The sequence below is a fragment of the Lathyrus oleraceus genome, chromosome 2, assembly GCF_024323335.1.
Source record: "Lathyrus oleraceus cultivar Zhongwan6 chromosome 2, CAAS_Psat_ZW6_1.0, whole genome shotgun sequence".
Classification (NCBI taxonomy): Eukaryota; Viridiplantae; Streptophyta; class Magnoliopsida; order Fabales; family Fabaceae; genus Lathyrus; species Lathyrus oleraceus.
In genome coordinates this window covers 108,810,905-108,882,993 of record NC_066580.1, presented here as the reverse complement: position 1 = coordinate 108,882,993, position 72,089 = coordinate 108,810,905, and the positions used below count along the sequence as shown (strand labels likewise).

General features: G+C 38.0%; 4 protein-coding genes and 1 pseudogene across 4 annotated transcripts; 4 read left to right on the top strand and 1 right to left on the bottom strand.

Moving 5' to 3' along the window:
* The first annotated feature begins 18,107 nt into the window (after nt 1-18,107).
* LOC127121190 (uncharacterized) lies at nt 18,108-19,680 on the top strand. The gene is made up of 2 exons (XM_051051767.1): nt 18,108-18,597; nt 18,724-19,680. The coding sequence occupies exons 1-2, from the start codon at nt 18,122-18,124 to the stop codon at nt 19,505-19,507; spliced, it is 1,260 nt and encodes a 419-aa protein (XP_050907724.1). The 5' UTR covers nt 18,108-18,121; the 3' UTR covers nt 19,508-19,680.
* Nucleotides 19,681-19,686: 6 nt separating this feature from the next.
* Nucleotides 19,687-20,218, top strand: LOC127122120 (uncharacterized). Its single transcript, XM_051052513.1, has 2 exons — nt 19,687-19,887; nt 19,977-20,218. Exons 1-2 carry the CDS (start codon nt 19,687-19,689, stop codon nt 20,115-20,117), a joined length of 342 nt encoding a protein of 113 aa, XP_050908470.1. The 3' UTR covers nt 20,118-20,218.
* A 221-nt stretch (nt 20,219-20,439) lies between these two features.
* Nucleotides 20,440-21,802, bottom strand: LOC127122119 (protein MAIN-LIKE 1-like). The gene is made up of 3 exons (XM_051052512.1): nt 21,721-21,802; nt 21,213-21,635; nt 20,440-20,499 (listed from the first exon to the last, which is right to left on the bottom strand). Exons 2-3 carry the CDS (start codon nt 21,549-21,551, stop codon nt 20,440-20,442), a joined length of 399 nt encoding a protein of 132 aa, XP_050908469.1. The 5' UTR covers nt 21,552-21,635; nt 21,721-21,802.
* Nucleotides 21,803-31,993: 10,191 nt separating this feature from the next.
* On the top strand, nt 31,994-35,688 carry LOC127118322 (helicase SEN1). Its single transcript, XM_051048494.1, has 7 exons — nt 31,994-32,180; nt 32,311-32,853; nt 32,942-34,171; nt 34,267-34,591; nt 34,682-34,940; nt 35,012-35,248; nt 35,422-35,688. The coding sequence occupies exons 1-7, from the start codon at nt 32,055-32,057 to the stop codon at nt 35,510-35,512; spliced, it is 2,811 nt and encodes a 936-aa protein (XP_050904451.1). The 5' UTR covers nt 31,994-32,054; the 3' UTR covers nt 35,513-35,688.
* A 528-nt stretch (nt 35,689-36,216) lies between these two features.
* Nucleotides 36,217-41,077, top strand: LOC127122117 (uncharacterized; annotated as a pseudogene).
* Nucleotides 41,078-72,089: the final 31,012 nt, after the last annotated feature.

The following is a 72,089-nucleotide window of genomic DNA, read 5'->3' as shown; positions in this document are numbered from 1 at the left end:
GACAATTTGTGTCACACCATGCTTGGTGAATTTCATGATTTTATTTGATCTGCTTAGGGACATTGGATTGAGTTGAATTTTTTCATGATTGAACATATGGATGTTGAGCACACATGTGAATTTTTATGGATTTATTGATGGCATTTCCTATTTGATTAGAATTTTCTCCCCTGTTTGGTCATTTGTTGATTTTTTGTGACACATGTTTGTATTTGCTTTGTGAAATTCTGGTAATTAATTGGATGGATGTGAAATTTGGTATGAGGATTCTAGACACATTATAGGTCATTTTGGCTTTGATCCCATTCATTTATCATGTTTTGTCACTGTTTTATGATTGATGGAAGTTGATGCTTGTTTTGATGCCTTGTGTTGGCTTGCTTGAACTTGTCTGGACTTTCTGATTTTCATTGACCTACTTCCTCTTGTCCAAATGGCATGAAATTTGATATGATGCTCATTGAATGTGTTTTGTTTAGGCCTGAATTTTTGTGAAATTTATTGAAATGTTTTGATGTTGATTTAATTGAGATCATTCTGTTTGGTCCTTTGAGGTTGCAAATTGCATATTTTGTGCCTTTTCTTTTATGAAATGATGATAATGAATGATATGAGCATGGGACCAATTGGATTTGTTTCTAAATTGTTTGATTGTGGTTTTGGATAATTTTCACTTGCTTTTTTGGATTTTTCATCTCCTTTTGACCCTAGGCTTGTCCTAGTGGTCTTGTTTCTCATATTTGAGTTTGGCTTTTCAGGTTGAGATGCAAATGCCTTAAGGAGATTGCTTCAAGTTAATTGAGTTTGATTTGGTTAATTGTTGTGAACTAACTTGTTTTATTTTGTAGGATGCTTGGCTCACTTGAGTTGATTGTGCATTGCACATTGCATTGTTTGATTGAACATTGACTGTTGGCTTTTATACTGTCTGTTTTGCTTTTGTGATTGGTATACTGATTGTATTTGATTGATTTCAGGTACATTAGTTGCTAATAGTTCCTTGAGAACTTGCTTGCTGTTGCTTGGTTGTTTAACCAATAGAGGTAGAACACTCTAACTTCATGTAGTCTGGAAGACCTGGCCTGTTACTTGGCCAGGCACCTGTCTGAAGTCCTTCTTAAGAGGCGATGATTGTGATTGTTTATTTTTGTCCCCAAGCAGGTAAAGACCTTGATTAAGGCAATTGGCGGATAAAAGAGATACGCAATCTATCTCCCGCTATTCTGTTGAGTCGTCCCTCTGCTCACACCACTGTGTTGATGCATTGGGACATTAACCCAAGATCCATGTACAGTTGTACAGTCAAGTCAGAGTCATGAGTGTAGAAGGGTTCCCATTTTCTGAACCCACGCTCCTTTGTCTGAAGCTCTCTCTGGCCAGGGATAAGAGCTGTGAAGTCTCATCTTCACTCACCTTTCATCTGCTTCACCCTGACTCTCAATGTCAGGGTTAAGAGAGAACACTACCCTGTACAGCTGGCTTGCTCTTGCAGCCTCACCCTTGTTTGAGCCGCACTTGACTGGATATAGTGTGTGCTACTTGTGAATGTTTGCTTTATTTTAATTGAGCATGTGTGTTTTGCTTTTCCTGGTTAGGATTAGCTTGATGTTGTGCAGGTAGATAGAAACCATAACATAGGGCAATGATGCATGATAACATCTAGGCTCGAGTCCAGCTCCCTAGTAGTGTGTCTCCCTTTGTATCTGGTTAGAATTTCTTTCCCGTTCAGGGGAACTACGTCGCCCTGATCCTCATACCAGATGAGGTACGTAGGCAGGAGACCGTGCGAGGTCTCTCCGGGCACCCTTTTTCCTTTTTGTGTGTGTTTGGCTTGACAGTTGCTAGGCTCGAGTTCCCGACTCCTTAGTAGCTTGTTGTTTGTTTCTTCTTGTGTGTGTAGGAGACGGATGTAAGCCCAGCCATTGGCATTCCGTATCCTCTTGTTGTGTGCTTGGAGTCCGGTATAAGTCCATCAAGTGGCATCTGGTTTCCAGTGTGGGTTTGTTTGGTTCGGAAGCTGATGTAAGTCCAGTGGTTGGCGTTCGGGTTCCATGTTTGCCTTTTTGTGCGTGTGTTTTGTTTGGCGTGCGTGAGCCGAACTACGGCAGCTCTGATTCTCGTTCCAGACGAGATACGTAGGCATAGGATGCGATATCCTAGCGAGCCTGCTCCCCTCTTCCTCCACCTGTGTTGTCTTCAGTGTGTGTGTGTGATGTTTGTTTTAGCAACCTTAACCTATCTTTTGAGCGTGGATCCCGTCGAGTACGACGGATGCGTAGGGGTGCTAATACCTTCCCTTCGCATAACCGACTCCCGATCCCATCCTCTTTGGTCGCGAGACCATGCTTTTTCCAGGTTTACTTCGAGCGTTTCCTTTCCCTTTTTTGGGATAAATAACGCACGGTGGCGGCTCTGTGTTGTTTTGTTTTAGCCCGCCGGTTGTTTTTCAGGGATGCGACAGATGGCAGACGCTCTTGCTACGCTTGATTCAATGATTGTGGTCAAGTATTGGAATGAAGTTCCCAATATCACCGTGATGCGCTTGGATAGACCAGCTCACGTGTTTGCAATTGAAGAAGTGAAAGATGATAAGCCATGGTATTACGACATCAAATGTTTCCTCCAGAACCAGGTCTACCCGCCTGGGGCATCTGTGAAAGACAGGAAAACTTTGAGAAGATTGGCAGGTAATTTCTACCTCAATGGCGAAGTACTTTACAAGAGAAATTTCGACATGGTTCTGCTCAGATGCGTGGATAGACACGAAGCAGACTTGTTGATGACTGAGGTCCATGAGGGATCATTTGGTACTCATTCCAATGGACATGCCATGGCTAGAAAGATGTTGAGAGCAGACTACTATTGGCTGACAATGGAGTCTGACTGCTGCAAATATGTGAAGAAATGCCATAAGTGTCAGATTTATGCGGATAAGATTCATATTCCTCCGACACTTCTGAATGTGACTTCATCACCATGGCCTTTCTCTATGTGGAGAATTGACATGATTGACATGATTGAGCCGAAAGCGTCCAACGGACACATGTTTATTCTCGTAGCAATTGATTACTTCACCAAATGGGTTGAAGCAGCATCGTATGCGAATGTGACCAGGAAGGTGGTCGTGAAGTTTATCAAAAATCAGCTTACATGCCGTTATGGTGTGCCTGATAAGATCATTACTGATAATGGATCTAACTTGAACAACAAGATGATGGAAGAGCTGTGTAGTGAGTTCAAGATTGCACACCATAATTCTTCTCCTTACAGACCCAAGATGAATGGGGCCGTTGAAGCTGCTAACAAGAATATCAATAAGATTATCCAGAAGATGGTTGTCACGTACAAAGATTGGCACGAGATGTTGCCATTTGCTTTGCATGGATATCGTACATCTGTCCGCACTTCAACAGGGGCAACCCCTTTCTCTCTTGTTTACGGCATGGAGGCTGTACTCCCAGTAGAGGTGGAGATCCCATCAATGAGAGTCTTGATGGAGGCCAAGTTGACTGATGCTGAATGGGTTCAGAGTCGTTATGACCAACTGAATTTGATCGAAGAGAAGAGATTGACTGCCATGTGCCATGGTCAGTTATATCAGCAGAGAATGAAGAAAGCATTCGATAAGAAGGTCAAGCCTCGTGTGTTCCGAGAAGGTGACCTTGTGCTCAAGAAAGTCTTGTCTTTCGTGCCCGATTCTAGGGGCAAGTGGACTCCAAACTACGAGGGTCCATATGTTGTCAAGCGAGCCTTTTCAAGCGGTGCTTTGATGCTTACAACTATGGATGGGGAGGATTTCACTCGTCCTGTGAATTCAGATGCAGTCAAGAAATACTTCGCCTTAAGAAGAAAAACAGAATAGCTCGCTAAGTTGATACCCGAAAGGGCAGCTTAGGCAAAAATGAGCGTCTCGGTGGATTGAAAACCCGAAAGGGCGATCCAGGCAAAAGTTAGAGACATGAAAAAAAACGAATATTTGCATCCCGCTAGATTGAGTACTTCATCCTGGGGCAATCTAGGAAAAAATTAGGGACTTGGCAAGTAACTGCATCTTGACAAGACTGTGTTCTACATCTGTCATCCGTCAAAGATTCTGTTCATTCGTCGTCAACTGAAGCTTCGAATACATTGAATCCGGAATTGGTGGAGAAACGGTCATTATGTTCAATGTAGCCCTCTTCCAATATATATCACCAATTTCAAACTTGTAAAAATCTATGGAGTCTTGCCATTTGCAGGCTACCATTCCATCAAATAAATTTGAGCCTTTATCCAATTATTTGCGCTCTTATTTGTTTCTATTCAACAAATGTTTTGCATGTTTTAATTGATAAAATGTCATTGTTTTAAAATAATGAACTTTTCACAAATTGTTTTTAAACAAAGTGAACATTCACAATGACAAAAAGATACTTAGGAGATTCTCAGTGCTCTCCCAAGGGTGGTAAGATTCCCAATAGGGTAAGACATTTGTTCGTATCCCTGGCATTTGATTGTATTCTTTTGCTCTAGAACCTTCTGTGGTTTTTCTCTCGAGCAAGGTGCCTTTCTTGGCTTCTTCCCCTACCAAGTGTTGGGAGGATTCATCCCTTTTCACTTCAGCAGAGCAGTAATTTTTTCTCTCCTCGGATGTGTTATCCCTGGAAGATTTGTTCTGGTGGTGGTCCCCAGAATCCCTTTATCCATCAGATAGGCTCCCCAGTAGAGCTGCTCATATGGTAGAAATGGTCTCACATTAGCTCCTATCCCCGGTTGGAATGTTCATTGATTCCTCCCCTAGCAGAAGAGCAGTGGTACTTCCCTCTTCAGCAGATGTGTTCTCGTTGGAAGGTTCAGTATTTGGTGGTTGCTCCCCAGTGTTCCTTCATTTCCTCAGATAGATCCCCAATGGAGTTGTTGATATGATGGATCTTATCTTTGATGATGTTATCCCCTTCAGAGATATTGTTGTTTCTCTGATCCACAACAGAGTTTTGGTGGAGGATTTTATCTGTGATAATTCATCCCCAAGCAGAGTTGTTGGTATGGTGGATCTTACCTGTGTTGACAGTTTCCCCAACCAGAGTTGCTTTTGTGGCAGATTCTACTTGCACAATTAAGCACCTCTCCCCAGCTGAGAATGATGATTCATCCTTGCGATGATTTTGTGATTTCACGGTGCCCCGATCTTTTCTCCTCAACTGAGTGTGATCTCTCAGTGAAATTCCCCAGTGGAATTGCTGATTGATTCCCCAGTGGAGTTGCTGATTGTTTCTCCAGTATAATTGCTTGTGTGGCAAATTCTACTTGTGCGTTCTGTTTTCCTCAGCAGTGTCTGCCTGTGCACTGACTCTTTTCCCTAACCGGATTGATTGATGATCCATCACTCAGAGATTTCTGTGATATCTTTGATGCTCCTGCAGAGTCTTTGCTTCCTAGCATCTCGAATCTCCAGCAGATTGGATACTCTCCATCGGAGTTTCTGGCTTTCTCTCTTGAGATGTAGTACCGCACGTTTGATTCCTGGACCTGTTTGTGTTAGATATGTCTGTTTGTCAGCATTCATCATACATAAACCATGCATATACATGCATAATCATTAACATTCAGATATTCATGTTGCATTTTTTGCCATATATCTATTGTTTGTTGTCTCCTGCTAGTTGGTGATACATCTCCACAAGCAGATGGGTGTGTCTGATCTTTCAATATAGAGTCAGCCCCTTAAGCAGAAAGTGTTTATCTTTCATGTCATTTCCCCATTGAGTTCTATCCTCGTGGATGACGGTTGTTTCCGTTTCCTCCCAACACACATATTGGGATGGATTCCCCTATTGAGTTATATCCTCAGTAGGATGAGTCTTGATTCAGTTTGCCTTTTTGGTTTGATCCTAAATTGGCTCTTTGAGACTGTTTTTGGTGTTCCTCAGTACGGTCGCCAATGATTATTCACCTTATCCTCAGTGGATTTTTATGGTATTCTACCCAACATCCGGTAGTTGTAAATCCTACTTTCATCCCCTAGCAGAGGTAACATTTGTGGTTCATTCTGGTTGATGGCGGATTTTGTGGTCTTCTACCCAGTAGTCGGTAGTCGTAAATCCTATTTGCTCCCTCCCCATCGGAGTCTGTGCTTCCCCGTGGTATAAATGAATATTTGCTCACTAACCGGCAATCATTCATTTTGTCCCCAGTGGAGTTTGCGGTTTTCTACCCAGTATCCGGTAGTTGTAAACCCTATCCTTATCCTCAACAGAATCTTTGGTCTTCTACCCAGTATCCGGTAGTTGTAAACCCTATTTTCTCCCCTTGCAGAGTTAACCCTTGTTGTTCATCCCAACCGATGACAGTTACTCTTCCGTGGTTTTTATACCCAGTCTTCGGTAGATATAATCCCCTCTTTGTTGGTTATCATTATCCAGTATTCGATTTTGATATTCCCTCCTTCTTGTGGATAATTGCTCTGATTAAGCAATTTATCCCCAGCGGGTCCTCTTTCATTTACCGTTTGTCGGTGATGTTTGTTGATTCCCCTTTGATTGGTCATCATTATATACCTAGTCTTGGTATCTCGATGCCTTTCGTTTCGGATGATTTATCCTTTGTTAACCTACAACCCGGTTATGGATAATCTTCCATGCGAGTATATTATCTATGTTTTAACGGCAATAGATAATACATCTCATGCACTCTTCGGTCGAAGCCTTTTGTGTTTCCCCAGTTGAGTAAGATTCGTTGTCCCTTTTGCGGAATCGAATATTCATTCTACCCCATTTTGTTTGGATAGTTGCCTTGTTCGCGCAATTTATCCCCAGTGAGTCATCTCTCGTCTACCCTTTTGTTGCTGGTAACGATTGTTTCTCTTTTGATTGGTTATCATTACATACCTAGTTTGGTATCTCGATGCCTTTCTTTTCGGTCGATTTATCCTTTGTTAACCTATAACCCGGTTGTGGATAATCTTCCATGCGAGTATATTATCTATGTTTTGACGGCAATAGATAATATATCTCATGCGCTCTTCGGTTGAAGCTTTCTGTCTTTCTCTAGTTGAGTAAGATTCGTATTCCTTGTGGAGTCGAATGTCCATCCTATAAACAAGTCTGCTTTTCCATCTTTCTTCAGGATGATGAGTGTTTTGGCACACACACTAATTCACGCTTTGGTCGGTCACCTATTATATACCTACTACCCGGTATCCCTGGTGTTCCTTCCTTTCTGCTCCCTATTATGACCTTGGTCCCTTATGGAGTTAGATTTTTCTGAGTTGAAACATACCTTTGTCAGGTCTTCCTCAGATGATTTTTGGTCGATTGATATCTCTCAGCCTCACACCGGTCTTAGATATTCATTCTTCCCGAGCTTGTTGCCCACTAACCGGTAACACCTCATCCTTTTGCTTCCCCTGGAGAGTCTTTTAGATTTCCCCAACGGAGTTTCTGTTGTGATTCGCCTTTTGTTGTGTTGGCATATTCCCCAATACATGCATTTTCCCTGGCAGAGTTGTCTTGTCAGCTCTTTCCCTAGTCCGAGCCTGGATTTTCATCTGAAGTATCCTTTGTGGATAGTTTTGTTGTGTTGGCGTATTCCCCAACACACACATCTTTGAGTCAGCTTGAGTCTTTCCATCGGATTTGTTTCCTTTTGGAATTCTTCTCCCTAGTAAAATATCCAGCTTCAAGTCGTGTCCTGCTCACGCATTTTTCTTTTCTTATCCCCATAAGAGTCCCGTTAGAGTCTCTGTTCCATCAGTAAGTATATTACTCCTATGGATTTTTAATTTCTCCTGATTTCTTTTCTTCTTTGTGGACCCATATCCCCACAGAGATAGTTTGTTTTGCATACATACATTTGCATCATGAGGTCTCTTAGGGACCAAAATTTGTCTCATTGTTGTTATTTAAGCCCATTCTACCCCGTCAAGACGAAGATTTTAACTTTCATTTCTCCGGCTAGAATGATCTTAAATAGGGGCATCTGTAAGACCCCAATTTTGTCCCTAAGATCCCTCATGGCATCATAGCATAACATTGCATAGCCTCAAGGGTCATTTGAGCATCTTGGCTTCCTTTCCCTTTGGGTTGGGATCTCCTGTGAGTGGTTTGAGATCACCAGGCATGTTTACATTGTATATCATTGCTTTTCTTGTTTTAATCACTAACCAAAAGCACAAAAATATGTCATCTAACATTTGTTTTGCAGTTTAAGCAATCATTAGGTCAAGGTTTTCAAGGAATTCATTTGGGCAAGAGATGATGGTATTTTCTTGAGATGAGGACCACATGATCATTCTATGGAGCTTATATGAGTTAGGGTTTCATTTTGAAGCAAATTCCCCAAGTGGTAAAGGCTCAAGTTCATTCAAGCATGTCAAGGTCATCTGAGGACCAAATGATCAACTGTGCAGTCAACTGAGGGCTTTGAGGTGGGGGAAATGATTTGAGACATCCCATTCATGTTCAAACAAGGCCTATTCATCATGTCAAACATCTATCTTGAAGATTTTGAAGTCATGGCAAAAGTTTCCAAAAATGGAAAGTGACCTGTAATTTCAAGTTTCCAAAAATGGCAAGTTTTTGATCCACATTCAACTTGACTTTTCAACATCAAAGAAGCTTCAAATGGATTTTTGGTGAACACGAAAGTTAAAGATCTTTCTCTCCTCTTTTCAAAAAGTCCTATATCATGTCCATCCGATAATTGGTTGAGAAGTTATGGCCAAATGATTACCAAGTATGCATGGAAGTTCAAAGTGACATAACTTTTGATCCAAAACTCCAAATTGGTCCACTCTTTTTGCAAAATGCTCCTTGTGACCAAGACTTTCCAAATCAACCATTGCCTTGCATGAAAGAAGATCACATGACCACTTGTTCACACATATGCATTTTGGAGGGAAATTTAATAATTCAAATTTGGTTTGAGCTACAATCAAAATACCAATTCCATGATGATTGTTGAATGATTTTAAGTGAATACAAGGCTTAGCATGGCACTGTTCACGTGTGGCATGTACATGCTAAGCACACTTGCCATTTTTGCAAAACACCTTACATCTCCTTAATTTTGATTAGCCATTGCCTAATTGGATTAACAACATCATTAAGAGATCATACAAATACCAAATCATAACTGCATTTCAAGGGAGAAGCAATTCAGATCTGAAAATTCACATTCCCTCCAATTTTTCTCTCTCTTTGATTTTGAAATTTCTTCACACAATTCATCAAAATTCTTGCATAATCTTGTTCATCATGCATCATTGAGTAGGAATCCACCTTTGGTTTGAAGAATACAGTGCAGATTTGAGATAACACAAGTGAATCTTCATGGACATGAATTTTTGAAATTGAAGAGAATTCAGTTGGTTTCAAGTGGTAGTTCTTGCACAAAGCTTCATTAGAGGATAAAGGAAGTTGATCTAGAGCTGGAGGAAGCTTAAGCATGCGAATTCAGTAACTGCCATCTCAAGTAAGATGAAATTCGATCCTCTTATTTTGCCAATTTCTTGCCATAAACATGTAGAGCCTGTTACACTGAGCATGCTGATATGTTCTGTTTTAAAAATGGATGAAAATTGAGCTTGTTATGTTGATTTAAAGTTTTGATATCATAAATGTTTTTGCTCGATCCGTGCGTGTTAGGAAGAATCAGATGATTTTGATTATAGATCTGGATTGTGCGTTGAAAACTCTTTCGAACCATATATAATTCGTCCATCTCTGGAAAAATCCACGGCGGAGCTCCGCCTGGTTGGCCGAAGAAGACGGTTGCTCCGCCGTATGGTTATTGTCCCTAGGTTTTGTGTTGAAACGCAGCGTTTCAAGCGCTTCTGATCCTTTAGCGCGCGAGATCGAGTCCTGGCCTGTGCGTTTTTGAATTCCATTTGTTTTCTCCTTCAGCGCGCGTGTTCGATTCCTGGCCTTGATCATTTCTAGATTTTATTCAAATAATACTTTCCCTCCATATTTCATTTGATATGTCATTTTATTTGTTCATCTTTCAAAAATCATAAAAAATAGCCAAATGCTTCAAATTGATCCCAATTTTTTTTCACATTATTGTTTTGATCTCTAGTTTTTTTATAGAATTTATTTCATGATTTGTTGATTGCTGGATTTTTAATGTGTGATTTTTTATTGAACCATATGCCAAATTGATATGCCATGATAAATGCTTTGTGAAATGCTTTGTGTTAATCCAATTGATCTGAAATTTGGTGTGCTTGATCCTCACATGTGATATGATTTTTGAGCTTTGGTTTGAGATTTTTATCATATGCTATCACTGTTTTGGACACATGAAGATATGTTGTGACAATTTGTGTCACATTTTTGGTATTCAATTTGTGCATTTTTGTTTACCTATCATTTGAACTCTTCTGGATTTGATTTTTTGCATGATGTTTGTTCACAACATGATTAATTCACATAAAAAATTTCATGATCATTGAATGCTTTTCTATTTTGATTTGGATTTTCTAACCTGGATGTCCATATTGTGCACATTTGCTTGCCTTTGCTTTACATTGATCATTTGATGCCTTTTCCATGTGAATTGATCTTGGTCCTTTTGAGGACATCTTATGAAATGTTTGAACTTGCTTTGTGCAAAAGATTGAGTTCTGTTTTGATCATTTGATTTGGTTTTGAACCTAGTCTTTGTACTAGTGTTTGGTACATAAACTAATTGTGCTTTGTGTTTCAGGTTTGGACATTTTGCTTTGATGATTGGTTTGGTCTCACTTTATGAGATACAAATGATTTGAATTCTAATACATTGCTGTTTTGTAGGATTCTAAGTGATAGGCTTGAGCTCATTGCTTCATTTGATTGCTTGACCATTGCTCATTGAATTGTGTAACAGTTGGACTGTTTGTCTATTTGTTTTCTGATGGAGATAGTAACTGTTTAGCTTTTGTACAGGTACATTAGTTGCTACCTTTTAGCTCTTGCTTGAGCTTTGGATTATGGTTGATACACCACTTAGGTAGCTACTCTCTTACTCCATGTAGTTTGGAAGTCCTGTCACTTTTTTTGGCAGGCATTTTGGCTGAAGTCCTCCTTATGAGGCTTTGTTTGTGATTGTTTACATTTGTGCCAAAGATCTCTAAATGAGGCATGTTACTTGATAAGTCCTTCTAAGTGAAGAGGCAATTGGCAGATAGAAGGGATTAGCAATCAATCCCCTGTTATTCAGTGAGTCTTTCATTATGCTCGCACTACGTGCTGATGCTTTTGAGCAAACACCCAAGATCTTGTATAGAGTCTGTCAAGTGGAATAGGATCCCACATTATGGATCCCCACACTTTCTTTGTCATAAGCTCACCCAGGCCAGGGTTAAGAGCATGAGGTCTCATCCTCATTTCCATTTGATCAGCTTCACCCTAACTCTCAATGTTAGTGGTTAAGAGCTCACAGATTACCTGATACAGTTTGGCTTGTTTGTCGAGGTTGATATGACCCCTCTTGACTAAAGCCCACCTATTTGATTGAGCCTCTTGTTTGTATATGTGATGCATTGTTTGTTTGATTGCTTTGCATGTGTTTGCTTTTGCTCATTTGTTTGTTTTGAGGAGTTAGATATAAGTCCATCTATTGGCATTCTGTTTCCTGTTTGTTTTGAGGAGTTGGATATAAGTCCATCTATTGGCATTCTGTTTCCAGTTTTGTTGTTAGGAGTTGGATGTAAGTCCATTGATTGGCATTCTGTTTTCTCTTTCTGTGGTTCTCTTATGAGACTTGCTTATTGTTTATACCTTGTGTTGCCTTATTCCAAAGGATGGGACTTACTTGGATCATCTCTATGATCTCAAGAGAGCAACCCTACTTGTGTTTGCATTCCTTTATTCCCTACCTCTTGCATACTTAAACTTAATCTTTTTCCATCCATAACCCAAACCAAAAACTTTTTGTGCAAACATTTTCACTTGTTTTCACCATTAGAAACCTAAGCCTTAGGCTTTTGATTTTCAAACTTCTTTTCATAATACTCATTTTGGATTGAATCTTTAAATCAACTTTAACCATTTTTGTACATACTTCTAATTGGTTAATCTAACCCACTCAAATGTGTTTCTTTGTGGCTCCATGTCCACTTCTTAATCAAAATTTTCATAACCTTTAGCTATTAGGTTTGAGTTATCTTTGTGGTAGATATAATACTCACCTATGTCCTTAGTGATGGACAATAAGTCTTCCATGCTTATTATAGGGCATAATCCCTCACTAGCATGTCGAAGCTATCCTCACATGGTGGACTTGTGGTTTTTCAGGTCGAGTTTTCTCCCTTTGATAACAAAAGACCTTAAGGCTTTTGGACCAATCAATCCACTCACTTGTTTTGAAATTTTTTACCCGAACTACGGGGTTTTGATCCTTATCTTTCATGAGAGGGTACATAGGCAATGGGTTCATCCATCCAAACACAAAATGTGAATAAACTTGTACATTCTTTTCTCATCTCTTCAATCATGTTTGCATAAAAAAATATTTTCATAACAATAACCTTTTGCAACAAGCGTGAAAAGGGCTCCCTAGGAGTACCTAGGATGTTGTGGGTGCCTAACACCTTCCCATGACATAACCAACCCCCTTACCCAGATCTCTGACCCTCTTTTACTAGTTTTGTTTGTAAAACTTTATAGGTTTTTGTTCGCTTTCTAACCATTCCTTTGGATAAATAGAAGTACGGTGGCGACTCGACTTTGTATGATTTACCTTGAATTTAGTTAATATCTCCAATGGTAACGAATACACCGCTACACATCCCTAACATCCATGGTACTCCATAGGAACCGTTTTGATTGTTCTCGCTTGAATGAGTGTGATATCTAAAGATTACGCAAAAGAATAGGATAAAGGAAAGAATATATAAAATGCTCGGTGAGGATTGGGGCCCTCATTACTATGTATCCTCATAGTGCAATGAGGAATTCAAAGCTCTGTAGTTCGAAGAACTAGTGGTAGGAGGTGAAAAGAAGTGTGATCAAAGTATGGTCTAAACCAAAGGGTAGTATTGTTTGAACTCCGAAAAGGGGTGAAATATGAACCCAAGAGTAAACTGGTTTGAACCAATAAGTGAGGGGCCATAGTACGATATCATTGTATTCGAACAACCGAATAGAAAGGAATTAGGTGTTTGGTTTCACAACACAAACAACTCTTGGTTCACAAGGATATACAAGATGGAGCTCAAATGGATAGTGTATTTGGCTCAAAGAATAGGTTATATCACATGAAGTAAATGAAGGTAGAATATGAATGCATCATGGAGATGAATGGAATGAAGTGACCAAAGTCACCGAATTGGGGTTTGGTAAAAAATGACTGAAGAGGGTATAATTTAAAACCAAAAGTAAATGATGTATTGGAATCCATATGAGAAATAGAATTTGTACCATAGAGGGAAGGTGGCACAAACCACAAGTGATGGTCCTAAGGCGTGATATCATTGTATGGTTGGGCCGAAAAAGAAAGAATTAAATGTCTGGGTACAAGCCAAACAACTCTAGGTGCAAATACGAACTTTTCATTAGGCGTCCTAAAAAGGTATATATGGAATTTCAAAGAAAACTGTATTTCAGTTTCAAAGAAACAATGTGTCACTAGGTGAACAATTTATGATGGAAGGTAGGTAGTGGATTTTGAAAGATATGAATAATGCCCTAAGGAGGAAGGAAGAAATAAGTATGCTCGCCAAGGATTCGCATCCTCGTGCCTACGTATTCTCACTGTGCAATGAGAAAGTCAGAGCAATCGTAGTTCGTGGAACCACGAAAACGAATGAAAAGAGAATAAAAGAACGTGTTTGTCTAAGCAACAAGGACTGACAAGACAAACAACTAAAGGGGTATGATGGAAGTGATGAACAATATAACTTGTACCAACAGAATGGTAACATATGAATTCATAAAGGCAAATTGGCTTTCAATCAAAGAGTAAATAGACAAATCGACAGTGAGGGGCCCGAGGCATGGTATCACTGTAATGGAATGACTGGAAACAAAGAGAATTAAATGTATGGCAATAAGCCAAACCACTCTTGATACAAAGATAGACATTGATTAGGGCGTCCTAAAAGGGTGTATATGGAACCCAAAAGAAAGTATTGATTGGCACAAGGAAAGAATATATCACTTGCTGGGGAACAAACAATTTGAGACCAAAAAGAACAATATCTTGGATCCATGAAGGAATAAGACTCTGAACCGAAGAGTAAGACTTGCATGAACCTGTAAGAACAAGACTCTGTATCTACAATTCATCTATAAGGTTTTGATGATAACAAAGGATGAAACAAATTGGTACCCTAACATAATTTATCTAAGTGTGCAGGACCCTAATCCAAAAAGGGTCAGATAGACATATATACACACGCAAGTCCAGAATGACCACTTAGAAGTTATTTAGCGCAGGCTCTGACTCTGAACCAAAGGAAGTGCACAAAGTTCTAAGTAGAAAGAAGTTTCAGACACTCTGAATCTGAACAACGCACTCTAGGGTCTGATTCTTTTTCACTCTGAAGTAATCACTATCAAAAAGATAACAAGAACCTCTGAAGTCAATCAGCCTTTAGCAACTATCTGAAGATACACACACTGAACAGAAACATCTGATTTTTTGCACACTCTGACTCAGAACGTTCACTAAGACTTAGATGCGAAGTCTTCCCTTTTTGGCAAGAATCTCTATTTGGAATAAAGTTAAAGCGCCCCAAGATTTCTATGGAAAGGACAAAGAGATTAATTACATTAAAAGTCCATCATTGTCAAGATTTCCTCCTCCAATAGTCTCTTCATCAAATCTCTAAATAAAGGGTGAATCATCTTCATGACAAGAGAACGAAGCACACAAGAATACTGCACCAAACTCAAAACTCTTTTGTTCTTGCTAATTCTCTTTCACACGAGTTGTTGCTCTAAGCGTGGAATATTTTTTTGCTCTCATATTGTGTAACTTCTACTTACTTAAAAGCACTAAGCACATAACTTTATTTTTCATTACTTGTTGAATATTCCTCAAGTGACTTGTAAAGTCTGTAAACTTGAGAAGGCTAAGAGATCTTTATCCTCTTAGACGATCTTCGTTGTAATCTTTCGAGATTAATGGATTAAGTCCTTGTTAAAGGCGAAATCACCTTGACTGGGTGGACTGGAGTAACTTTAAATTTCAAGCGAACCAGGATAAACTTCCTTGTCAATAGTTTTATTTTTCGCGTGTGTTTTATTTGCAAAAGTTTTTATTATCTGTGAAAACAATTCACCCCCCCCTTTCTTGTTTTTCTCTACCTTCAGAACCAATAAGTGAGGGAACCGAGGCATGGTATCATTGTATTGAAATAACCAAAAACAAAGGAATTAAATGTCTATCAATAAGCCAAACAACTCTTTGTTCATAAGGCATACTTTTCATTAGGCGTCCTAAAAGGATGTGCATGGAATCCAAGGAAAATTAATATTTGATCTCAAAAAGATGGTATTAATTGATGAAATAATGATGAAGGATTAATAAATAAGGTATCTCGCGAAGAATCTGGGTTCTCCTGCTTACATGTTCTCATTGTGCAATGGGAAAGTCAGAGCTTTCGTAGTTCATCCCACTAGGATTAAAAGCAAGATGATCGAGGCAAAAGAAAAGATTGATTGAATGTGGAATATGAAGAGACTTGACAGTTGATTGATAAGAATCACACTAAAGTCTACAAATACGGGTGAATGTTTTGAATAGCTAGGGTCTATGCCCCGTACACAAAGTCACTCTAGACAAGGGTAGGAGAAACTCTGTCTCATCATTTCTTATTACTTAAGGCTCATGGCGCATGATACTTCTCACAACTGACAAATTGTTAGAGAATAATCTTCCTTGTTGCTCCTTGTGTTGATGTTGTTTTGTGTGAAGAAGATTTAGTAGTTTACTCGATTCGTATTGCACTAAAGTCTATGCATAAGGGTGAATGCTCTGAATAGCTAGGGCATACGCCCCGTACACAGAGTCACTCTAGACAAGGGTAGGAGAAACTCTGTCTCATTATTCCATATTACTTAAGGCTCATTTTGTTCAATTTGAATCCTATTTACCAAGTGTTGACCTTTGATTCATATTGTATAATTTGCTGCTCAATGTGATTGCGATATCTTGCATGAAAGACCAGTCTTGAAGCTTGGAGATCCACAACGTTAGAATTAATCTAATTAAGTGATCAAGTTTTGATCACTTGAATGGATTGTGGGGTTATACATCAAAGAATTTAATTGATCAAAATTGATTTTGATCAATTTGAATATGAAGGTTTGAATTAATTTGAAATCTATGACTAATCCTAATCTAATGGTTAGAATTAAATTCAAAGGCTATTCATAAGGGAGCATGCAATTGTTAATCAAAGACTTGATTAAAAAATCTAAGCCAAAATTCCTAAGGGAACATAATAGCAAGATAAACCCCTAAGGGCAAAATGATCCTTTTACAAGGATATTGATATTGAATTAAATTCTACTAATGAAAATCAATTAAAATCAATCCAAAATCCTAAACAGCTCTAATTATTCTAGAAAATCATCTAATTCAAATTAACTCCTAATTTTCTAAATCTAACTAATCACAAGATATTTCTGAAGAATCTAATTAGTTATTCGCTAATCAAGAATTAGGTCTTAATCACTAAATTCCAATTTCTCTAATAAACCTAATTAACTAAGGCTTAGGACCTAATTGCTAACTAATCCTAATTATTTCTAACATTTCTAAAAATCTATTGTCCTATTTAACTAATCAAGATTAAAAAACTATTTAAACTAATCAAGATTAATGAACCTAATTAATCTAATAACCCTAAAAACAAATTCTAACTAACCTAATTAAATCCTAACTAAACTAAAATCATAATTAAAATAACATTCTAACTAATTAAGCAAAGAAAGGAAAAGCTAGAAATGGGCCTCAACTGGAGGTGGGACCTCAGGCCCTGTACAGGGCAGAAAATTTTACCTTGTACCCCTACAATTAATCCCATACCCCTACAAAAATTTAAAAATTCCCATTTTACCCTTAATTGGTTTTAACCAATTTACCATTTTATTTTTACCATTCAGTTGAAAATTACAAAAATTACACTTTCACACCCCTCGCACCGGAACACCTGCAAAAAGACTTCCGGTATGTATTTTTCCAAACCGGAAGACTTTTGGGAAGACTTCCGGAACACAAAAAAAGCAAACCGGAACACTTAAGGAAAGAGTTCCGGTTCACATAAAAAAAAATTCAAAAAAAATTTGCATACCGGAACTCTTTGGAGAAGTGTTCCGGTTTGCTTTTTTTGTGTACCGGAAGTCTTTCTTTAAGTCTTCCGGTACGTGTTTTTTTTTTTTTTTAATTTTTTTTTTTTACAGAAATGGAAAATCTTCCCAAAATATGTGTAGATACTACTGATGCGTTTATGACGACGGAAAGATTTGGTACACGAGAAGAGGTTATCAGATGGATTAAAGAGGTTGGAATCGACAATAAAGTAACTGTTATTATCAGTCGTTCAGATACTGAAACGGGGAAGAGAGGGAGAAGTAACAAAATAATATTTGGCTGTGATAAAGGTGGGAAACACAAGATTAGTGATAGTGGTACCCAAAGTGCGTCCAAGAAATGTGGATGTCCATTTAAAATCAGGTCGACTCCGGCGAAAGATGGATCTGGTTGGAAGATTGATGTAAAATGTGGGTTACATAATCATGGTTTACTTGATAGATTAGAAGGTCATTCGTTTATTGGTAGGTTGACCACAGATGAGAAGCAACATGTCGCTGATTTGGCAAAGAGACATGTAGCACCTAGAAACATTTTGCTTTCCTTGCAAGACAAGTTTCCTGAGAATGTCACTCGTATTACGCAAGTATACAAGCATAAGAGTGTGATAGAAAAAGAGATAAGAGGTCCAAGGAGTGAGATACAACATCTGTTTAAGCTTATTGAGGATGCAGGATATGTGTATTGGAGTAGAAAAAAGGATGACTCGGAAGTGGTGAGAGAGATATTTTGGGCACATCCTGATTCAGTGAAGTTGTTGAATATATTTCCGATTGTGTTAGTTACGGATAGCACCTACAAGACAAACAAATATAGACAATCTTTGTTTGAAATTGTTGGCATGACATCGACTGAGTTGACTTTTGCTGTTGGATTTGCATATATGGAGTCTGAGCAAACAGAGAATTTTTGCTGGGTATTGGAGAAATTAAAAGAGTTGTTTGTGAAGAAAGACATGTGTCCACAAGTGATTTTGACAGATAGAGATCTTGCTTTGATGAAAGCAATTGAAGTTGTGTTTCCCAACTCGATTAATTTGCTATGTAGATTTCACATTAACAAAAACGTTGGTGCCAAATGCAAACAACATGTGGTGAATGACCTGCAAAAGACGATAGACACATTATGGATGGAAGTTGTCTGGGCTAGTGATGAGGTTGAGTATGGTCAGCGGTTGCATCAACTTGAGCAAGCATGTGTTGATTATAGTGGATTTATTAATTATGTGAAAGACACATGGTTGACTCCACATAGGCATAGATTTGTTGGAGCATGGATTAATCGAGTCCTACATTTGGGTAACACAACGACTAATCGGTACGTCTTATAATTTATATTTGATATTTTTTTTATGTTTTTTGATGTGTTATTTTCAATATCTGATATTTTTAATACGTGATATTTTCAATATCTAATGGTATTTTTTATATCTGATATTTTTAGGGTTGAATCTGCTCATTGGAAGTTAAAGCAGATGTTAGGAAACAGTATAGGTGACATGGTCAAATGTTGGGAAGCCATGAATAACAACTTGAGGTTACAACTGGGAAACATTAGAGCTTCATTTCAAAAGAGTTTTTACGAAGTTGAGAACGCGCACGTAAGTCCCTTTTATGGTTATTTGCGTGGTTCCGTATCTCGAGCTGCTTTGAGACGTATTGCTGAAGAGTTATTGAGAGTTGATTATGTTGGAACTAACAGGCAAATATGTGGTTGTACTCTTAGAACATCTTATGGGTTACCTTGTGCTTGTGAGTTAGGAAGATACAGAGTAGGTGGTATACCGATACCCATTGATGCTGTTCATGTTCATTGGAGGAAACTAACTATGGAAGTTGAGTTAGAGATAGGTGAAGATGATGGATCAGAGGTGGATATGACAGCTGCAATGGATGAGTTGTGGAGACGATTTAGGTCATTAGATGTTGTTGGGAAAAGGGCATTAAGGAGTAGGGTATGTGAACTAGCATACCCAACAATGACAACATTGTGTCCACCACCTGAGAAAATAAAAACCAAAGGAGGAGTGAAGAAGAAAGGGAAAAACCAGCAGATTATGATGTTTATAGGGACCCTTCGTATCATGAGTATGTTGATAAGGCATCTCAATCTTCACAAAGGCAATCTCAACCATCACAGACTTCGAAGAAGATCAAATTATCAAAGAAGCAACCACAATTCATTGTTCAATTTCCTAATCATATTAGGTCATACATTGAAGATGTAGTTAATGTTGAATCAGATGGTAATTGTGGATTTAGAGTCATTGCATCATTGCATGGATATGGTGAGGATGGTTGGTCAATGGTTCGCAGAGAGTTGGGGTTGGAATTAATAGACAAGGATAGGTCAACTTTGTATGACAAGTTATTTTCTAATCGGTTGTCAGCTGTGAGAGAATCTTTGATGATAGAATCGTTTGGTTCACAACCACCTGAAAAATGGATGAGTCTACCAGATATGGGTTACTTGATAGCGAATCGTTATAATGTTGTACTTGTCTGTTTAGGCAATCCGTGCATCACTTTCTTTCCGATGACAAGTTCACATTCACCAAATGTCTCTATTTATTGCATTGGTTTTGTTAACCAGAATCATTGGGTTCAGGTATGTATTTATATGTCTAAATATTTTAATTATTCCAGTTAATATTTTATGTTATATGACTTAATCTTTTAATTATTTTACTTTATCAGGTTAACATGAAAGAGGGGTTTCCATTGCCACCGGTCACATTAGATTGGAAGAAATTTCGTTCTCATATAGCAACTACTTGGATGCTAGGATTTGCAGGACGTATGCAACATTGGCAATTACTTACACCTGTATTAGCATGATTATGTAATCAAAACATAAATATGTAATCAAAACATGAAATCTATATTATTATGTCTATTATATTCAAAGCTTAATACATATAATCAATGTGAACGAGAAATATGCAAAGCTTCAAATAAATCAGAAAACTGTGGATCTTCCTCTTCAGCATTAACCTGTCTCAGATAGCGACGAATCAATGTAGATACACGAGCCCAATCAGGATCAGATGGCCCGGCGTCATATACAGGAACGGGTACCTCTCTAGGAGCGTCACGATGGGGAGGGACCAATCGTGGATGGGAAACACGATAATACCACTCCAGATAACCGTCTACTACCTCAGATGGAGTGGTGGCCACGGAAGATGAACCGATCACATCGACAACACTCTGATGGTAACTGATCCAATCAACATCAATATCCGTCGCCATCATACAATCCAGAGGTGGGGATGGAACATACTGCCTATACCCGAACTGACGTAAACATCTATCAGGCAAGTATGGAACAACTGTTTCACCCCACTTCAAACAGCCCCTGTAAAGACATATCTCATCAAATACACGCCATGCTCTATGATCCTCAAATGGTCGCCAGATGACGTCGGTAGGTGTCAGCTCGTCCAAAATAGGTCGTAAATCATCGACCTTCAGGACTCCCTGTCTATACGACCATCTCATCGCTCGGGGAAGACCACAGTTTCCAGCAGGATTCCAATTCTCCCCTCTTTTTCCAACAGTTGGAAAATACTCGTGAATCCAACACTGTTACAAAATAAAAACATAATAAATAAAACAAATTAAGTTACAATATTTTATAAAATGAATCCAACACTTAATTAACAAAATTAAATTATATACCTGTAGGAGAGTAGGATATCCACCTAGCTGTTTGCAACTGTACATGGACGCATCTCCAAGATATCGGTAGAGGGTAACTAGTGCAGCTGCTCCCCAACTATATCCTGAACATCCATCCAAGTCCCTAAACAGGAGGAGGTATCGTGCCTCTACAAGTGTAAAGGTCTTATCAGCAAATATGGTGGAACCCACCAACATCAATAGATATGCTCTAGTCGCATATGCCCAGCTGGAAGCAGCCCTATGATGTACGAATATATCATATAACCACTCCAACTTGTAATACGACCCCCTGCAGCTCCGAACATGTGACTGTGCCTGACTCTGTGACACTTCTAGGTAGTCAACAGCAAGTTCAACAGCTAGCTCTTCAGTCACATCCTGAGGACTCCAAAAGATACCCCTAATGGGCAAGTGAAGTAGACATGCGACATCATCTAAAGTAATGCTCATTTCACCAAACGGCATGTGAAATGAAGATGTCTCTAGATGCCATCTTTCCACAAATGCAGAGACAAGATTTGTGTCTATCTTGTTCAGACTCGTTCTCTGCAGTGAAGCTAAACCGGATCTAGATACCCAACTCTCCATCTGTGGTGGAAGAGCCAATGGAACCCTAGAATTCAACTTCAGTCCATGTCCGGCAACCTTCAACTCTTTCTTTGGTCCTCTTTCCTAAAAGCAATTAAAACACATATTAGAAAACAAATTATAAAATATTCAACTATTATTCATTTTCAAATATAGTCCGTTTACTTACCTCACCGAACCATATATGTCGAGCAACATGATGCTCGTACTTCACCAAAAGCGATGTATCGTACGGCCCTCCTGGATATCCAGTCGGCTCAGTTGCAGCTGCAGATGAAGATGCACCCCGGTCTAACGTGCGGACTGGAATCCGGCCATCTGCACCTCTTCTTCGAACCACTGCAAAAATAATGTAAAAAAAAATAATTAAAATTAAAAAAAAAAAAAAAAAAAAATTACGTACCGGAACACTTCAAAAAAGAGTTCCGGTACACATCATCCAAACCGGAAGACTTGAAGAAAGTGTTCCGGTATACAAGTATACAAACCGGAAGACTTTCTAGAAGACTTCCGGTTCAGTGTCCATAAAAACAACAAACCGGAACACTTTAGAGAAGTGTTCCGGTATACACTTTTCAAACCGGAAGACTTACTCTTAAGTGTTCCGGTATACAATGCAAAAACGCCAAAAAATTTTCTTCTCCGGAAGTCTTCAACGAAAATGGTAAAAAAATTTGAAACGGAAAATATACCCTATTTATATGAGGGTATTTTGGTCAAAAAAATTTAAATGTAGGGGTATGGGTACAATTGTAGGGGTATAGGGTAAAATTTTCTACAGGGCGAGCTTGCTGAAGCTTGGATTCGAAGGCCCAAACTTTTAGGCCCACTAGCAAATGCAGCATATTGAAGGGGTGTGGGTCAGTCCGTGGTGTTGAATAGCAACCGGATCCGAATCCCAGCCCAATATAAGAATGCTCTCATGCTGCCGAACCAAAACGAAATTGACTTCCTCTTCCGTGAAGAATCAAGCAACGATGGAAACCGTATGGAACTTCAAAGTCCAAACCAAATCGGGACTGAACTTAGCAGCGGAATGAAGAGAGATTGAGGGAAGAAGAACAACCTACCAGGTGATTCCGACGCGGTGGCTCCGGTGGTGCGCTCGTCGTCCTTCAGTCGTCGTGCTCCATCATCGTGGTTCAATTGCACTTGCAATGAAAAGCGAAAAAATGGATGAAGAAGATCGCCTTTCCATTATGCTTCCTTCTTATTTCCTCCGTTCTTTGACGCTAAGGCTTGATGGATTGTCGCAGGCGAATCGCAGATTGCTGCAGAGTGAATCATGGATTACTGCGTATGAGTTGCAGGACTGCATATGAAGATCCTTGGTACTTCAATGGAGTGGATTTTCGGTTATGAGGATTTCACAGAGTGATGAAGAAGTCGATTTGATGCCAAGGTATGTGGATCTATAGTCAGTTTTTTTTTTCTGTTTTGAAACTCAAACGAAATTTGGTTGAAATTCAAATTGGAAATTTAGTTAGTTAGAAATGAAACTACTAGTTATAAATTCAAATTAAGAGGAAATTGGAAATAATTTGTATGTGCATTTGAGTTTAGTTTAACAATGAATTTGAGAGTTATTTAAAATGGGATTGAAATCGATTTTTTGGAGTTAGTTGTTTTTGCAGAATAATTATGCAGAATTGCTTAGCAGGAAAATGGCTTGAGTCAATCTCTTTTTTTTTTTTCGTCAAATATTGGTGTAACCGCAGTGTACCATCCTCGAATTTTTTTTTAAATATCCAAGAATTTTAAAAAAATTTCAAAAATATACCATTTTTCAAAATAATTACACAAATGGCCATTTTTGGCCAAATTTTACCCTTAGGCGCCACCCTAGTTGGCGCCTACCCTTAATGGGTAGGGCAAGTCGCCACTAGGAGTGGCGCCTATGCCCATTCCATTTTTATTTTTTTTTTATTTTTTTTTTATTTTTTATAAATGTTATTTTTTTTGTTTTTTTAATTTTTTTTAATTTAAAAATTTATATTTTTTATTAATTATATTAATTTATATTAACACATATATAAAATAAATTTTTTTACAAGATATATATATATATATATATATTATATATTATTATATATATATATATATATATATATATATATATATATTATAATATATATATATATATTATATATATTATATTATTAATTTAATTTATAAGAAATTAATATTATTTGTAAATTTTTGGAAAAAAATTAATTTATATACGTGTAAATAAATATTTATATACTGTATATATATATATATATATATATATATATGATAGACAATATTTTAAAGATAAAGATAAAGATATAAAGATAATAAACAGAAAATATTTTATTTAAATAATAGACAAGACAAATATTACAAAGATATGATTAATCACATATGATGCGGTCTCTGGTACGATCCGCACGGGGGAGGTCTAATTACTCGCCTAGGCGGTTCACGTGGTGGTGGTGCTTCCCTATTACCACCCCTTGCCCTAACGCGTCCCCTTGCCGTTTGCCGTTGTGGTTGGGTCGAAGTCCCTTCAGTGCTGTAGGAAAGACGGGTCCCCTTTGCGCCCTCAAAGCTTTGTCTCGGTGGGACAAACTGACTACTGCTGGGTGCGCCCTCGAATTGTGGTCTTTGGTAGTTTAGGGTTGAATCGGGTTGGCCAAAGTGCAGTGTTTGTTGTGGTGTGTAGTAGTCCTGTTGGTAGTCCTCTTGTATACCCGTGTCGGGGCTAGGTGGAGGACTGGAAGAGCTCGGGACATTGTCGTGATGGAAGTGTTGGGATTGGTGGAAGTGGGGGGATTGATATTGTGGTAGGTGTTGGGAGTGTTGATGGTGGTGGGAATGTTGAGTTTGTTGTTGGTAGTCTTCATGGTATTGGGGTTGAGTTTGTGGTATGTATTGTTGATTTGGTTGGGGGGTGGACATGTGTTGTGGTGGTTGTTGTTGGTAATATGGTGGTGGTGGTTGTTGTTGGTAATAAGGTGGTGGTGGTTGTTGTTGGTAAAATGGTGGTGGTGGTTGTTGTTGGTAATAAGGTGGTGGTTGTTGTTGTTGGGAATACTGTGGTGGTTGTTGTTGTTGGGAATACTGTGGTGGTTGTTGTTGTTGGAAATATGGCTGTTGCATCCGGGGATCGTCCAAATAGAACGGGTCAGACACAATCATTTCTGGATTTGTATTTGCTCTATACCAATCCACATATTCCCTTGTCGGCTTCATTTCGTTGGGCGCCACCGGAAATTGTAGAACATAGTGGGCACGGTCTTTCCACATTTTACGAAACTCCTTAGCAAATTCCTTCCAATTTTGGGCATACCACTGGTGGCTGACTTTTTTTAGATGCCAAGGTTCCATAGACATTGGGGGGCCTGGGATTTCTTGATGCATTCCGAATTGAAGCTTGACACGGTCACTTTGGTGAATCTCCATAGTGGTGAACCGCATTATGGCCGTTTTTGCTGTCCAAACAGCTGCATCTTCGGGGTTGGGTTGATGTTCCAATCCCAAATATGGCCTCCAAATAAACTGCAAAGAAAAAAGTAAAAATGTTATTTATCGAGAATGCATGATATTAATAAATCAGTTAGAAGCTGAGTGATTTAGTGGTAATGCATGCGTTTCTCTTGGGGAAGGCTTGGTTGAAGACATGCATGCAAAGATGTGTCGGAATCTTGCAGTATAAATATGCACACACATTTTCACAAAGGTATTCACAATATCTTCACAGCAATCTTCACAAAACCTTCACAATATCATCACAAAACCTTCACAAAACCATCACAATATCATCACAAAACCCTCACAAAACCTTCACAAAACCTTCACAAAACCTTCACAAACCCTTCACAAAACCTTCACAATATCTTCACAAAACATGGCATCTTCATCACAATACAAAATCAAAGCTCACGTCAATGGTGAGACTTATGAATGTGATATGTCTGGCTTCCTATTTAGAAACACCGAATGCACTCGTTTTTGTCTAAATAGAGGAGCTGACTTCTCTTACCTGAAAAGGAAGATTGAGTCCAAACTAAGACAACCCGTGTCCCAAATTTTTATCAACAACCTTTTTTTTCAGAAAACAACTCTGTCAAGTTTTATAAGTCATTGATTCAAAATGACATGGAGACACAATACATGCTTCGTAACCATGAGTACTCTGGTTACGAATACATAGTGTTGTACATTGTGTTGGAACAACCTCAACCAACTCAGAATATTCAATCACAGGTTATTGATCCTGTGATTGATGACGAACAAGATGTTGAGCACCACGTTGAAGACGATGTGGTTGATGATGCTGAAGACGTGGTTGATGACTTGGTGAACCGTCATTCTGAAGACGAAGACCAAGCTCAAATACCTATAGCGCAACGCTACTCACCGCCTGTTCACTTCACAACACTTAACTTGGGCGAGGATGAGCCCTCATCAGATATGTTCTACAACCCATATATGAGGTCTGATGAGGACTTAAAGAAGGGTGACCAATTTCGGACCAAGGAAGAGTGTCTGTTAGCAATAAAGAACTGGCACTTGAAAAATTGTGTTGACTACGATGTTATCAAATCAAATCCGGAAAGATACGTTATTGTATGCAAAAATCCGGAGTGTGGGTATAGGTTGATGGCATCGTACAAGAAGAAACATAATGCGTGGGTGATAGGGTCCATATCTCAAGCTCACATTTGCGTCAACACCAACATGGCACAGGATCATCGCAAACTTAGCCATGATATGATCTGCCATTCCATATTACCTCTAGTTGAGGCTGACCCGTCACTGAAGGTGAAAACAATTATCTCCCATTGTGTGGCTGTTTTCAAATATACACCGTCATACAGAAAGGCTTGGTTAGCGAAAACCAAGGCAATTGAACTGGTATACGGTAACTGGGAGGAATCATACAAACAACTACCACGCTACCTGGCTGCACTACGATTGTACTCACCTGGGACGGTTACTATAATGGAGACCTTGCCTGCACAATCCCCTGACGGAACTCGTCTAGAAGGTAATGGAATTTTCCATAGACTTTTCTGGGCATTCCGTCCCTGCATCATCGGGTTCACATTCTGCAAACCACTTGTTCAAGTCGATGGAACTTGGCTGTATGGGAAATACAAAGGATCGTTACTGATGGCGGTCGCACAAGATGGCAATTCTAATATTTTCCCAATAGCCTTTGCATTGGTAGAAGGAGAAACGACTGCTGCTTGGAGTTTCTTCCTTAAGAATCTCCGAACGCACGTGACTCCACAAGCTGGCATCTGTGTGATTTCTGACAGGCACGCTTCAAAAGACAGTGCATACAATAATCCAGCAAATGGTTGGCATGACCCCCCGTCTACCCATGTTTACTGCATCAGGCATATTGCTCAAAATTTTATGCGGGAGTTCAAGGATAACTTCTTGAAGCAACATTTGATAAACGCGGGGTATGCATTAAACCAACCTGGATTCCAATACTACCGCCGAGAAATAGTGTTGGCAAATTCTGATGCAGGGAGGTAGAACAATAACAAATACAACAACAACATGACAGACAACCATTAAAATCTAAGAAATTACAACAGTTAACACTATATCGTTTGATCCATGCATCATTTGGATGCAATCAATGTCGCTTTCAACTTCAACCCACCAACGTATTGTTTCTCCAGTTTCAAATGAGAACCTTGTTCTAAGCCTCTGAATCCTTCTTATGAGTTCACCAGGTTGGTAATCTCCCTCTAACCAAGACATCAAGGACCTTTTTAGTTGGTCCAACGAACGGATGTTCCAAAACTTCATCTCCATTGGGGGTTTCAAAGGCGAAAAAATAACATGCCCATCCCTTTTTAAGATTACTTGTTCAGGATCCGGGCGCCTTGATGATGTTCGCTGCCATGACGGCGGTCTTGGAGATGCCATGAACTCAACTTGATAGAGAAAGTGATAAGAAATAGTGGTGAAGCAAATGCAAGGAAATAACACTTTATTTATAGGAAAAGATCTGGGTTGTACACCAATCTACTTAACCCTAATTAGTGTCGCACTTGATTAATTAGGGTTTCAATTAGGTCATAACTACCAAACTCTGATTATAACCGATCAATAAACCCTAATTATAATTGATAGATTAACCTTAACATGATTAACCCTAATTCTCCCAAAATTTATAAATAATATTATTTACTTATAAATTAAATTATATATATATATATATATATTATATATATATATATATATTAATATATATATATATATATATTCATTTTATTTATATATATGTGTTAATATAAATGTGTTAATATTCATTTTATTTATATATATGTGTTAATATAAATTTTATTTTATTTATATCTTGTAAATAAATATTTATATATATTAATTTACATGTGTATAATATTAATTGTTTATAAATTAAATTAATATATATATATATATATATATATATATATATATATATATATATAAATTAATATATATATAAATTAATATATATAAATTAATATATATATCTCTTGTAATAATTTTATTTATATATAAGTGTTAATATAAATTAATATAATTTATAAAAAAAAATATATTTATCAAATATCTAATATTTAAAAAAAAAAAAAAAAAAAAAAATAACAAAACATGTTAAAAAAAAAAAAATGGGAATGGGTGTAGGCGCCACTCCTAGTGGCGACTTGCCCTACCCATTAAGGGTAGGCGCCAACTAGGGTGGCGCCTATGTACACATTTAGGGCAAATTTTGCCCATTTGTGTAATATTTTTGAAAAAATGGTTAATTTTGAAATTTTTTTAAAAATTCATGGTAACTTGTTTCTTTTTCTTGATTTTAGATGGTCAAAAAGTGATTTTATCCTGTCTTTGCGGATTCTTTTGCAGGCTAGTGGAGATTGCTTGGATTGGCATTGGTTTAGATGGAGTTGGTCATGAAGAAAAGGTGGATGAAATTGAGGAACTTGGTCATGAATTAGTAGAGTAGGAATTAGAACTTATGTCACATGTTAGTTTGTGCTTTGAGGAACTTGGCCATGAATTAGTAGGTGGATGAAATTGAGGAACTTGGTCATGAATTAGTGTAAGGTATTTGACATGGATTATGTGTATGAATCTTAAAATTGAATTTGAATGAAAAGTTTGCAAATTGTATGAAATGGAAAGTCATTGAATGTTTGGATTTGTATATGGAAATGAATTGTATATTATGGGGATGCTAGACAATTTGGATGAAATATGCATTGATTCATAATGAAATGGCAAGTGTATTAACTCGTAAATAAGCATTGGAATGGTTTATGGAACCTTGGTTTTGAAATTGTAATGGTTATTGAAATGGTAACGTGGTCGTATATGATTGTGGTATAGGCTTGGTTGGAATGTGTTAAGTATTAGAATTGTTCTATGTTGGCATAATTAGAAAATGCTTGAAATACAAACTTGGAATGCATATGCAAGGATGATTTGTTCTTGAAGAACCAAAACACTTAAGGTTTATGAGAGGTAGTAATGGTGAGTTGACTTTGGCCAATTAGTTGAACAAAAAGTCAACATTTGACCAAAAGTCACCTTATGTAAAAAATATGTAATTTCTTTGTAATTTTCAATGAACATGTATGGATAATGTAACAAAATGACCCTTATGAATGAATGTATTTTTTAGTCAAAGATGTTCTTACACATGAGACAACTTTAAATTCAAATGAAGACCAACTTGAAACCAAATGCCTTAGATAAAATCTAAAACCAATTTGAATGAGTGAATGACATGGATGCTAGTGGACCAATGTGATGCCTTGACCAAGTGCCCAATGAAATTGAATTAATGGAGCTAGACCGCTTGTATGAATCCTAACACATCAATAGAACATGAGACCATGGCTTGTCGATGCCCTAGTGAAACCAAGAAAACCATGAATGGAATATGAATGAAATGAAACTTGGATCAAATAGGGCATGAGAATATGAATCTGAATGAAATGCATACCTGGGATCCATCCTATAACAATCCATGGATTAGGGTTTTAGCCATGTTAAAGATTCAAGTGTTAAGCCATAACCAATAGCCTCAAACCAAATGAGTCACCAGTGATCCACCATTGCCATGGACCAAGTTAGGGTTTCCACTCCCTCAAAGCAAGCCACATGATTCATGAACTTAAAAGATCGATAGCTAAGGTTTGGGCATGAATGAACATCATGATGTAGTCTCCTAGGCCTCAAATATCTAATAACTAGGTTTTTTGGTGAGTTCTCAGTCCAAAATTGACCAACATGGCACTCATGTACCAATTATCCCTGATTAGGGTTTCAACCACAACACAGAGCTCCACCAGCTCCACCTCTGATCATGGGCCCACAATTAGGGTTTAGAAGTCAATGTCAGATATATAGAAAGTCAAACACAAATCCCATAAGAACATAATCAAGAATTAGGGCTGGAATGTCCAAATGGATGTCATGATACAGACTTCAAGAGTCAAGTTCCCCAAAGAACCAAACAATTAGGGTTTCTTCTACATGATGAGCAATACCACAATCTTAAGGGCAAAAACCTGATTTTCATTAGCCACAACCCTTAAATCTATGATGCTTGTTAGGAAGTGTCAATGAATGGATGATGTACATGAATGAGGTATGAATAAGTATAGATGAATCTCAAGTTATGGGTTAGATAAAAAGCAAAAAGGGAGGGCAAATTTTGGGGTACAACACTATCACACCAAAACATAAAACAAATATGAGGGCATACATTGTCTCTCAGGAAATTTCAACACCAAATAAATAATTCGCTCCCCAGTGTTACATATCAGAGCATAACCAAAGCTGACAAGAATAAACTAAAAGAAATAGCTTTATGAGCCAACTTCCACTCACAACAGCGTCATCTACTCTTCAGTATCTCCACGATGCCCATGTAAAGGCAACATTCAAACAGAAGGGATGAGAATTCATTTCAATAATAACAACATAGAATATAAAATAGAGTACACCATCTACACAATCATGCATAATAACATATCACATTCTCACGCCCAAATAATCATCAGCATCACATACAACAACAACATCATCATACATAGTCATATTTCACGCATATAATTCATTCATGTTATGTGACTCACGACAACCACAACAACTCATATGCATGTGGTACCAATTCAATATTTGGTTCTTTTTATGAACCTGGTTCCCCTTTCAAAATCTCGAACTCCCCCTTCTGAGTTCCGGAAAAGTTTTCCGTCTCCCTTTGGACCTATGACTTATCTCTTTTAGCATATTAACAATGGATGTATGACATAGTAATAATGCAATTAACATAAAAATTATAATAATATTTAGTGATCCACAATCAATCATACAATTACAACCATGTGTAACGTAATCCACCCTTCTGGACTACCCCCAATATAACCAAACACGTCATCTCAATCATTCATAATACATCAAATAATTTGTCAATACGGACCTCGTCCATATTCATCACATCATACACTTCTTTCCCTCCTACTACCAACCGCTGATAAAATCGTTAAAAATATTTTATCCCTGAAACAAATTTATAGCCCTCTGTTTCATCTACCCAATGCTTCGAACCCCGTCTCAAAATGATTTACGAGTTGAAATTATGACCAAAACCATGCACGAATGCGTTACTAAAAATGTGTTATTTTTCCTGAATTTTGCAGCACGATTTTCATCTTCTCCAACCCCAAAAACGTTCATGAAATCATCACCAAAAATATTTTACCCCTTAAACAAATTCGTATCCCTCTGTTTCAGTTACTCAACGCTTCAGACTCCATCCCAAAATGATTTACGAGTTAAAAATTATGATCAAAATCGTGCACGAATGCGTTACCAAAAATTATATGCATATCATTATGGATCTATATTATATCATCCCTAAAACCTTCAAACATCATCAATGATGAACATACATGAACATTTTAGAACATAAATTTCATTCAACAAATATCAATATTCATAATCAATCCAAAAAGAATTAAATCTCCCTCTACCCTTCCATTCATGTTTCTATTATTGAATCAAATTCACACTCTTACCTTGTAATTCCAGAAAAATTCAAGCTTTTGACTATTACTTCTCTTCCCTAGAGTTCTCTTTAGGTTTTCCTTACTTTTCTCTTTTCTTGTCTCTTTTCCTCCAATTCCAAAAGTTTCACCCCACTTCTCTCCTCATAAAAATAGTCACACTATATATAATTAAAAAACACAAAAATTGTTTTTATAGTACTTATAGAAACGAAAAAAGAGTTGTAGAAGTCGAAACATCATTTCACAATGCATTTGTGATTTCCAATAAAAGTCCCTTATTACTAATATTCCTGTAATTAAACACTACTAATAGTGCATGAAGCTAACCTCTCATATTCCACCAATATCACATTGTATATCGCATATATACTAACACATTAAACTTGAAGTGTTCTGTCTTAGTGTCTGGTTTTCTTCCTTGTGAAAGAAAGAAGTGATTAATTATTAAAGAATGTGGAAGAGTAATAGTAGTCATGCAAACGAGGATGATAACGAGAATGCAGCTTTTGGTTTTCTGGATATTGTCTTCAAATGGACTCTCAAAGATGTTCTCAACGAAAATCTCTACAGGAAACAGGTTCTTTTCTTTTACCTCTTTTCAACACACTTCAATGAAATTGTTGTACAAGAATATCTACGTGTCTTGTTATATATCATTTCGTTATAGCATTTTTATTGGTTACTGGATTTTTTTTTCTCTCTCTCAGGTGAAGAAAATTCCTTACACATTTGATTCACCAGCAGATTATAAGCAATCCTTTATTTTACCATTGCTAGAGGAAACACGCTCGGATTTGTACTCAAGTTTGCAAGGAGTGTCTCAGGCTCCTTTTTGTGAAGTCTCAAAAGTTGAGAGGGATAGTAAGCAATTCAAACTTCCAAAAGCCTTATTCTATCAGATATCTTTGAAGACTACACCAGATAACAATGGAAAATATGATCCAGAACCTGGAGATCTCATTGCTTTTACTGATGTTAAGCCTAAAAGAGTAAGTGACTTGAACACACAGAAATGTCCTTACAATGTTGCTTACGTTGTTGCGCCGAAAGATGAATTTTCTGGTGAAGTCTCAGTACTGTCATCCAAACCCATGTTTGAGTTTGGCTTCAGGAAAAATGATAACAAGAAACTCTATGCTGTTAATCTAATGAATATGACAACAAACATTCGTATTTGGAAAGGTTTGAATTCACAATCTGAGGGCGAACACCTCGATATTATTAAAAAAGTGTTACAGCCTTGTCTCAACGTAAGAATCAGTTTTTCAGTTTTTCTTTAATAATTTCTCCTTTTTGTGATATCATACTTTACAATGTTACACTTGATTTGTGTTTCAGAGTGGAGAAAACTGCAAAATTTGCCGTCAATCTCTTTTCATTGAAGACAAGATAATTTCTTCTCAAAGTCTAAATGAATCCCAAAAGGAGGTTGTTTCAAGCTGTGTTAGTATGATAAATTGTTGCCATGCTAGTACCAAACTCATATGGGGTCCACCAGGAACTGGTAAAACAAAGACAGTTGCATGTCTGTTATTTTCTCTGCTTAAGTTAAAAACTAGAACCTTAACTTGTGCTCCTACTAATACTGCGATTTTGCAAGTGGCGACGAGGTTGCATACTTTAGTTCTGGAGTCGCTTGAGTATGATACTTATGGTTTAGGTGACATTGTTCTCTTTGGGAATGGGAAGAGAATGAAGTTAGACTCTTATCCAGGTCTTGGTGATATCTTTCTTGATTATCGAGTAAAGAATCTAATGCAATGCTTTGCTCCATTTACCGGATGGAAGCATACCTTAGAATCCATCACTCAGTTTCTTCTTGATCCTCAAAAACAATATTTTTTAGAGTATGATCATAAGACTCTTGAGGAATTTGTAAGAGAAAAACATAACAATGTTTTATCTGCATATATTTTATCCAAGCGAATCAGTCAGATGACATTTGAGGAGTATGTGCAGACTGTATGGAAGGACATAGAAGATGAATACCTATCTGATGAGAAGGAGAAAATTGAAAAATTCATGACTTTGGAGCAGTATGTGAAGAAGAAATTTCGCCAACTTAGCGAGAAGCTCAAGTTCTTGATACAAACTTTATATACTCACATGCCGAAATCTTTCATTTCACTTGCAATTCTGAATATAATGGCTAAAGCTTTAGATTCACTAAGGTCTATTGGAATTTCGTTGTATCTAGCCGAATTCAAGCAAAGTAATGATGGTTGTGAAAAAGAAAGTATCCCGTCTTGCTTTCTACCATCAAATGCTGAAATAGCTAAGTTCCTGAATATACTCAGTTTGCTTTCCAGTTCAATTTTGCTCCCTGAACTCCAAGGGAGAGTTCAGATAGAAAAATTTTGCTTGTCCAATGCATGTTTAATTTTGTGCACAGTATCTAGTTCTATTAAACTGTACACTGAAGGAATGACTCAAGTGAAGTTTTTAGTTATCGATGAAGCAGCACAGTTAAAGGAATGTGAATCCACAATTCCGTTACAACTGCCAGGCCTGCAGCATTGTATTCTTATAGGTGATGAGAAACAACTTCCAGCACTGGTTAAAAGCAAGGTACTTGATTATTGTCATTAATTTTTGTTGGAATAGTGAAGGTTTTCCCGTTATTTAAGTTTGTTGTAATATGTTTGGAATTACTATATTTCTAGATTGCCGATGATTGTGGATTTGGAAGAAGTATGTTTGAGAGACTTGTAATTTTAGGATACCAGAAACACATGCTTAATGTTCAGTATAGAATGCATCCAATGATAAGCTCATTTCCCTGCCAAGAATTCTATGATCAGAAGATTTCTGATGCCCCTTTTGTTATGGAAGAAAGTTACAATGAGAGATTCCTTGAAGGAGAATTGTATGCTTCTTATTCCTTTATTAACATCGCTAAGGGTAAGGAGAAATCCGGCCGAGGACACAGTTTGATAAACATGGTTGAGGTTTCCGTTATTTCTGAGATGATTAAAAACCTCAAAGAAGGTTATTCTCTTCACCATTTGTTTTTATTTTGTCTCTCATAGTAAGCTATAATATGCATTAATTAATATGTGTAAGGTCTTTATTTTGCAGTGTTCAATAGGACAAAGAAGAACGTTAGCATTGGAATCATATCACCATATAATGCTCAAGTGTATGAAATTCAAGACAAAATAAAGGAGTATACTTCTGTTTCTGATACTGGTTTCTCTGTGAGTGTTCGATCGGTGGACGGTTTTCAAGGTGGAGAGGAGGATATTATAATAATGTCTACTGTGAGAGCTAATGGGAGTGGAAAAGTCGGTTTTCTTTCAAACAGGCAAAGAACAAATGTCGCAATGACAAGAGCTAGGTATGCAACTTATTTCCCATGTTTTCATGTTTCTGTGCAGACAAAAACTAAGTTTACTATTTTGTGTGCAGATATTGTCTTTGGATATTAGGAAATGCATCTACTTTAGCTAACAGTGACTCTATTTGGAGCAAGTTGATTGTTGATGCCAAGAGAAGAAATTGTTATCATGAAGCCGGAGAAGACCCGAAATTGGCTCGTGTCATTGAGGATGTCGTGTTTGAACTTGAAATACTTGGAGAATCTGAGTCGAAATTTAAGAAACTCAGTCTGTGTGAAGATCCAGAAACTGACTCTACTTCCTATAGGTAATTTTGATTGCTATCTCTTCAGATACTCATGCAAAATGTGATAAATAATTTCTCATTTGAACCTACTCTCTTCAAATATTCATGAAAACTGAGAAATTGCTGTTACAACAAATTGCTGCTAGTTCAAATATTCAACGAAGATATAATTTGCAACTTCTTTTTTGTGGCAGGGGAAGGAAACTTCGGGGGCCAAGCATTAATCTGGCGAATCAATTGCGAGGTGTTCGGTCACTAAGGAAGGACATTGAATCACTGTTGTGAATGACAATATCTTGAGCTCTTTTCTAAGTTTCAATCATGTGTACAAGGAACAGACATTTGTTTGTCATTTGTTTTTGACAATTTTGTAACTTATTTTAAACATAATTGCTTTTCTTCACGTTTATTTCTCCTATTTATTATGAAAGCATTGAAAAGTAGAAGAATGAATGTTTTTTTTTATAATTTCAATTGTTCTCATTTTACTAATACTTCTCTGATACGATTCAAACTCTGAAACTTTTTCAGAAACACAAACACTGAAAAGTAGAAGAATGAATGTTTTTTTTTATAATTTCAATTGTTCTCATTTTACTAATACTTCTCTGATACGATTCAAACTCTGAAACTTTTTCAGAAACACAAACACTGAACTATAAGATGTTAAAGAACATATGATTATTCTTCAATCAATGTTGGTTTTCCATCCTTTGTATGATTATTCTTCCCATGCCTATAACTGTCAAGCTTCTATCATCTCTCAGTGTAACTTTTTCTTTCTGCTTTCATTATATATGCCGTGTCATCTTGTTTGAGCATCCAAAACCAAGATACCATACATCAGAAAATGAGGCTCCTTCACATGTTGTCACCAAGACCATACCAACAATCAACTGTATAATGTCAAAAAAATTCACAATAAAAGCATTGAACCTTCCTATTGTCATAAAATTTTTTTTCGACAAACCTTTCTCATTCTTTATTAGATGATTCAGGTTTGTCAGTAATCATCTTAAGCTTTTCTTTATTTTCTCAAGAACCCTGTTTTTTATACCTTCCTTTTCCTTTATTACATTATTTATTCCAATTAATAATAATAATGATCAAGATCTAATATCACTTTGTTTTTCATAATGGTAATAAAAAAGTAGATATTTTGATTTTCAAAAACTAACTTTTAATATTTTAGAAAATTGAATTCATTATTTAAGGAAACATTTTTATATTAAATTTATTATCATGTACTATACTTAAACCATCCACTACTATAAACCTTAAAAGCAAGTACAACTAGTCAATTAATATACATATGAAAACGAAAAGTTGTTGCAGAACTCGAGATATCAATGCGCATCATGCATAATGTAATTTCCTATGGAAGCACACTAATCTTGTGCCGTTTCAAGTACCATCCCTCCAATCAACTATACAAATAAATTTCACTCTCTTCACTTATACTTAAACCATCCAACACTGCATGAAGCTAACTTCTCACCATTGTTTACGAGTGATAATAATAAAGTTAGTACTAATTTTTTGTTGTTGTCGTTTTTCTTGTTTCATTCATGTTCCACAAGTTGATTTTTCTCTCATTTCATATTAAGCTCATATACTTCAACAACTCAAACTTGTCTATTCTGTCAAGAACTATGTCTTTGTTATGGTACTGATTTTGTTTTTCTTAATGGTTGCTATAGGTGTATCTAAGGAGCAGACTAATGGAGAAGACTAATAAAGCGATTGAAAAGGAAACTAATGAAATTGGCGGGCTTTTAGATAAAGTATTCTCATGGACTCTCCAAGACGTTTTCAACTATAATCTTTACAAATACAAGGTGATATAGTTTCATATCCAAAATGTTTTCTTTACTATCGCGTGTTCTTTGCATAATTTAGAGTTAATAGTATAAATTTATTGAATTGCATATTTTGTTAGTAACATGTTATATTGAAATGGTTAGTCGTTTTCTCTCAGGTGAATAAAATTCCAGAGACATTTGATTCAGCCACAGATTACAAGAAAGCTTTTATTCCTCTATTGCTAGAGGAAACACACAGTGATTTATCTTCAAGTTTGTCAGGTGTTGCTCGAGCGCCTTTCTGTGAAATCTCGAAACTTAAAAAAGACAGCAAACTATTCAAGCTTCCCAAGCCTTTGTTTTATAATATAGAGTTTGAAAAAGATGTTGGAAAGTATGAACCTGAGTATGGGGATCTCATTTTGTTCACAGATATAAGGCCTACAAGTTTAGATGATTTGAAGTTGAACACACCTAAGCGTCCCTACCATATTGCTTTTGTTCATGGTCCAAAGTCTGAATCTGAGGAGGGAATCCTAGTTATTTCCTCCAAATGCATTAACATAGATTTTGAATCTGTCACGAGGGACAATGAAACTCAAAAGTTGTATGCAGTTTACCTTATGAACATGACAACAAATGTTCGGATTTGGAAAGCATTGAACTTTGAGACGGATGGAAGCATTATTGAAAAAGTATTGCAGCCTGATCTAAATGTAAGAATTACTAGACTGTTTATTATGAATGAGTTTCTCTGTGTAATATCTTGCCGTTCAGTGTAACCTACACAATTAGTCAATTCTTCTTTTTCCATGTATAAAGTTACATTGAAATGCAATTGGAATTCAAAATAAGATTATGAATGCAACCTGTTAAATGCTTGCTTTGTATTTCAGAGAGGAGAAGCCTGTCAAATTTGTCAATCAGAAGCAAATAGTCATGCTCCATTCATCAAGGATGATGTGATAATTTGTTCTCAGCATCTTAATGAATCTCAACATAATGCTGTTTTGAGCAGTGTTGATATGATAAATTGTCATCATTCTGAAGTTAAAATTATATGGGGACCACCGGGAACCGGGAAGACAAAAACGGTCGCGTGCTTGTTATTTTCTCTTCTCAAGTTAAAAACCAGAACATTGACTTGTGCTCCAACTAATACTGCAGTTTTGCAGGTGGCAATTCGGTTGCATAGTTTAGTAATGGATTCACTTGAGTATGATACATATGGTTTAGGTGAAATTGTGCTTTTCGGCAATAGTAAGAGAATGAAGTTGGATTGTTATCCGAGTCTTGAAAGTGTTTTTCTTGATAAACGGGTTAACAGTCTTATGAAATGCTTCGATCCCAAAACTGGATGGAAGCAAATCTTGGAATTAATGAGACGGTTGCTTAGGGATCCTCAAGATGGGTATTTATTAGAGATATGTGCATACCGAGCATATCGTGCATACAAGCAAAATATGGGGAATAAGGCATGGAAAGTTATTGCAGGGATAAACAAAATGGTTGAGCAACATAAAAAGCCAAGAATCATGACAATGGAGGAATTTGAAAAGCAGATATTCATGGAATCGTCAGTTGAAAAGGATAGATTCATGGAATTAAGAGAGCAACTCAAGCTATGCTCGAGAACCTTATATGAAGACTTTACCAAGATTCTTGAAGGCTATAAAGAACAGCATTTCTTAGAGAAACATGATTTATCACTAGATGAATTGGCAACGAAAAGTATGGATGCTTATCCTATGACATTTGAGAGATATGTGCAGAAGGCATGGAAAGAGATTGCACAGAAATACCAGTTGGACGAGGATGACACGAATGCGTGTGTGATGACGATGGAACAATTTGTTAAGCAGAGATTTGGGAATTTAAGAGAGATCCTTGAGTTCTTTAATCATGCCTTGTATACTCATTTACCAAAATCTTTTATTTCCATTGAAACAGTCAAAGTTATGTTAAAAGCTCCCAGTCTTTTCGAGTCTTTTGAAAACTCCTTGAATCAAGACATACTCAAGCCAACTCTTTTTGACCTTGAAGAAAAATTTGTGTCTGATTGTTTTGGACTGTTAAGCGACAAAAGGGATGAGATACTACGCATTCTAAGTTTGCTCTCTACCTCAGTTTCTCTACCTGATATTTATGTGAGACGTGATATAGAAAAGTTTTGTTTGTCAGAAGCATGTCTAATTTTCTGTACAGCTTCAAGTTCTGGTAAACTGGACACAGAAGGAATGACTCCAGTGAAATTTTTAGTAATTGATGAAGCTGCACAACTTAAAGAATGTGAATCTACGATTCCTTTGCAGCTTCCTGGTCTTCGCCATTGCATTATTATAGGTGATGAGAGACAGCTTCCTGCATTGGTCAAAAGCAAGGTACTTACTAATTTCAATTTTATTGTTATTCAATCTCTGAAAGATTGTTGTGTGATGTTTTTAAAATATTATATTTGTAGATAGCTGACAAGTGTGAATTCGGAAGAAGTATGTTTGAGAGGCTTGTAAGATTGGGATACAAAAGGGAAATGCTTAATATTCAGTATAGAATGCATCCATCTATCAGTTTATTCCCATGCAAAGAGTTTTACGATGAAAAACTTTCTAATGCGGCCATTGTAATGGAAGAAAGCTATAACAAGTGTTTCCTTGAAGGAGAAATGTATTCTTCTTATTCTTTTATAAACATAGCCGATGGTAAAGAGAAATCTGGTCGTGGACATAGTTTGAAGAACATGGTCGAGGTGGCAGCTATTTCTGAGATAATTAAGAGTCTTAAAAAAGGTTATTTTATCTTTCTTGGGTGTTTGAATTTTGAAAACATTAGTTACATATGAATTTTGAATTCATATCATGTGTAATTTCTTTTTCTTTTACAGAGTTCATGCGGAAACAGAAGAAGGTCAGCATTGGAATCATATCTCCGTATAACGCTCAAGTTTATGAAATCAAGGAGAAAATTAAGCAGTACACTTCAAATTCTAACTCAGAGTTTTCTGTTAGTGTGCGTTCTGTGGATGGTTTTCAAGGTGGAGAGGAGGATATTATAATAATATCTACCGTGAGATCTAACGGGAGCGGCAATGTCGGTTTTCTGTCAAACAGACAAAGAGCAAATGTGGCAATGACTAGGGCTAGGTATGTTCTATACTGTTATTGTCAATCTTACCTTGCTTTTTCTATGTTTACTGAAAACTGAGTTTTGTTTTTGCTCAGATACTGTCTTTGGATATTAGGGAATGCGAGTACGTTAATCAACAGTGACTCTGTTTGGAGAAAAGTAGTTCTTGATGCTATGGGTAGAAATTGTTTCTATGATGCTAATGATGACAAGAAATTGGCTGTGGCAATTGAGGATGTATTGTTTGAGATAAAATTACTTGAAGAAACCGAGTCGCCATTTAAGAAACTCAGTATAGGTGGAAAATCAACTACTTTCAACAGATGACTAGGAGAAATTTAATCTATAAATCATCTGTAATACTGGAGGATTATTGTTTTTTCTGATTCTGATCATATTTGTAGTTTAAGATACTTTTTGTTTTGATGTAAAACTTAACAGTTAATTTATGTGCTTGCTATATTAAAGTTTGGATTTAAGATATTTTACACTATCAGATAGATAATTACAATCATTTATTTATTAAAGAAGTTTGATTTTTACTATAATCACATATAAAGTAACACAAATGAAAGATTGTGATGTATTGATAGTGTAAAATATCTTACTTGCATAACAATTAATCTCTTAAAGTTTTAATATATTGATTTAAATTAAATGAGAACAGATAAGAACAATGAAGAGCTCTAATGCATATATTCTGATTCCTGAGATTTCAATTTAAAAAAACCAAATACTGCACATTCTAAATTTCACCTCGATTCGCATTGCATGATGTCGCATGATACGTCTCCTTGCCGACGCAGCACTCTTTTCCGACGCTATTATCAAGATGGTGTGGATGCTGTTAAATTGTACTGTTTGCTACACTAGGGTTTTAGATTTTGGGGCATTTCTTTAATTGAATTGTTTTGGGAATAAATAAAAGAAAACATGGTTTTATTATTGCTAAATCTGTACTTATCTATATGCTAAAAAGTATTTCTATGACTAACTTTGTGAATATGCAAGATCACTGTGAACAAAAAAAATCAAAGAGATATCTGTCCTTGTAATTATATACTATTTCATTTTTCATAAAAAAAATATTATATGATGATATATATTTAAGATTTTTCGCCACATTATCAATATTGTTATCGCATCTCTTAGGACTCATTTTTTATTTTTAAAAAGGTAATAAAACATACTTTTATTATTTATTTGGAGGTATGGTTCAAATTTTCACAAAAACAAAAATATATTAATTTAAAATTCATTAATTGTTTAAGAAAATCTATCATTTTTCACTCATAAATTTATCATTATTTTTTTGACATAGATTATCAATGTAAAACTTTGTCAAATCTCTATAACATTGATCATCTACGAAATAATATGAATACTAGGTTGTTGTTCGTAAGCAATGCGTTGTATGCTTCGAGTACAGTGTCAAAAGAGCAAGGGACGTTGCATCGCCGTCCGGATGTAGTGAACCAAGGCACCTTTAATGTTATTAGTGCTTATGCATCTCAAGTTGGGTTAGCATAACACCTTAAGGTAACATTTTGGGAGAATTTAGAAGGTTTACTTCAGAATATACCCCGAGGAGATAAGTTTTTCCTAAGAGGGGATCTCAATGGACATGTGGGTAGCGTAGCAAGAGGTTTTGAGAGTGTGAATGGGGGTTTTGGCCTAGGGGAGGTGAATGTATAAGCTAAATTCACATTGGAGTTTTCGTCGACTTTAGATCTTACTATAGCAATACATGGTTTAGAAAAAGAGATGAACATCTTATCACATGTAAAAGTGAAGTGACATGTTCTGAAATAGATTTCTTTCTTAACAGGAAGTCAGATGGGAAGATTTGTTTGGATTGTAAATTTATTCTGGGAGAGAGCTTGACTATCCAATATAGAGTTTTGGTTATGGATGTTAAAATTAAGGAGATAGCAAAGAGAAGAAGTTATATGGTAACGCTGGAAATCAAGTGGTGACATTTGAAGGGTGAAAAATAAGAAATCTTCCAACACAAGATCTTGGAGATGGGGTTTGGACAACAACAAGGAAGTGCAAATGCTATGTGGAATAAGATGGCGCAAGAGATTAGAAAAATGGCTAAATAGACATTGGGTGAATTAAGAGGTTTTGGATCTAGGGATAAAAAATCATGGTGGTGGAATGAAAGTGTCCAGAGTAAAGTTAAAGTAAGAAATGACTGTTTTAAAGAGTGGTCTAGGTGTAAAAATTCTAAAACATAGGAAAAATGCAAGAAAACTAAGAATAAGACCAAGAAAGCGGCGAGTGAAGCAAGAACCGAAGCTTTTGACTGATTATACCAATCTCTAGGAATCAAGGAGGGAGAATATATATATATATATATATATATATATATATAATATATATATATATATATATATATATATAAAGATTTCCTAGGGAAGAGAAAGAAAGACTATAGACTTAGATCAAGTGAAATGTGTTAAAGACGAAGAAGGTAAAGTCTTAGTTCAGGAAAAAGATATAAAGGATAGGTGGAAGACATATTTATACAATTTATTTAATGAAGGATATGATATATAAAAGATATAAAGGATAATGGAAGAACTATAATTACTATCGTTGAATTCAGAAACAATAGGTAAAATACGTGTTGAAAATAATGAGTAACAATAAGGCGATTGGGTTAGACAACGTACCTATTAAAGTGTGGAAAATTCCCGGAGATAGAGGTATTGAGTGACTAACAGCCCTTTAATGAAATTATGAGGTCAAAAGGCATGTCAACTGAATGGAGAAGAGACACTTTTGTTTTAATCTATAAGAACAAGAAGGATATACAAAATTGTGCAAATTATAGGGGGATTAAACTTATGAGTTATACTATGAAGTTATGGGAAATAGTGATTGAACGAAGATTAAAAAAAGAGACTCAAGTCATAGAGAATCAATTTGGTTTTATGCTTGGAAGATCGACCTTGGAAACAATTTATCTATTACGGCGTGTGATAAAGCAGTATTGGATGGACCAATAAGACCTGCACTTAATTTTTATTGACTTGGAGAAGGCATATGATAGAGTGCCTATAGAGATTTTGTGGAAAGCCCTAGAGAAGAAAGGGGTTAGGATTGTATATATTTGAGCTATCAAAAATATGTATGAAGGAGTATCGACTAGTATTCAAACACAGGGTGGAGGGACATACGATTTTCCCATTACAACTGGTTTGCATCAAGGTTCAACCCTAAATCCCTACCTTTTTACCTTAATTTTGGATGTACTCACGGAATATATCCTAGAGCTAGCGTCGAGATGCATGCTTTTTGCAGATGATATAATCCTTCTTGGAGAGACGAAGGAGGATTTAAATGAGAGGTTGGAAACTTAGAGACAAGCTTTAGAAACACAAGATTTTCGTTTAAGCAGAACTAAGACGGATTATATGGAATGTAACTTCAACAAACGAATAAGCGTTTATAACCTAGACGTGAAAATTGGATACCATATTATGACTCAAGTCAGACAGTTTAAATATCTTGGGTCCGTAATACAAAATGATGGAGAAATAGAAGGGGATGTAAACCATCGAGTTCAAGTTGGGTGGTTGAAATGGAAAAAGGAATTAGGTGTTTTATGTGATTCAAATGTACCGCTTAAGCTGAAGGGAAAGTTTTATCTGACTGCGGTAAAACCTGCACTTTTTTATATTACAAAATGTCGGGCGATTAAGAATCAACACGAGAATAAACTAAGTGTATCAGAGATGAGGATGTTGTGGCAGACGTGTGGTAAGACTTGATAGACTAAATTATAAATAAAAATATTAGAGAGAGTGTCAAGGTATCGCCTATAGTATAGAAGATGGTGGAAAATGAACTTATATGGTTTAAGCATGTAGAGAGAAGACTTGTAGATTCTGTAGTAAGGAGAGTAAATTGGATAGAGAGAAGGCAATCAATTCGAGGAAGAGGAAAACCTAGAAAGACTATAAGAGAGGTTATTAAGAAAGATCTCAAGATTAATGATTTGAATAGAAGCATGGTTCTTGATAGAAAATTGTCAAAAGTTAATCGATGTATCTGACTCCACCTAGTGGGATAAGGCTTAGTTGTTGTTTGTTATTGTAAAACATTAAAAATATATGATAAATAAAATTTAAACTTAAGTAGTCTTTTTGTTTATGTAAGTCAGCAAGATTTTGATTTTCGTCCTTTATATATATATATATATATATATATATATATATATATTCCTTAAATGTTGAAATTCATTTGACTTTCATACCTAAAGTAAAATTCTGCAGGAAAATTCGTAGGTTTATTGTGGATTTTTTCATATGTTTTAATTTTAGGGACAAATACCAAAAGAATTTTAACATTCAATGATTATTTTAAGAAAAAAAAATACAAAGACAAAAATAAAAAAACTCGCTAACTTACATGGATGATTTACCTATTTAAACCTAAAACTAATCTATTTATAATATATTAAATCAGAATTGTGTATCTTCGCGTTAACAATTCAACTTTTGTTAAATCACATCACTCATATTTTTTGTGTCATCTCCCAAAATTTATCATCACTTTTCAAAAGGTCAAAAAATATTTTTATTATCTATTAGATGTAATGAGATCAAACATGACAAAAACGAAAAAGAATGGATTCAAACACTAATGAAAATGAAAATATATTAACTAAGAACTAATTACTAATTTTGGTTGTTTAAAAAAACTAATTGATTCACTCACAATAAATTTATTATTATTTTAATGTTTCTTTGCAATGTACTATAAGAAAAATCAACACAACATTTCTATCAATAAAATTCAACATAGAGAACATGAAGAGAGAGGAGGTATGACTTTTCTCTAAACTTCCACAACTTCCATTCAATCAAACAAATCTAACCAAACACAGTCAAACCTTAAAATCAATAAAACCCTAAATTACAACCCTAGTTGATCACAATGAACTATGATAAGACGAGGAATGGAAATCAATAACGGATTCAAGTTACGAGAGGCAAAAGACAGCAGGTCGAGAGAAAACCCACATGGGACACCAACATCAAAAGGAACCAAGAAGCAGTGGTATAGAACAAGACGAGTGTAGCGGTGATTCATGACCATTAAGCTATTGATAAACTTAACATTAATAAAACCAGAGTCGCCACCGCGCTTTTATTGTTTCCAAAGGAAAAGGGAAAAGTACGAATAAAACTCAAAGATAAGAAGTTTTCAAATCAAAACTAATAAAATGCCAGAGATTACAGGTAAGGGGGTTGGTTACACATAGGGAAGGTGTTAGCACCCAAAGTGTCATAGGTACTCATAAGGAGCCCTTTTTTATGTGTGTATGTGTTTTGGTATAAAAGATGTTTGAGAAAAAATAGGGTGTGAGGATGAGAAAAAGAATTCATTGATTATATTTTTGTGTTTGACAAGTCCTTCGGACTTACGCCTACATACCAACATAAAAATGAGGGATCAAAACCCCGTAGTTCCTGGTATCAATTTCAAAGTGAGTGAGTTGCTTTTAACAAAAATTTAAGTTTAAGAGAGGCACGAAAGGCTTAAAAGAGTTTGAATGAGTGTTAGTTCTTTTTATATTTTTGAAATTTTTAGGTTAAGTATGGTTAAATTCATTCACAAGTTTGAATTAAGAAAAGAAGTTTAAAAATGCAATGGCATAAGGCCAAAGTTTCTAATTTGTAATAAAGTCTAAGTTTAAAGAAATCACAAGCAAAGAAGATTTTTTGAAAGAGGGGAGAGATTTGAAATTTAAGAAGTGGGAGGAGATTAAGAGACTAATCCTAAGCAAAAATTAAAAGTTAATAGTTGAAAAGATCTGACCAGTGAGATGCAATCCAATAGACAAGAGTGACATACAGAAACCCATTTTCCCTTTGGACTTTAGAATCAAGCAATATCATTACACAAATAGCAAGATGAAGAGCAATGCATCAAATAAAGATAGTCACATCCAAGTTAGCAACTTCATAGTCTTCTTCATAATCTTTTATGTATCATATGACAAACTCCTTGAATGGCTCAGAACAAGGCATAAGACACAGGTCCAAAGTAACATTTGCATTAAAACCATGTAGCAAATGAACTCAAATGGATCTCAACACTTGCATCAGATGAAAGCTCAAACTTGGTTTCAGAAAATTTGGCATTGGCCAAGTCCTTTTGCATAGGGAATGTTGCCTAATTCCAAGTCCAAAGCTCAAATCAAATCCAACAGTCCATACAAACATTTTTTAGGGTTTTTGTTGTTATTATGTACATTAAGGTCAAAAGACCATAAACATAAAACAAAATACACAAACACGTATATACAATCACAATATATGGCTCAAATGAGCAAAGGGAAAATGACATAAACATAAACAAGTTAGATGATATGTAAAATGGAAAATGGTAAATGACTTGAATTTTAAATGACATAAAGTAAATGACTTGAAATTAAAAGCAATAAAAGTAAAAGTTAGTCAAATGTTAGTTGATTAGATGTTAGTATTTGTCGCATCCGCGAAAAACAACCGGCGGGCTAAAACAAAACAAACAGAGCCGCCACCGTGCGTTATTTATCCCAAAAGAGGGAAAGGAAACGCTCGAAGTAAACCTGGAAAGGAAATGGTCTCGCGACCAAAGAGAATGGGATCGGGAGTCGGTTATGCAAAGGGAAGGTATTAGCACCCCTACGCATCCGTCGTACTCGACGGGATCCACGCTCAGAAAGATAGAAAAAGGTTGCTAAAACAGAAGTTGCTCACAAACATCACACACACACACTGAAACAACACAGGTGGAGAAAGAGGGGAGAGGGCTCGCTAGGATATCGCATCCTATGCCTACGTATCTCATCTGGAATGAGAATCAGAGCTACCGTAGTTCGGCTCACGCACGCCGAAACAAAACACACACAAACAGGCAAACATGGAAACCGAATGCCAATCGCTGGACTTACATCAGACTCCGAACCAAACAAACCCACACTGGAAACCAAAGGCCAATTGCTGGACTTACGTCAGACTCCAAGCACACACACAAAAAGAAAAAGGGTGCCCGGAGAGATCTCGCATGATCTCCTGCCTACGTACCTCATCTGCTATGAGGATCAGGGCAACGTAGTTCCCCTGAACAGGGGAGAAAGACTAGCCTAACCAGATACAAAGGGGGGACACAAACTACTAGGGAGACTATGACTCGAGCCTAGAAGTTATCATGCATCATGACCCTATGTTAAGGTTGCTATCTAACTTGCACAGGCAGCAAGCTATCCTAAACAGGCAAAGCAAAGCATACAAGCATAATCAAAACAAAGCAAACATGCACAATTAGCACACACTATATACAAACAAAGTGGGCTCACACAAGGGTTAGGCTGCAAAAGCAAGTCAACTGTATCAGGGTGATGTTAGCTCTTAACCCTAACATTGAGAGTTAGGGTGAAGCCAGATGAAGTGGGAAGTGAGGGGTGTGCCTCACAGCTCTTATCCCTGGCCTGGGAGAGCTTTAGACAAAGGAAGTGTGGGTTCAGAAAGTGGGAACCCTTCTACACTTATGACACTTACTCAACTGTACAACTGTACAAGGATCTTCGGTTAATATCCACAATGCATCAACACCAGTTGTGTGAGCAAAGGGATGACTCAACTGAATAGCAGGAGATGGATTGCACATCTCTTGTATCTGCCAATTGCCTTATCAAAGGTCTTTTCCTGCTTGGGGACAAAGATAAACAAGCACAAGCATTGCCTCTTAAGGAGGACTTCAGACAGGTGCCTGACCAAATAACAGGCCAGGTCTTCCAGACTACATGAAGAAGAGAAATTCTACCTCAATTGGTTAAGCAACCAAGCAACAGCACAAGCAAGTTCACAAAGGAACTATAGCAACTAATGTACCTGAAATCAATCTAACTCAGTCAGTACACAACTCAGAAAGTCAAACAGACAGTTACAAGTCAACAGTTAACTGTGCTTAAGCAAACAGACAAGCAAGCTATGCATCAAGGCAAAGCTCAAGCTCAACTCAAATGACTTAGAAGCCACCTACAAAACAAACTCAAGATTAGTTCAACATTGACAAATTAGTCAACTCAAGCAATGTGAATCAATTCCCTCAATGCCATATGCTTCTTAACCTGCAAACCAAGCTCAAATATGAGAAGCAAACCCCTAGGACAAGGCCTAGGGTCAAAGAGGGAGAAATAACTCAAAACAGAACATGAAAATTGGCACAAATCAAGTTCAATCAAATTAGAACAATGTCCAAGTGGTCTCACATTCATATCATACACCAATTCCATTTCACACAACAAATAGTGCAAAGCATGCAATTTGAAAGCTCATTGGACCAAACAGAATGAATCAATCCAAACTAATTCAAAATTAATTCAATAAATCCCAAGAAAAATCATGGCTAAACAGAATTCATTACATGATCATCATACCAAAATTCAAGTCATTTGGACAAGTGGAAGCAAGGCAAATAAATTCCATAAGGCAAGGCCATGCAAAACAAGCTCAATTAGAGCACAAAATCATGCATCAACTTCACACAAGCATAAAACAGAATCTACACATGATAAATGACTCAAACCAAAACCAAGATTAACATCAAAGTGTCTAGAATCACTCCACAAAATTTCAAGTTCATGTGATACATATCAAGAATTTCACAAATCACATAAGATCATGACTCACAAAAAGTCCATAAATGGTCAAACAGAGGAGAAATTATCAAACAAATCCAAATTGAATCCAAAAATTCCATAAAAATTCACAAACACATTTAACATCCATAAGTATCACCATGAAAAAATTCAGATCAATTGAAGTTTATATGGCATGGTAAATAAAATCAGCAAATTAGACAAGAAATGGTGTGACACACATTGTCACACCTATGTTGAACAGAGCATATCTCATCAACCAAGCATGATAAAAATACAAACTCAAAGCCAAAAGATCAATCAAAGTGTCTAGATTAAGCATGTAAATTTTCAGAAGCATTGGATTAAGCATCATTATTTCATGAAGGATATGGCAAAGTAGGTCATGAAAACATACACATACACAATCCCTAAGCAAAATAAAAATCCAACAGTGCACAATTTCTGGAAAAATATTCATTAAATTCTAGAGATCATGATGAACACAATGAAAAAAACCAAAGCTCAATTGGATTAATAATCACGTAGATATGAATTTTTGAATGGAAGAGAAAAATAAAAAATGATGTGAACAAGCATATAGAAGTGTGGAAAGCCTAAGTGAAAAAGGCAAAAAGCAATATGAAAAAGCCACCGAGCCAAGGATCGAACCGGCTCCGTATTCAAATTGTGGCGCTCACTTAATGAAACGCGCCGTTTCATTAAGTGAGGTGGCATGGCGTGATTGGTTGCATGGGCAAAAAACACAAAAAGCATGCAAACAGGCGAAGGCATGGATCTACAACGCTTCTGGAAACGATTTTTCAAATGTTCATCCGTGTTCATCATAAACCCTAGGCTCAAGAACAATTGTGCTCTGAAATTCATGAAATCTATATCACTAGAATCCTCTTTCAACGTACATCATCAATCCAAGCTTATTTTATGTTAATTCTTCCTAGATTAAAAGATTCGAAGGAAAACATTTTTGTGCATCAATCTTAAAATCAACATAACTTCCTCAATTCTCCATGGATTTTAATGATTCAACTTGCAGTGTACTCTACATCCAAGGATCTATCAAAAGCATGCATTAATTTCAAGAATTATCAAAGTTGAAAACTGAACTCAATTGGATGGCAGAAATGAAATCGTGGATTTCAAGCTATGGCAAGCAAAAACAGAAGTTCCTCAGTGTTCATATGAGTGAATGGAGCAAGGTTTGAGTGTTGATTGCGCATGATCTAGCTGGAAACTCGAATTGCCATTGATGAACACATTTGTAACAGTCCTCGAATTGGCTTGAGAATCAATGGATCTTGCTTCAATTCTACTCCAAAATGCTTGTGGATCAAGGATATATGAAGATCAATGCAAGGTTTGTGCAGAAAAATGAAGAAAAGAAGTTTGTGCAATTTTGTGATTGGATCTAGATCTGGTGCAAATGAGATGTTAATCGTGAATTCAGTTAGGATTATGGTTTTATATGTGCTGTTAATCAAGACCTTAATCCTAATTAGCCAAATGCAAATGAATTTAAGTGAAATGCAAGTGTGATGCAAAATTGCTAATCCACCTCATGTGCATGGAAATGCTGCTACAGTGCATGATTTATGGACCAAACGCACTCCAAATAATGTTTAAGACCAAATGCCATTGATTGGAAGTGTGGAAAATGCTTATTTCTCAAAATCAACTTTTCCCTCCAAAATTCAAATTCAATTCACATGGAAAATGCAATATTTTTGTGATGAGATTTGATGAATGGTAATGCATGATTATGATAGAGCATGTTAAAACAAGAGTGTAGCAAAAAAACCCCACTCCGTTTGGCCTTGTGGTGTGAAAGTTATCCAAGTTTGAAGTTCAAAATCCAATGACAATGATTTGATCATATTTTGCTAACCACACATGAGAAATTCATGTTCTTGGACTTTTTGGAAATGGGAAAACAAGATCTACAACTTTCATGTTGGACAAAATTTCATTTGAAGCATTTTTGGACATGTAATTTTGAGGAGAAAACCTTTCCATTTTTGGCAATTTTAAATTACAAGTCACTTTCTATTTTTGGAAAGTTTTCATCTGACTTTATTTTCTTCAATGTTGATGTTTGAAATGTCAAATGAAACTTGTTTGGACATGAATGAAGTGTCTCTAACCCTCTCCCACCTCCAAATCCATCAGTTGACCTGTGGTTGACTTTTGTTGACTGATAGATGAATTGACTATGCACTGATAAACTTGAGCCTCAAACTCCTGATGAAATGGCTCAAACATGAACCCCTAGCTTCCACAAGATCATTAAAACCATGTGATGATCTCTCATCTCAATGAAGACCTCATCTCCTTGACAAGCCCTGATTGGCACAATATAGATGATTAGGGTTGACCAGAGGTCAAAACCCTAATCTCAAGGAATCTGATCAAGCACAATGAATCTCTTGATGATGACAAGACCATGATGATGATGATGTACCATTGCTACCAAGATCAAGCTCAACCTCCTTGAGGAACCAAGAAACCCTAATTTGAGGCACAAACCCTCAGATGGCTAATGATCAATTCAATAGGACCCTCAGCTTGAATATCTCAACCTCTTTATCTTAGGAGGACGACTTGCTTATTGTTTCCACATGATATGCCAAGATGAAATGACTAATGTCCTAAAAACAAAATGCAATATGTTAAGCTAGTCCCAATAGAGGAGGGCAAATTTTGAGGTGTTACAGCTGCCCCTATTCAATCCACTGTGAACCTGTCGATATGAATAGCTTCGGCTTTCAGATGATCAGGGTGAAGAGTGATTGAATACCAAGAACAGACAAACAATTTTCACTCTGATGGGAAATAATAACAACACCTGTCAGAATCGGCAAAGAAGCAATCTTGAAAGAAGAACCCGTCTGGTACGGAGAAAGTCGGCCTGATCACCGAAACAGAATGTCGACCTAGATACCAAAATAAATGGTAACACAGGAATAACCATGGCCTGAACACCATATCCACTGGGGATTATTATTATTTACTTTTTCTTGAACCCCGGAACTTTCTGATGATTTCCTCTTTTTTATTTTCTTGAGCCCCGAACAAACATTTTCTTTCGCGCGAATGATCCCGGATCACCACATTTGAACCCCGACATCTTGTTTGCCAATAATGAACCCTATTCTCCATTTGAACCCCAGTCGCCTGACGATAACTTGTGATCGCCATTGTGAACCCCGCTCTCCGGAAAACACCTCGTGTCTCCCTTTCTCCATTTGGACCCCGTTCTCCAGAAAATGCCGCAACACTTCCTTCTCTCCATTTTCTTGTGATAATTCCGCTGGCAACGCCGGATATAACACCAAAACACCACTCCGATGGCGACATATCAGAGGACACTCGACCAGACATTGACTGATGACTGGGAAGAAACTCGACGTTTACTGACATCGAACAAGGATCTCGACCAGACATTGACCAATGACTGGGAGGGAACTCGACGTTTACTGACATCGAACAATGATGTTTACTGACACCAAAGAAAACACTCGACCAGACATATACTGATGACTGGGAGGGAACTCGACGTTTACTGGACATCGAACAATGATGTTTACTGACACCAAAGAAAACTCGACCAGACTTTAACCAATGACTGGGAGGGAACTCGACGTTTACTGGACATCGAACAATGATGTTTACTGACACCAAAGAAAACTCGACCAGACATTAACCAATGACTGGGAGGGAACTCGACGTTTACTGGACATCGAACAATGATGTTTACTGACACCAAAGAAAACTGACATTACGAGGATCGACACGACACTTACTGGTATCACAAGGATGACATCCACATATGTCAAAACCAGGCAGATGTTTGCCGGGGACTAACTGGGAAATACTGTTGCCCCAAAATCACGATGCTGAACTCCTCAGAGTAACATATTCCAACTTCCATCTCGCACGACAGAAATCTTCCTCCAATATCGCACTACCGGGGGGGAATACCATTGACCCAATGTCACAATGCTAAACTCCTCAGAGTAACATCTTCAAACTTCCGTCTCGCACGACAGAAATCTTCCTCCAGTATCGCGCTACTGGGGAATACCGTTGACCCAACGTCACAATGCCAAACTCCTCAGAGTATCATCTTCACTGACCGGCAAAACCCATTCTTGGATGGTAACCACGGCTTGGGGTTAACTTATGCTTGCAATGCTGATGTTGCTCTTCCAACCAGCGAAACCACCTCTCAAACGGTAACCACGGCTTGAGTAGCACCTTCACCCACTAGCAAAACACAAATCTCAAACGCCAACCTCGGCTTGAGACTAGCTGATGCTTGCAATGACGATGCATGATGATTTTTAGCGCAATGCTCCATAATTATGGAAATGATACGCAATTTATTATGCAATATGCTATGATCTCCTAAATGATGCATGCATAAAAGGTATCCTCCTCAATGGACTCTTCTGGGGAGCTCGAGGCACTCTGCTGAGGAACTCGACAACACTCCAATCTCCACCCTGCTGGGGAATAACACTGCTGCTGGGAAATAGGCCACCCTTACCAGGAATAACCTCTTCTGCACCCGATCCGCTTAGGGACATCGCCGGGGAAAGAGCCACCAACGCACTCTGTGGGGGATAACAACAGTCTTTGACTTGCTGGGGATATAACAATCCCGACTTTGCTTGGAGAAACCCTTACCAACAGATACCTCCGCTGGGAAATAACAACCTTCAGGCCTGGCTGCTGAGGAAACACCGATCTCAAACCCGCTGGGGAGATAACCATCCCGACCCTGCTAGGGGAAACACAGACCTCGAATCTGCTGAGGAGGTAACAATCCCAACTCTGCTTGGGGAAACCAGGAAAGTCTGTTACTGAACACCCGTCGACTCGTTGAACCTTGATATTCACCGTCTAAATCCAATGTCAGCTTTCCAATTTTGAGAACTCCCAGACTCGTCTGGACTTTTCTGATTCATCACCTTGTATTTCTGACTCTTCCGTTCTCGACGGAGATCGAACTCTTTAGATTGGTACAAACTTTCTAATCTTCAGACTTTGAAGAGTCTTCTTGATTAATATTCAGGATCGTCGTACGTTTTTCCGTCGTCTTTCCACCATTCCTCAATTCATTCGTCCCTGATTGGACTCCGTGGGGATTTTTTTGTCAAAAGCTTCACATCACAACCTGCAAGTGAGTGAAAATATCTAACAGCTCCTGCAAAAGAGATCGTTAGATAAAAACGTGCCCCAGGCGTGCCGAGATTCAACACTTGAGTCACTCAAACTTCCGAATAAGATTTCAAGTTTCAATCTTATAAGCATGCATAGGAAGGGACCTGTATGTCTTAAAATGCAAAGATTCTTTATCACAAACAATTGGATGTTTTTGCAATCAAAGCAGTAACGAAAACAAAAACAAAATTATTTGACTGAATATGCATTTTATTGATCGAAAAAGTGCGGCTCATAACTGAGCAATACAAAGGAAGCAATTCCTGAAAAGAGGTAATTGCGCACAAAAGGAAAAATCTATCCTAATGGCAATGTGAAATCGTGATCTCATCGAGTTCCAACTCGGTTACACCCCATGTGTCCTCAGACTCTCCGTGCTTTCTGCCTTCTAAACAAGACGTTTCCGACCGATCCCTACCGGGGACTATCCATGTCATATCCAAAGTACAAACGATCATGCCAGACGCAGTTGTTCGTTTCAATCCCTCTTTTTCCTGGACCGCCCTTTCGGGTTTTCAGTCCACCGGGATACCCCTTTTTGCCCAAGTCGCCTTTTCAGGTTTTCGACTTGCCGGGTGTACAATTTTCTTTTTTATCCCTAATTTTTGTCCGAACCTTTTCATTTTTCTTCGGTTCGCCGGGATGCCCATTTTTGCCTGGACTCTTTTATTCTTTTCGTCCAGCGGGTCTCTTTATACGAAGTATTTTTTAACTGCGTCCGCATTCACAGGGGATGGAAAATCTTCGTCATCCGTGGTTGTTAACAACAAGGCCCCACCAGAGAACGCCTTCTTGACCACGAATGGGATCCATAACTGTATATCCAGTTGCCCCTACGATCGTTGAGGAGGAAGGATCCTTTTCAGCACCATATTGCCCACTTGATATACCCGAGGTCGCACCTTTCGATCAAAAGCACACTTCATCCGCTGCTGGTACAACTGCCCATGACAAATGGCTGCCAACCTCTTTTCCTCAATCGGGCTCAACTCTTCGTACCGGGTCCTTACCCATTCAGCCTCTTGCAATTTCACATCCATCAGGACTCCCTATGATGGGATCTGGACCTCGACTGGTAATACCACTTCTATACAATACATGAGTGAGAACGGCGTTGCCCCAGTAGATGCACGCACTGAGGTTCGATACCCAGGATACCAGCTTCATACTTAATCACACCGTCGGTGCATTCGACCGTTAGCCGGGCAACAAAAGGAACGTGGGACCCCTTTGGCGTAACCAAAGCAGCACCAACTCCGCTTCCATTCATGTTAGCGACCCCATCAAACATCAAAAGGAAGTTATTTTTTGGAGAATACTCAACCCTCTATTCATATGCATGGATCATTGAACCAAGACATATTCTAAAGGAAGGAAAAAAGGCCAAGTTTCCAGACAATACCATGAAAGGGGGGAGACTTACAATCCCACTTACTAGAATGATATGCCTTTTGGGTCAAAATTTAGCGCTATGTTAAGCTATCGTAATTGGACTTATGTAGAAGTCACAATTATTCGAGGTCGGGCAATTGAAATTTTAGTGTTAATGCATGTTAGAGATGTGGTATAATGGACCACACTCCTAAAAATACCTCACTTAAAAAGAAAATGGCAAAAGGGTGGACCTAATCTCATCCATACTTATATTGATTTATGAATCAATTAGCGTTAGGATATAGAGATATCATAGGTCAATAAAACGGATGGGATAGAAGGGTATTGAAGATGAAGAGAGAGGGGAAATGAGACAAACACAAATTGGTCATGGGAGAACTTTTATCAAATTAAAATCATTCATTCATTTTGGGAGATGAAATGTATATTTCATCAATCCTCTAAATCCAATGATTTTAATCCAACAAAGTCAAATCAACCTTGACCAAGGCCCAAACAACATAGTCAAACTCAACAAGTCCATACAAAAAGCTCAACACAATTTATTTCAATTAAACAAATTAAAAATCAATTAAAAATGCATTAAATTAAATTTTGTTTATTCAAAAACCTAAAGTCTCTTCAAAACACCAAATAAATGGCCAATAGATTTATCCTAGGTCAATGAAGGTAAAAGGACCTTGGACAAAATATTTCATAATTTTTGGAAACTTAAAAGTATTTTTAAACAATTAAAAATATGAACAAAAACAATTAAATCATGAAAAATATTAATATTGATCCAAAAAATAATTTTAATTCAGAAAATGAAAGAGAGAAATATTTGAATTTTTTTGGTGAAATTCCCATATTTTTTGGATCAATATTAAAATTAATATGAACTAATGAAAATAAGGCAATTAAAATGAAAATCAGAACTTACAAAAAAACGTGGACCACTTGATCTCCCTCATTAATTGAGGTGGCAGATCAAGTGGATCGGAGCGCGCTATCCATGTGTTCCCTAGTCAAATGTCTCACACGCGTGGTAATCACTTTGGACGCTCAGGATTAAAACAATTTAAACGGATCATGTGGTTCAGAAGGATGCCAACACATCACCGGAGTCAGAGCTCTGGTCTTCTTCTCCGGTGGACCTCACCGGACTGGTCCACCTTCAACCATCACCAAAATAAAAAAAGGAGGACATGAATTTAAAGAAAAAATGCCCAGGAGCTCGAATCTGGCCTCAATTTTGTCAAACTTCAAGTATATAGAAAGATACAGGGAGTTGAATTTTGAGGATCATGAATTGAGTTGCTTCGATTTGACCTCTAAGCAACTCAATCTTGTTGCCTACATTGATAGGACTTCAGACAACCAAAAATTAACAAGAATAATGGAGAATTAAGTGAGAATCGAAGAGATGAAAAATTCTGAAAATCACCTTCAATGTAGCTTAAGATTGGCACGATCTTGCTCTCAATTATGCTTGGCCTTGCTTCAGATGCTTGATGGAGTGGAAATGGATCAAAGAAGAAGAAGGACTCTTGGAGTTTCAATCTCAAAGACAGTGGAAGATTCAAACTCGATTTTCAAAGAAAATCTTCAAGCTTATCCTATGAATGTGAGGGTTTAGGGTTGCTGATTCAAAGCTTACGCGCCAGGGTCCTTATTTCTGAGCAAGGGAGCTTCTATTTATAGCCAAAGAGATTGATAATTGCACACTTCCATTTTTGGCCAAAGTTGGAAACCTCACTTGCATGGGCGTGTGATAGGCCCATGAAATGATGCACTTAGGTCCAAAATTATGTGTAAGCAATGCTGAAATCATGTGGAGAGGCCATGCATTCGTGTATGAAAAGTGGAACTTGAAATTTTCCAAATGGTCCTTCAACTTTAAGCCATGTGTAAGTCATTCATACTTTGTCCAAATGAGATGAATTTGGACTTTTTGGAAAGGTTAGATCAAGAGGAATAACTTTCTTGTTGAACATGTTTTCATTTGAAGCTTGGGTCATGATTAATTTTGAGGTGGAAGTTTGGAAAATCAAACATATCAAAATATTTTCTAAGTGTCAAGCCATATGTTCACTTCTTCCACCTTGGATAACTTTTTCTATGGGCTTCAAATGAGAAACGTTCCTTCATCAAAGTTGTATCTATTTCAAGTCTCTTCAATTTGGTCACAAATTTGACCTCATTTGGATTTAGCATGAAGGAGTTATGCATTTTAGAAGTTAAGAAAAATCACTTGTTCAATGGTATTGGCCCAAAATGACCTATAATGTTTCCTATTATCACTCGCATTTGCAAGTTGAATCTGCACTTCCTCTAAACATAAAAGTCGAATTAGACATATTGAATTTGATCATGAAATTTTAATGGGTTTAATATCATAAAAATTGAGAAAGTTATGGCCTTGAGAAGTTGACATTCAAACTAGGGTTTAGACAAAATGACCTATAATCATTCACCATAAAAATTGACTTTCCAAGAAAAACTAGATCTTGATCTCAACATGAAAGTTGTTTGGAATGTTATTTAGAGTAACTTTTATCTTGGAATAATTTTCATATGTCAAAATGTGTAGGAGATAGGGTCTAGGGAACCCCAGTTTTGACCAATTGACTTTCTCTGCTCAACCACCATGAACCAACTTGCTAGCTTGATATTATCTTGACTTTTGAGACTCATGGAGGATCATATATGAATAAGATGATGTAATGTGAAGTATACCTTGAAATATTTGATCAATTATTGAAGAAACGTGTTGAAGAAGTCACATAAGATACCTAGATGAATTAGGGTTTCCAAGGCAAACAAACTTCAAACTCTTGATGATTTCTTGATCAAAATAACATGTGAAGACCATGGGGATCCATATATGATAGTTAGAGCCAATTTAGACCAATTCTTGATTGAGCTTCTTACATTAACGGTCTTAAACCCTAGATATGGGCTTAATAGAGCATAGGTGAGCGTACCCACTACCTACAAAAGAGTTAAACTATACATTGACATATTTTTGGTATTTTGGTTAGTAAATGATAAAAACAAAGTATGATGCAATCAAATGGCGATTGATGATCTCTCCCAATGCAAACCCAATGAGTGAGGGGTGAGGAGGATGCCAAGGTGTGATCCCAATGCCAATTCATATGATGAGATGACATGAGGGATCTTAGGGTCAAAATTGGGGTCTTACAACGAGTATATTATTTTTCATAAAAATCCCAGAAGGCTTCGGAGCTAAAGAAGTGTACATGATTTACAAGGATTTCATAGAAATAGACGAAGTTGTCATACCATCGAGAAGAGACAAAAGAGGAAAACGATTTGGTTTTGCAAGACTCTACAACGCCAAGGATGAAAAGATGATGGAAACGAAACTTGACAACATAATCATTAGGTCAAGGAAAATATATGCAAACATCCCAAAGTTTAGTAGAAAGAGGTTCAACAAAAGGAAAAGCACAGTAATAACAAAACCAAGGTGGATTGGGTGATGAGGCGAAAGGTAACCAAGCTAAGAGGAACATCGATGTTGGGGAATATTTTCCAAGGGAACAAGGAAGAAACAGGGAGACCTACGCTCAGATTGTAAGGAATAACCAGAGTTACAAGGAGGTGGTCGACAACATTTCAAACGCAAAGAAGATCCATTTAGCTCACCTGGAGTATAGAATGGAGGATGAATAAATGTTAAGGTTTCAAAAGGCTTATGTTGGTATGGTCAAAAATCCAGGAATGACTTATAATATGCATGAGTATTTCAACATGGAAGGGTATGTTGGAGTTAAAGTGACACCACTTGGGACCAACTTATGTTTACTAGAAGAACGTGAGGAAGGAAAACTGAAAGTTATAGCTGAAGAAGCGTCAAACTAGAATAAGTAGTGATTCATTGAAATCAGACCATGGCGTCCTCAGGACGTGGACAATGAAAGACTAACATGGTTGAGAGTTTATGGAATTCCATGTCATGCATGGTCACCAGAGGTATTCGATTTCATATCAAAACTAGTGGGAACATATGTATGTTCAGATGGTGATACGAATAAACACACAAAAATGAACGTAGCAAGAATTCTTATAAGAATAAAATACAGTTTTGTGTTGAATGAAACATATAATATAGGATCAATGACGATGTATTTTGTATCAAAGATGTGGAAGATTCTGTTGGTGTAAGCCCTAGAGGCCAATACTTTTGGTACTTGTATCGAATTATTTATTAATAATAAAAGGCTTTTTCTTTATTACGTTTGTTTAATAAAGTCCCTAGAATAGCTAGTCCGTTTAATGTATCAAGTGTGACTTGATCATGAGATCATATTAAACATAAGGACATTATTCTTAAAGTATCCGTAGTCGAGCTTTATTGTGAAGTGGGATAACACTAAAGCATTAAGACTATTATGTATATAGACCGATGATCACATCTCATGGATCATGGATAAGGAGTTATCAAGTCTTAAACATAAGTATGAATATTAAGAGTAATATTTATACTGGATTGACCCACTATGAGAATACTATATAGAAAGTTATGCAAAGTGTCATAAGTTATTCTCATGGTGATAATGGTGTATACCACTCTTCGACCTGAAACCACTATGGACCCTAGATGTAGAGTCGAGTGCTTTATTGTTAATCAAACGTTGTCCGTAACTGGATAACCATAAAAACAGTTGATGGGTACTCCACAAAGCATGTTGAGGGACATGAGTGACCTAGATGGAATTTGCCCATCCTGCATAACAGGATAAATGTCTATGGGCCCAATATTGAACTGGACAAGGATGACACGGTCTATGCCTTGTGTTCAATATAGACATAAGGGCAAAAGGGTAATTATACACATAAATATTATCACATAAGGATTTGTCAGATCACATGACATTTTCGTGTCTTGGGTAGCAGTGATGTGTTGCTAGATACTGCTCATTGTTTATTATGTTAAATACGTGATTTAATATAATTGCCAATGCCGCGAAAACCTACAGGATCACACACAAAGGACGGATTGATGAGAGATAGAGTAACTAAGGAACACCGTAAGGTACGGTGCAGTTAAGTGAGTTGTAGAACATCGTAAGGTACGGTGTACTTAAGTAGAATACGAAATATGGTAAGGTACCATGGGCTTAAGTGATTTTGGGCATATTATAAGATATGGGCCAAAATACACTTAAGTGGGCTTTTTAGCTTGAAGCCCACACAAGTGGTTCTATAAATAGAACCCTTGTGTAGAAGCATTCATTGCGGTTGCATTATTTTCGTTTTTTCTCTCTCTCCCTCTCTCTCTCTCTCTCTCACTCACACTCAAAGCCTTCATTCGTACCAGCTAGCACTGAGATTGAAGGAATCCGTTCGTGTGGACTGAGTAGAGACGTTGTCATCTTTCAACGTTCGTGATCGCTCCGTAGATCTGCATCAAAGGTTTTGATCGTCACAAGAGATCTGCACCAAAGGTTTCAATCGTCACAAGAGGTAAATATTCTATCACTGATCATGACCATTCGTAAGGATCTCTAAAGGAGAAAATTTTAATTTCCGTTGCGTTTTGGATCGCAATTCTCCTTCAGATTCACATGGCCCCATGCATATCTTATTGAAGCATCCGGAAACAAAGTCAATAGGAAGCGGCGATTCATGGTGGAGCTCAGATGATGACGATGGGGTTTGGAGCCACAATTCATAAGTGGAAGACCAGGGTAGTTCCTTTGTCCAAGAGACAAAAACCAACGAAAATGACAAGAGCGAAGGAAAGTTGGGTTTGATAGAGAACATATTAATTGCTCTTTTGAAGGACCATGCAACACATCAGGATATGAAAGGGATGCTTCAGCAGGCTTTGCAAAGAGAAGAGAAAAACTGTGAGAACAATTGCTTTGTGTTTACCGAGGTTAACTAAAAAAATGTAAAACCAAGTGTTAAAGGTCAAAGTGGTATTCATCTAGGTGTGTGGGTGTTACCACGAAATATTCCTAAGGCAGTTTGAAAGCACAAGTAATGAAAGAGTCCTATGATTGGGGGGATCATACCTTACCCAAAGATAAAAGATGTCGAACGCAATCAAGAAAGAAAAGCATACTAAAAGAGGAGGTCGACAGGAAACGACATCTTCGTCGGCAGGTCATTTTGTCGACCAACACTAGGTTTGGGACTTAAGAAATTCTAAGCAAAGGTGCAGGAGACAGCTTCGCCCTAACATCTGGGCGGGAGAAATTTGAAATTTAAAATAAAATAGCAGTTCCAAAAGGAAAAAAGAGCGGCACAACGTGGAGCAGTTAGCAAGACGTGGGTGCAGCGGTTATGCAAATCGTGGGTCACAACATCCGCTAGCTGCTAGGAAATTATTTTAGGAGTAGTTCCTCTAGTCTAGTATAAATAGGAGTATCCCACAAGGGGCTAGAGGTGTTCACTTTGTACTACGAAACCACTTGTAAGAAAACTTCCCATTCCCAGCGTGAGGAAGCAAGAGTTTCTCTGAGAGTGTTATGTACGTGAATCACCACATTTATTTCAATGCAACTTCCCTACTTTTCAATTGTTCCCGTTGAACATTTTATCTTAAGTTCTTTTGTTTTTGATTTATCATTTTACGTTATCGTTTACGCTGTCGACACTAACTCTATCACGATCATAGAGTTTACCAAAAGCGTGTTCGTAGTATACATCTTTTGAATGTTATAGTGTTGTCGGTCACGAGTCACCTGCAAGCGATAACATTGTCTAAAACCGTTCGTGTGGAAAACCCCTACACTTGTTCGACACTTTGTTGGGAGTCGTTCCCCACAGAGTCATTCCGTCGAAAGTCCGAACAAGTTCCACTTGCACTAGCACATGTCCTAGGATCAACTGGTCGATCCTGCAAGTAACCATTTGTTTTAAGACCAGGGAGGACCAGTGGTTGTTTACCAATTTCCACAGTAAACAAAATGGCACGCCCAGTAGGACGGTGCTAGAGCAGTTGTGAAATTGCATGAAACTTAGAAGTGGCAAGTTATATAATAAGCCACGAAGTAGTGTGAAGATGTCAGAAACTAACACTGATGAAGTTCCACGAGGGACTTTATCCAATACGGAAACAGTAGTTTCACAGGTTGTCACTTTGCCGCCGATGACAAGTGCAACCATAACTATGTCGACTACGGGTGCAGTTGGAACATCAATGCCTCAACCTCCACCGGGGGGTTCAGGATCAATGATAACGACATTCAGACCTTATGTGCCTCGCTTTGGCACCACAGATCCGCTTTATGGAATGTCGTATTCCTTAATGCCCGGATATCAGTCGACATCCAGTGCAACACTGTTTTGAGAAACAAACCCTCCCTTGCAAGGATCAGCACAAGGGGGCAACATAAGGAACACTACTCAAAACAGAACCATGCCGCTGTCAAACACTTCAGTAGCGGTGTTGAGACAACAAATGGACGATAGTAACCATGAATTGGTTAACATGTTGACCAATCAGATGGGCACAGTCTTCAATCCACTAATTCAAGAATCTGCTGAAAGCAACAGACAGGTGGCCAACCAATTGACGCGTTTGTGCAATTTTCTGGGGGCACCGGCCCGACAGATAACGCCAATGATTAGGCCGACTGGGCCTGTGAAGATAGAGATAGGAGCAGCAGAGGAGAAGACGGTCCACGAGGGACAAGTCATTAGACCTCTCCAACATCAAGGCGTCGAATCAGGAGTGGTGGGACGTAACCAAGTGGTAATGGTCAACCGATAGCAGGACGCTGATCAAATCGTCGATCAACGCCGACAAGAAGACTTGGCTGTGGAAAATAATTTGACAACTATTGTCGAAAGGATTATGGCTAGAAATGGCATGAGTGCTACATTACAAAGGACATTATACGTGTCCCCGTTAGCCAAATTTATTCTCCAAGCTGAGGCGCCTAGGGGGATGAAAGTGCCAAAATACACAAAATTTGGGGGAGAGTCTGGTGAATCGACTATAGATCACGTCGCCAGATACCTGACAGAATCAGGGGATCTAGCTCATGATGAAAGCTTAAGAGTAAAAAACTTCCCCTCCTCTCTAACCAAGGCAGCCTTCACATGGTTCACTTCGTTGGCCTCAAGTTCCATCGACTCATGGGCCAAACTAGAAAAGAAGTTCCATGAACAGTTTTACGAAGGACACTCCAAAATTAGTTTGGCGGAATTGTCTAGTATTAAGAGAAGGTTCGCTGAGAGCGTAGATGATTATCTGAATCGTTTTAGGTCTTTAAAGGCTAGGTGTTTCACACAAGTGCCAGAACATGAACTAGTTCAAATGGTCGCAGGAGGATTAGATTACTCCATTAGGAAGAAAATAGATCCAACTTTTGTGAAAAGTATGTCACAACTGGCTGACAGAGTCCGATACCTAGAACGATTGAGGCTAGAAAAAGTTAGGCACAATAAGTCTAAGGAAGAAAAGGTAGCATTCGTCGAATACGATGCGACCGACCCAATACGTGAGGCAGATTATGCTTCATCGACCGAATTAGAAATCGACATGGCTGAACTGAAGCCAGGGTCAGCTTATGAGTGTCGCTCATTGCTGCCTGCGCAAGGCAAGAATCCTGTCGAAAACAACCCAAAATTCCCCTCGAAAACTTACACTTTCGACGTGTCGAAGTGTGAAGAAATTTTTGACTTCTTGGTCAAAGATGGGCAGATGGTGGTGCCGCCTGGTACTAAAATACCACCGTTGGAACAAAGACAGAAAAAAGGTTTTTGTAAATATCACAACTATCTTGGTCATAACACCTCTAATTGTTACCTTTTCAGGGATTTGGTTCAAAAGGCGATTCAAGAAGGCAAGCTAAAATTTGTTGGCCGCATGATAAAGATTGACACTGATCCTCTTCACCAGGAGGAAGCCCTGTTCGTGGAACTAGTCGAGATCAACATGGTCGAAATCAGCGAGTATGACGAGGCCAACATGCTGGAACAAACTGGGGAAAGCCCAGATGTCGATATAGCTGAAGTTTACCCAAGGGCTGATGAGGACTTCGTGGATTTTCTGTATCGCTGTAAAAACAAGGGTTCACAGGTATGCCTGTGTCCAAGGTGTGGTGTTGTTATCGACAAGATAGCAGCAGAGAACTTCCAGAAGCTGCAGCTGGGTAAGAGCAAAAGAAATGTGCAAACACGGGGTTACCAGAATGAGGGAGGCTCAAAAAGGGCTGTGGGACATCACCCAACAAGGCCCAAAAGCTACGTGCCGTTGGCCAGGGCGCCTAGAGGTACCTGGATTAAGCCTCAGGAAAGATAAGATACCCCACAAGGGGTTGCTGCTGAGGCTAGAGGAGGTCTAGCAGTTAACTACCGGCGTGAATTCAGGTCAGAGAAGAGGACTCGTATCTCTGAAAACTATTTGGGAAAAAACCCCATGACACGGACTTAATGGAGACGCTTTTAGAGGCGTAAATAGGCTGAAAGAGATGCTGCAAGAGGCATAACTAGCAAGGCGAATACTGAGAAGAAAATTGTGAAGGTCGACACAACGGCGAAAGAACGGATAAGAAAGTATGTCCATGGACCAACTGAAAATTGTTCTGATGAAGTGACTGACGACTTCAATTCAGAATCTGAAGCAAGCCTCGACATCCTGGTCAACGTGGTATCAATTCTACCACAAGAATATGAGTGTGTGACTGAAGTCGAAGGATCAGGGGACAACACTGATGCTGAAGAAATGGCGTTGCATCAACCAAGATGTTATTTTGTGCTGAACGATGGTACTGCTGAAAGTTAAGAGGCAGTGTTCGAAAGACCGATGATGAACATGAAAAACCATCTGAAACCACTACTGATCAGGGCAAAAGTGGAAGGCATAACCGTCAACAAAATTCTGGTCGACTGTGGTGCCACGGTAAACATTATGCCACATCATATTCTGAAGAAGATTGGCAAGTACGACACCGATATCAGGTCTAACAACGTGGTCTTATCAGACTACGGAGGAAAGACAAAAAGCACCATGGGAGTAATTATGGTGAATGTTATAGTAGGTTCGGTGGCCAGACCGACACTATTCATGGTGATTGACGCAAGGCCAAGTTACAACTTGATACTTGGCAGAGAGTGGCTACATGGCGTCGGAGTTGTGCCCTCTTCAGCACACCAAAGGTTGGTGATTTGGAGAGAGGATGGAGTGGCCAAAAACATTGAGTCCGACCAAGGATATTTTATGGCCGATGTGAATAATGTCGGCAAGAAGGAATTCGAAAGAAAGCTGGCCAACATCTCCCCTTGCTTCCCAGCTGAGGATGTATATGCCAATCTAAGTGAAGCTTTTGTCTCTCTAACTCTACATGAGACTCACGACTTCATTTGGGATGTGGAACGCCTAGATGATCCACCATACACGGGTATCCGGCCGACAGGCTGGGGGGATGCCAATGATGATGTCTGAGTTGGAAGCTTTAAGAAAGATTTTGGCATACGTTACCGAAAACAAAATAAAGTTGGCCATAGAGGCTGAAGAAAATATGGCTGTTGAGGCCTATGCGTTGAATAAAGGGGACTTCGACATGCAGCGTCTGGATTGCATTTACGACAGTGAACCTTTAGGGTTCGAAAAAGACCCAAAAGCACCAGAGAGAATCCGATCAAAAGACCCCTTGGAAGAAGTCGACCTTGGCGAACATGGCGAAAGAAGGCTAACATACATAAGCGCCAACATCGACAACAAACTAAAGTCTGAGGTAATATCCATACTCAAAGAATTTAGAGATTGTTTTGCTTGGGATTATAATGAAATGCCTGGTTTGAGTAGAGATTTGGTCGAGTTAAAGCTGCCCATAAAAGTTGGGAGAAAGCCAGTGAAGCAGACGCCCAAGCGTTTCGCCCCAGAGATTATGGCAAAGATAAAAACAGAAGTAGAAAGACTCTTGAAAAGAAAGTTTATCCAAACTGCAAGGTATGTCGAATGGTTGGCCAATATTGTTCCAGTCATAAAGAAAAATGGGTCTTTAAGAGTATGCATTGATTTTAGAGATCTAAATGCTGCCACCCCGAAAGATGAATATGCCATGCCCGTGGCTGAAATGCTAGTCGATTCGGCCGCTGGTTTTGAATATTTAAGCATGTTAGATGGTTATGCTGGATATAACCAAATTTTTATTGGAGAAGAAGACGTGCCGAAGACGGCGTTTCGATGTCCAGGAGCCTTAGGGACATATGAGTGGGTGGTTATGCCATTCGGCCTGAAAAATGCCGGAGCAACATACCAAAGGGTAATGAACTCAATGTTCCATGACTTCATAGAAGATTTCATGCAAGTCTACATTGATTACATCGTGATAAAATCAAATGGATAACATACTCATGTCGACCATCTACGAAAAGCTTTCCTAAGGATGAGGAAATGTGGATTGAAAATGAATCCATTAAAATGCGCTTTTTGTGTGCAGGCAGGCGACTTCCTTGGTTTTGTGGTGCATAAAAAGGGCATTGAAGTGAATCAAAGCAAAACAAAAGCCATTATTGACGTCAGGCCTCCGTCGACCAAAAAGGAGCTGCAATCCTTTTTGGGAAAAATCAATTTCCTTAGAAGATTCATATCAAATCTAAGTGGCAAAACAAAAGCGTTCTCCCCATTACTTCGACTGAAGAGCGAAGAGTTCAAATGGCAGGATGCACACCAAGAGGCTTTCGACAAAATCAAAGAGTACTTGACTAAGCCTCCGGTATTGGCCCCTCATGTTAGGCATAGGCCAATGAGATTGTATATTGCAGCCTCACAATCGACTATAGGAAGTATGTTAGTCCAAGAGGATGAAAATTGTGTCGAAAGACCTGTGTATCACCTTAGTCGAATGTTGAATGATCCTGAAACTAGGTATAGTGACATTGAAAAACTATGCCTGTGCCTGTATTTCTCTTGTACGAAATTAAAGCAATATATTAAGCCTGTTGATGTTTACGTATCTTCTCATTTTGATATTATTAAACATATGCTATCTAAACCAATTTTGCATAGTTGAATTGGAAAATGGGCTTTAGCGTTAACAGAATACTCCCTGACATACGTACCCTTGAAAGCAATGAAAGGGCAGGTAGTAGCAGACTTCCTGTTCGACCATTCAATGGTCAAAATGGCGCAGAATTACGTGGATTTAGCACCATGGAGGCTATACTTCGATGGATCAAGATATAAGCATGGAGTTGGGATAGGAGGAGTCATAATTTCTCCAAGTGGAATTCCAACAGACTTCAAATACAAAATCGAAGGGCTATGCACCAATAATGAAGCAGAATATGAGTCATTGATCACCGGACTTGAAATACTGCTGGAATTGGGGGCAAGGAATGTTGAAATTATGGGAGATTCGGAGTTAGTTATCAAACAAGTATCAAAAGAATATAGGTGTGTTAAAGAAAATCTGATCATGTATTTCGTGGTTAGCGTAAGACTGCTCAAGAGATTTGAGCAAGTCAATCTCCAACACATACCACGGCAGGAAAACCAAAGAGCAAATGATTTGGCACAGGAAGCTTCAGGGTATAAAACGTCGAGAAACTAGGACGAAGAGATCCAAGTGAGAAAGAAAATACAGGCGACGACACTGCCACCATCAGATCTGGCGATCATGAAGCTGGGGGCAGTAGATAAAAATCATTTTGAAATTCTAACTGTCGACGACGAAGGAAGGAGCGATTGGCGCAGACCGCTAGTCGACTACTTGCGTAATCCCGTGGGGTCGACAGATCGAAAGATAAAATATAGGGCCCTTAGCTATGTCTTGGTAAATGATGAATTATTCAAGAATATAGTCGAAGGAGTGTTGTTAAAATGCCTGGGAGAAAGTGAAGTGTACGTGGTTGTGTCGAGCACACACAGCGGGGCATGTGGGGCGCATCAAGCAGGTTTGAAGATGAAATGGCTTTTGATGCGTTCAGGAGTTTATTGGCCTTCAATGTTGAAAGATTGCATTGAATTTGCCAAAGGTTGTCAAGAATTCCAATTGCATGGGGGCATACAGCATGTGCCTGCAAGTGAGCTACACACCATTGTGAAACCTTGGCCATTTCGAGGATGGGATTTGGACGTTATAGGAGAAATAAAGCCAGCCTCGTCGAAATAACAAAGATATGTGTTAGTCGGCATCGACTATTTCACAAAATGGGTCGAAGCCATAACATCACAAAATGTAAACCAAGAAAATGTGATAGATTTTTTCCAGAGTTACATCATTTGCAGATTTGGCATCTGTCATACCCCAAAATTTGCCCGTTAATCTTTCGAGACACTCTTAAGGCACCCCAACTTATTTTCCAAGGCATTGACCCTAAAAGAACAAAGGCCCAGCTCACAGGTGGCCGAACCGAGGAAATGGCCCAAACTGGCTTGCTCGCTAGGCGAGCACATCCTTCGCCTAGCGAATCCCTCGCTATACCGCTCGCCTAGCGAAGCTTGCGGATATCAGAAAATTCTGGGCTTCATTCTGAGCCCATTAGGTCACAAAAGGAGCATTATAAATAGCCAAGCTTCATTCAAGAAGAAGAAAAAAAAGGAAAACAAGGACGGGAGATAGAGAGAAGGCGCAGCAAACCCTGAAGGCTAACTCAGAGGATTCAAAGCAACCCTAAAGGAAACCCTGAAGGAAACTCATTCGCATCAAAGCCACCTCCGCCCAACTCAATCCGACTGGCCAATTCAAGGTTGCGATTCGATTGCAAACAGGTTTGCGTTACTATTACCGCTTTATGTTCTTAATTCGCATGTGATATTATAATTGAATTCATAAACATATTTGAGGTTTTGCATGTGAATTTAAGTGTGCCTGAATATTGTGAATGCTGAACCATGTAATTATGTATTGGATGCCATAAGCCATGCAGCAGGTTGAGGTCGTACTGTTCTGAAATTCAAAACCCGCAGCCGCTCGCTAGCACATCGCTAAGCGAGCATGTAGCGAGTATTCGCTAGGCCTTCGCTAGGCGAGGCAGAGGCGAACGTGACAGTCGCTAATATTTTGGTTGTTCTGTTCTATGCTTATCTGATCTGTTCTATGTTAATCTTGCGCTATTTTGCCTGACCTTCTTGCTGCTGTGTTTCTTTTTGCGGTGTAATCTTCGATTACACCCTGATTTGGTATCCTGACTTGTGTGTTGAATGTTGTAAAGGTTCGCCTATTCCCAGGAATAAGTAGCTGGCTGGGTATTCCACTTTATTTGTGGGATACCCTTGTGGAGATTCATCCTAACTTACCTAATTAATTTTAATGTGGAGATTCATCCTAATTATTTAATCGATTTTAATGTGGACCTAATTACCTAATTGATTACGGCTATCTAATTAATTGTAAAACTTTGCCTTTAAATGAGTGATCTTGGACCTCTCTTTGTTACCCTACGATTACGGTATTATGGTCATGTCCCGCGAATGTGGGGATACACTTAGCAAAGACCCTTCGGTTAAATCATCATAGTCCCTCGAATGTTGCCTTTGTCCCTCGATGACCCTTCGATATAACCTACGGTTAAATGATGATGGTCCCTTCGAATGCTAAGGTATCCTCACAACTGTTGCCTTCAATGACCAATCGATGACCCTACGATGACCCTACGAAGACCCTTTTACATCCAAAGGATAAAACTACTTACTTCTCAATAGTAAGGACGGTTTTACCCTCATAAGGATAGGAAATGCCCATAAAGACCTTGGGTAGGTATAACTCTTAATTGCTTATTCACAACTTAAAATACTTTTCACACCTCACACCTTTCAAAACATCTTTTAGAAAATCACCACTTGGTATACATTCGTACTAGAATCATTGCCGGGTTATATTTGTCTAAACGACTTTCAAAACTAAACGAGATAACCACTTTGTATACATTCATTCAAGAATCATTACAAAGTTAAATTCTCCTTTTTCAAAACATTTCCTACACATTTCTCAAACACTTTTTCAAACAAGAAAAACATAAGTGGTTAAGCAATTAAGAGCCCATGGATAACCATGGATACAAAGGGTGCTAACACCTTCCCTTTGTATAACGTACCTCCCGAACCCAAAATCTAAATTAAGGTCTTTCCTGTTCTTTTCCGCCTGTCCTTATTGGATAAATGAAAAGTCGGTGGCGACTCTTGCTAACCGCGACATTTGCTTTCCAAAGCAAAAACACCCAAAGTCAGTTTACCGTATGACAGCATCCCATAAACTATTACAACCGACCAGGGGTCAATATTCACTGGTCGAAAGGTGCAAGATTTTGCAAAAGAAATGGGGATTAAGTTACTGACATCTACTCCCTACTACGCACAGGCAAATGGCCAAGTTGAAGCTGCTAATAAGGTAATCATTAGCTTAATAAATAAACATATAGGACAAAAGCCAAGAAATTGGCACAAGACGTTAGACCAAGCCTTGTGGGCATGTCGAACGTCACCAAAGGAAGCAACCGGAACAACCCCATTTCGATTGACTTATGGGCATGACGCGAAATTGCCAGTAGAAATTCAGGTCCAGGCAGTCAGGATCCAAAGGCAGTGTGAAATACCTTCTAAAAATTATTGGAGCATGATGAAGGACAAATTAATCGACGTAGACGAAGAAAGAATGCTAGCATTAAACTCGCTACAAAGGCAAAAAGAGAAAATCGCCCGAGCCTACAACAAAAGGGTAAACGGGAAGGTGTTTGTTATCGACGATTTGGTTTGGAGGGTGATCTTGCCTATGGACAGAAACGATAAAAGGTTGGGTAAGTGGTCCCCAAATTGGGAAGGTCCGTTTAAAGTTGTGCAGGCTTTCTCTAATAACGCCTACGAGGTCGAAGAGTTGGCACCAGACAGGCGAATTTTAAGAGTGAATGGAAAATACTTGAAAAAATATAGATCTCTCCTTCAAGAGGTCAAAATTTTGGCAGACTGAAATAAGATGTTGAAAAATAACGTTGGAGATGATTATGTTAGATACCGACGGCAAAGGCACAGTACATAAATATACAGTGTTAAAGACAAATAACATTAATGTGGCTAGAAGCCATTGTGAAAATATTACAAAAAATTAACAGGTACAATTGATAAAAAAGCAGTCAAAGCTGGCCAAACTTGGATTGGAAGGATTTGAGTTCAAAATCGTAGTGCATAGACGCAGGCTCCAGGGTGTCGGCATAGGCTTTAAGCTTCTCAAGTTTCCCTTCGACGGCCATAAGTTCCTCAGCGACCAACAAGGCATCACTGGAAGTCTGTTCCACAGTAGCTTGAGCAGGTTGTAGCATTTCGTCGACAAAACGGGACTCCTCCTTAACAGTTGAGTCCAACTCATTATCCAAGGCGGCAATTTGACGCCGAAGGGCGTCGATTTGTTGACGCAGCTCAGCGGCTCTTGTTTGCTTCAAAGTCAATTCCTTCTGCCGCTCCTCCATAGCCTTCAACATACTGGTAACCTCCGTGTTGGCACGCGTCACCAATTCCCATTTTTCCTTCACAGAGGCATCAGTATCAGCAATTTGGCGCTTAGTGTCCCGAACGCTGTCAATATGGCGCAACATAGGCACTAAGATTTCTTCTAGAGCCACCATTGCACGTCTGACATAATTAGATATTTGGAGATCCTTTAGTTGGGCAAGTGCGCTCAAGATTTCTGGACCGACAGCAGGTTCATGCATGAGCACGAAGGGAAGGTCAACATTTAAGGCGTGAACACGG

Coding starts and splice junctions, on each gene's coding strand:
- LOC127122119 (XM_051052512.1), bottom strand. CDS start 21,551: ATGGAGAGTTGGGTATCTAGATCCGGTTTAGCTTCACTGCAGAGAACG. Junction 20,500..21,212: donor AGTGGTTATATGATATATTC/GTACATCATAGG, acceptor TGATTGGATCAG/TTACCATCAGAGTGTTGTCG.
- LOC127121190 (XM_051051767.1), top strand. CDS start 18,122: ATGACATCGACTGAGTTGACTTTTGCTGTTGGATTTGCATATATGGAG. Junction 18,598..18,723: donor GGTAACACAACGACTAATCG/GTACGTCTTATA, acceptor TGATATTTTTAG/GGTTGAATCTGCTCATTGGA.
- LOC127118322 (XM_051048494.1), top strand. CDS start 32,055: ATGTGGAAGAGTAATAGTAGTCATGCAAACGAGGATGATAACGAGAAT. Junction 34,592..34,681: donor GATTAAAAACCTCAAAGAAG/GTTATTCTCTTC, acceptor TTTATTTTGCAG/TGTTCAATAGGACAAAGAAG. Junction 35,249..35,421: donor ACTGACTCTACTTCCTATAG/GTAATTTTGATT, acceptor TTTTTGTGGCAG/GGGAAGGAAACTTCGGGGGC.
- LOC127122120 (XM_051052513.1), top strand. CDS start 19,687: ATGATAGAATCGTTTGGTTCACAACCACCTGAAAAATGGATGAGTCTA. Junction 19,888..19,976: donor ACCAGAATCATTGGGTTCAG/GTATGTATTTAT, acceptor TTACTTTATCAG/GTTAACATGAAAGAGGGGTT.